The 72,089-nt window shown below is 42.1% G+C and overlaps 1 long non-coding RNA gene across 1 annotated transcript; it reads left to right on the top strand.

The window, feature by feature from the left end:
• The first annotated feature begins 35,669 nt into the window (after positions 1-35,669).
• LOC148149106 (uncharacterized) lies at positions 35,670-67,857 on the top strand. The gene is made up of 3 exons (XR_015758018.1): positions 35,670-36,049; positions 63,548-64,094; positions 67,133-67,857. It is a non-coding gene; the product is annotated as an uncharacterized LOC148149106 (long non-coding RNA).
• The last annotated feature ends 4,232 nt before the right edge of the window (positions 67,858-72,089 follow it).

The raw sequence follows: 72,089 nt of genomic DNA, 5'->3' as shown, positions 1-72,089 counted from the left end.
GAGTCCCGAGATTGGTGATCCCATGGGTGTTCCGTTGATTTGTTCGTATATCTGGTTGTTGAATGTGAAGTGTGTTGTGAGGCACAAGTCCAGTAGTTTAAGTATGCCGTCTTTGTTGATAGGTTCAGCGTCCTGTTTTCTGTTCTGTATGTCCAGTAGGTTGGCTATTGTTTCTCTGGCTAGGGTTTTGTCAATCGAAGTGAACAGTGCCGTCACGTCGAATGATATCATGGTTTCTTCTTTGTCTATGTGTATATTTCTAATGATGTCCAAGAATTCCTGTGTTGATTGTATAGAGTGTTTGGATCCGCTCTAGATTGTATAGAGTGTTTGGATGATGAAGGGCATTTGCCTGAAATGTTGATTTTCCTGCTCCTCGGATGCTGCCTGACCTGCTGTGCTTTTCCAGCACCACTCTAAACTAAAAATTAATGTATGAGTTGGACCAAAGGGTCTGTTTCCATACTGTACATCTCTATGACTCGATTACTCTAAATAAAGGAAAAGTTTCCACTGGTTTTAGTCATCCCTAGCACAAAGAAAGATGGTGTGTTTGTTGGAGATCTGTCATCTCAGTTCCAGGACATCTCTCCAGGCATTCCTCAGGGTAGTGTCCTCAGCCAAGCATCTTCATTTGCTTTATCAACAACCTTGATTTAATCATAAGGTCAAAAGTTGGGATGTTTACTAATGATTGCACAATGTTCAGCACCATTTTCAATTCCTCAAATAATGAAGCAATCAATGTCCAAATGAAGATCTGGAGGATATCCAGGTTTGGGCTGACAAATAGCAAGTATCTTTCACACAATTTAAGTGCTTGGAACTGAACATATCCAAAAGAAAAGAATCTAAACATCTCTTCTTGACAGTCAATAGTAGTATCATCACTGTTAACATTCTGATTGTTACCATTAACCAGATACTGAACTAGATTAGCCATATAAATACTGTGGCTACAAAAGCGGGTCAGAGAGAAGGAATCTTGCAGTGAGTATCTCAACTCCTCACTCCGTAAAGCACGTCCACCATTTACAAGCACAAGTTAGGAGTGTATGGAATACTCCCCACTTGCCTGGATGAGTGCAGTTCCAACACCACTCATGAAGCCTGACACTATCCAGGACAAAGCAACCCATTTAATTGGCATCACATCCAGACACATTCACTCCACCACCAACACTCAGTTGCAACAGTGTCTATCATCTACAAGGAAGTCTGCAGAAATTTAAAGCTACTTAGGCAATATTTTTGAAATCCATGACCACTATCATCTAGAAGAATGAGAGCAGAGAAACACAAAATGACACACCTTAAAACTTCCCTTCAAGCAACTCACCATCCTTATTTCAAAACATATCACCACTCATTCATTGTCGTTGGGACACAATCCAGAAACTCCCTCCCTATCAGTATTGTAGGTTTACCTAAACCAACCAAGAACTGCTCACTACCATGCTTTTCAAGTGCAACGCAGATAGGCCAGTTAAATGCTGGCCTAGTCAGCAACAGCTACATTCAGTTAATTAAGTTAAAAAAAAATTATTCATTCTTAATTTGCTTGTGGATTTGTATTTAAAGGATTGTAGAGCCTGCCCAGATTTATTGTTGAAATGTCAATGAAAAGAGACTGGACCTTTTTTTTAAAATATTTCTTGGAAACTCCAGGTTCCGGTTAAGTGCTGGCCTTAATTGCTTGAGCACACTTCAGGGTGACTGTTTTACAACTGGGTTTTATGGTTGTTCTGTTCGCACAGTGTCTGAGTCTATGATCGGAAGTTCATTTGAGGAAAACCTGCTAAACAACATGCCCATTAGCTGATATCTCCTACTTCTGAAACATCCTTGCACTGAGATTTGGGTGAAACCTAAGTGTTCTTCTGGAAGAGAGACTGGAAGTAATTTTGAGCTGTGTCTGCCAAGATACCAAAGACAACCACGCATGATTGCTAACTTGATGAATTGTGCAAGAAAATTAGATCAACAGAACTCAAAATATTCTAACTCAGAACATTCTGAAGATGGGTCATTGGAATTAAAATGTTAGCTCTGCTTTCTGTCCACATTTGCAGCCAGACCTGCTGAGTTCCTCCAGCAATTTCTGTTTTTGTTTCAGATTTCCACATTTACACTTCTTTGTTTTATTATATTGGATAATTCTATTAGTTTTTCACTTCAAGAATAACTATCATTAGTCAGGAAGTATTGTTTTTCTTTTTTTTTAAACTATGTCTCTGTAATGTGAGTGTGTTTGTCCGTGTGTTTAGGGTTTGCCAGGAATGTAAATATTTATATTTCATCATACACATTTCCCAGACTTCCTCTTGCTTTCCCAGATTGCATTGCTTCCATGATGCCATCAATCCAGTGCTCAGCCTACAACCACTTATTTGTCAGCCTGAGACTGTTTCAGTGGGTTGCTGATGGTGGCATCCCACAACGTGGATCTCTGCTGCTTTCTGTCAGCTAGGCAGTTACTTGTGCTTTGTCAGTGTGGACATCAGTGACAAGTTATAAAAATGAGCCCTGGCAAATAAACTCCCTCCTAGCATTACCATCATAAGTCTATTAGTTGTCTTGTCCCCTCGCAGAGTGTTCCACCTCGCAGCACTCAGGAAACTACTGTTGGTGACATTCCTTTGTTTTTACAGAGGTAGTAATATATTTATTTTGAAGCCAGCAACAAATTTTCTGCTCTTCAGGGTGTATCGCTTCTTCAGAGATCTCATACCACCTCCCACTCTCCCAACTGAATAAGCCATTGCACCTTGGCTACGTTTTATGTTCTAACATTAATCAAGCCAGAAATGTTATGGTATACTTAAAATGATTTTGAAAATTTGAAAATGAATTATTGTGAATTATGGATAAAGAAAATTTACAGAGAAATCAAACCAAATACAGAATTTTCTTTATGTATTCATACAAGGAAGACTTGTGTTCTTATTGAACATTGTCACAAAACTAAGTCAATAGTTGTTTTGGTTTAGAACTAATTTATTAATGTTGCTATAATTTTACAAGAGTGCGTTTTACATATACTTGTATATCTTTCCTAGTCAGACTTCCCTTAAAGGTGAATTTTATAGGCCAATAATTAACAGCGAACTTTTAACCACCATAGATGTTTTGCATAACAAAGTATTGTTGCCTTCACCTCAGCCCAATCCATAGTCAAGGGGGTATTTCAATATATAAATGAAATTTGATGTCCATGACAACACAAATGCTGTCAATATAGAATTACAACTGCATGATGCTTTTGGACTAATTAGAACTGTGGCAGAGATCATGAACTCAATTTATATTGTTACCAAAACTCCATAGAGCCTTAAAAAATATTTAATTGGAAGGAATTTTGCATAGCATTGTGCTAGCACTCTTCTTTTTGTTTGTTGCAAAGAAGGTTTGGGTGAGGATCGCTCTTCAGTCGTTTTTTCCTTTAATACTTGGCCAAACCATCCACTGAGTAGAGAATGCAGCTATTTCTGAAAACCAATTCGGTATCCTAGTTTCAATCACCCTAGCATACCATTCCACTTGTTCATCTCATTAATTCCTTTTGATAAGAAATTTTTTGATGCCCTCTTAAAGTTTGCCTTGAAAATCTTGAAGTCTAGTGTTCTGCCATTCCATATTGTTTTACTTTCAATCATCTATTAAATTAAATTCCAGAAAACTCTCAAGATCACTGCATCAGCTCAAATGCCAGTGTTGGTCTGTCGATGACCTCTAATTCACTCAATTAAATAATAAGTTATTTTAAAAAACTAGCCACCAAGATACATTGAACATCAGCTAGCCACAAAACGACATGGCCCACTCTCACTAGTATCCTTACATGCAGATAAGGAAGGATACCACTTCGATTGGGTCAACACAGCCTTCCTAGGACAAGCCAAACAGAGACATGCATGAGAATTCCTAGAAGCATAGCATTCCAACCGGAACTCTATCAACAAACACATTGACTTGGATCCCATTTACCACCCCCTAAGAAAAAGAACAGGAACTGACATCACCACAGGAAATGATGTCACCACAGGAAATGACATCACTAACCCGAGGAAACCCAAACATATATAGAAAGCAGGAAATACCAGCAGTGCTCCATCTGGCGGCTCAGTGAATACGTTACCCAGTATGGTGATGAAACATCTGAAAATGACCCTTCCAGCTCAGCGAGCAAACCTACATCCAAAACCTGAATCTGAGCTACAAATCTTTTCAAAACTCACTATATATTTAGCATGTGCTCACAGCACTATGGGAATACCCACTATAGACACATTGGCTGCACACTGGAGATTGCAACTTCTGGTATCAGCACACTGACAACTGAAACACAGACCAGTTTTCTACCTTCGTATCCACATGAAAGTGCCAATGCACTGACATGTTCTCTCTGAAATGATGGTGAAGCAGGTTGAAGATGGGAGAATTTAGTAGAGGATGTCACAGGGAAACAAATGGTCTCAAAATTATAAATAAATTCATCAGCACTTTACAAGTGAGGACAGAGGGAGAAAGAGAATGGGCTTTATAAAGAAGTAAGGCATAGAGGATAGTAACATTGAGAGGTTAATAACATTGAGAGGATAGTAACATTGAGTTATTATTGACTTACAGGATGACTGTTGAGTTATGGAAGTATTTGACTAAGAGAATCAAATGGATTCATTTGGCATTGGATGATTGTATTAAAGTTTGGACCAAATTGCATATAATGGTGCTACAAAAGTATAAGGGGGGAAGGAATAGAAGGCTATATTGAAAGGTTGGATGATATTTAGTGGTAGGAGGTTCAAATGGAAAATAAATACCAATACAAACCTGGGTCAAATTACTTGATTCCATGAAATACTATGATGTGGAGGTGCTGGTTGGACTGGGATGGACAAAGTCAGAAGTAACACAACACCATGTTATATTCTAGCAGGTTTATTTGAAATCACGATCATTTGAAATCTTCACCTGATGAAGGAGCAATGCTCTGAAAACTTCTGATTTCAAATAAACCTGATGGACCGTAAGCTGGTGTCGTGTGACTTCTGACTATGAAATGCTATGTAAGTAGTCTAAAGTAACAATAAGCAAAGATTTATTCAGAAAAAAATGTATTCTAAGTCTGTTATAAAGTCTGTAATAAACAAATAGGAGGGTATAGGAATAAATTGGAACAGTTCAGAGGTTATAATGGTAAATATAGTGCAGTTAGGAGATTGTAAAAACAAACATGGAGCAAGTAGAGAGTTAAATGGAGATTATTTGCTGAATCCTTTCTCAGAAATTTAAAAGGTTGGTCAGGTTCCATGGTGGGACAGACTTAATGACTTGTGGAAGAAAATCTCTTGACAAACTAAATGGCCTTTTCTCATATAATAGTTGTTTATGCCCTTAAATGTATTCCTGCTAATGGTTTGATCAACTGGCTGAAAATAGAAAACCAACCCAAGTTCTGGCAAGCAGAATTGAAAAAAAGATGAACTTTCAACTTAAACATAAAAACAATTTGCTTGGATGAGCAATCAAAAGTATTTGCAAAGAAAAAAATGAATGCCAATAATCCATTGGTTAAGAATATACATGCTTTCACTAATAAAGAACTCATTCTGCATTGTTTCCATTTTATACCCCACACTGGAAAGATAGCAAATGGTATTGGCTGTGTTGAGTGGATGAGAAACTTTAAGACAATCGCTGTGTGCAGTTAATGAGCTAGATAAGAAGTTAAAATTATTGTTTTACACAATAAATGTACACTTTTACTGTATGAAGAGGTGTTTTAAAAGCTATAGTTATAGCAAAAATGTATAAGCTGGAAGTTCTTAAGGCAGAATGGGAAGCTTCAGGAAAATTAGAACCTACTTATCCCAGTCAGTAACTTCAATAATTTACAAAACCTTTCCTTGCAATATATTTTAAAGATCAGAAATAGGAATTATCCTCATAAGTAGTACGAAAAACAAAACAGCAAAATGATGTGCCTGCATCATTCCTGATGAAGGGCTTTTGCCCAAAACATCGATTTTCCTGCTCCTTGGATGTTGCCTGAACTGCTGTGCTTTTCCAGCACCATTCTAATCCAGAATCTGGTTTCCAGCATCTGCAGTCATTATTTTTACCTAGTTGATTTTAACCCTATTGCGAATCCTCTGGCAAGGATGCCTGCCTTGAAGAAGTTTTCCTCCTCTCTCAAGTATTCCTGATAAAGGGCTTTTGCCCGAAATGTCGATTTTCCTGCTCTTCGGATGCTGCCTGAACTGCTGTGCCTTTCCAACACCTCTCTAATCCAGAATCTGGTTTCCAGCATCTGCAGTCATTGTTTTTACCTATCAGATGTACAGGTCAGGACTCCGTGGATTTTCTGGAGAATTGCCTTGGAAGTTTGAACTTTCGACCAGCAATTCCCCTGCTCCCGAGGATGCTCTGAAAATGTCTTTAACTTTAAAGTAGAGTAGGAGACTTTTGGCCAGTTCCAACGCACCTCCATAAAGAGTTAACTAGGAAATGGCAAACAGAAAAGTCACATTTAATCTTCTATCAATTGCGTACAGTTCTGGTCACCACACAACCAGAAAGATGTGGAAGCTTTGAAAATGGTACAGAAAACGTTTACAAGGATGTTGCCTGGTATGGGGGATTTTAGCTATGATGAAAGGTTTGATAGGCTGGGTTTGTTTGCACTGGTATACAGGAGGTTAAGGGGTAACAATTAGAAGTTTATAAGATCATAAGTTTATAAGAATGGCATGGATTGAGTGGAGCTAAAAAATGTGTTGCTGGAAAAGTGCAGCAGGTCAGGCAGCATCCAAGGGGCAGGAGAATTGACATTTCGGGCATAAGCCCTTCTTCAGTCCTGAAGAAGGGCTTATGCCTGAAACGTCGATTCTCCTGCTCCTTAGATGCTGCCTGACCTGCTGCACTTTTCCAGCAACACATTTTTCAGCTTTGATAATTCCTGAAGAAGGGCTTATGCCTGAAACGTCGATTCTCCTGCTCCTTAGATGCTGCCTGACCTGCTGCACTTTTCCAGCAACACATTTTTCAGCTTTGATAATTCCTGAAGAAGGGCTTATGCCTGAAACGTCGATTCTCCTGCTCCTTAGATGCTGTCTGACCTGCTGCGCTTTTCCAGCAACACATTTTTCAGCTCTGATCTCCAGCATCTGCAGTCCTCACTTTCTTCTAATGGATTGAGTGGAAACTAGGAGATTTGTTTTCCTGGGTGGAAGGGTCAATTGCTAGGGGACACAGGTTCGAGGTGTGGGGGAGACAAGTTTCAAAGTGATGTGCGGAGCAAGTTTTTCACACAAAGGATGGTGGGTGCCTGGAACATGCTGCCAGAGGAGGTGGTGGAAGCAGACACAAGAGCAGCATCCAAGAAGCACCTGGATGAATACATGAATAGGAAGGGAATAGTGGGGTATGGATCCTGTAAGTGAAGACAGTTTTAATATGGCAGGGCAAAATATGTCGGTGCAGGGCCAAATGGCCTGTTCCTGTGTTGTTTTGTTCTTTGCTGTATGTCCACCACCTCAATCCCTCATGCTGACACCTAACTTCCACCCTCACTTTTCGATTATCTACAATGACATCCTTGACCAGACCCCAGATCCAACATGACCTTTGCAACCAGATGTAACTAGCTTCCACCATCTGATTATCCTTCCATTCCAACCTGACCTGACAATACCTAGCAACCTGACTATACCCAGTATCTAACGAACTATACCCCACTGAAAGTGATCTGACTAGTCCCCATCACCCAACCATGCCCCCATCCTGACCTGATCTGATTCGCGCCCCCATGAACTGAATAGTCCACATCATGAGAACCCCTTCAAACCCAACTACCCTATCAATCCACTTACCTACCTGTCATCTTACCAGTAAAAACAGTGCAGTGATTGATTTGTCTTGTATACTTCAAAAAGAAGATCCATACTTACAACATAGTTCCCAGTATTACTGTTTTGTTTCCCTTTTGGTCTGCTACCTTACCTATCTGCCATCTTATCCACCTGCCAACCCACACACCTGTCACCCTAGCTACTTGTCACCTTATTACCCTGCCCATCAGGCACCCTATCACTGGCCACCTTACCAATCTGCCACCTACCCACTTTCCAACCTAACCAGCTGCCACTTCACCCATTTACCTCACCCATCTACCCATCCTACCCATTCACTCATTCATCTACTCACCTATTGAATAATATTCCTCCATCACCCATTCATGGCAATCACATTGGACATTTAAACTCACTTCCTGGCAGCCCAGGGGTGTTCTTTCTATGGTGTTTTCTTTGGAGCTTCCTGCATGGGTTTCTGTATTGATGGAGATTTTCTGGCTGCTTCATGAATTCTTGGATATTTTTAAACCTGTCTAGGAAAGTGTGCAATTTGCTGATTGATCAGCATTTGAAACGATGATTCCAATGCATCAGAATATTCACGTCAAAAAGAAATCAGTCACTTACAGATGATTTTCTGCCTAATTATGGCATTTAACACCAACTTGTCACCATGCAGAAGATGCTTTTTTGGACAATGCTGATATTGATTTTCATTTATGCATACCAGTAGATTCAATCAGGAAATAATTGGAAGTTGGATGATTTGCCTTCCAACTCCGTCACAGTATCTCAAGTGGAGCTCAGACTGCGTAAATTCATGGAAAGAAGAGAAAAATAGTAATTATAACAACTTTCATTTTTATAGCACTTTTAGTTAATTTAAATATCCAAGGCACTTCACAGGAGAATTATTAAAACTATAATTGGATGCCAAGCCACGAATATGGCAGAGGACCAAATGTTTGCTGACAAAGATAGGCTTTAAAGAGTGTCTTAAAGGAGGAGAAAGGGAATGGTCTAGGGAAAGAATTCCAGAGGGTTCGGGGGGTTTTGAGCTCAGGATCTTAGGTTGCTTCTTTTGTTATTCATTTCCGGAAATGTGGGCTTTTATTGCCCATCCTTAATTGTGCATCCTTAATTGCCCTCAAGAAGCTGCCTTTTTGAAATGTCAGTCATTTGGCAAAGGTACACCGACAATGCTGTTGTGAATGGATTTCCAGGATTTTGACCCAGTGACAGTGAAGACACAATTACTATTGCCAAAGTGAGTAAAACTGGGAATGCTAAAGAAGGAATGTTGTTTAATAAGCAGAGGGAGGAGAGTTCAGAAAGCAAGTTAGTAATGATGCACAGACTTCAAGTTTACAGAGAGTTGAATTTGGGAGATTAGCCAAGAGCACATTGGAATAGTCAAGTCTCAAGGTAGTAAAAGCATAAATGAAGATTTCATCAGCAAATGGGTTGAGACATAGGCATGATTGGACAGGGTTACAAAGTGCTCTTGGTGATTATGTGACTATGTGTTTTAACACTTGCATCAGACTCAAACACAATAACAATTATATCAACAGACTGCTTCAGGAGGAGACAGTTGGAGATAAAGATGAAAACTGTACATAGAAAATGGAGTTTGTAGTCAGGGTGAAAGATTTAGTGTTCAGAGAGAAAATTTCTGCTCATTTGCTAATGCATGTTAGACAAACAACATGAGAACTTAAAATAGTGGAGGAATTGACAAAGACGTTAGTGATGTAGAACTGTGTTTAATCAGGTTACATGTGGAAACTGCACTGTTAGGGTAATGCTGCAAGTACTGGATTATAGATGATAAAAAAAAGAGGTTAAGGGTAGATCTTTGGGTAGAAGAAATAATGCAGGATTGAGAAGAGAATTCACTGCAGATGATTTCCTGACTGGTTAGGCAAGTAAACACTGAAATATTTCTCTAATTCTTCAGAATGCAATCTTTTCAGAATTTGGAGAAAAAAACAGGGTAACTCAAATGGCTGGAACTTATTTACTATCTAATTGCCTCCATGTTAACATAGCTGGTACTTTTCTTTCTTTTCAGCTTCTCCTTTGTTTTAGGGTTTTTGGTTACCCAGCTACAGTTGTCCTTCTTGATTCAACTGCCAAAGTATTCAGCCTAGCTCTTCTAAAAGCTCCCTTGCTTTATAAGTCACAGAAATTGAGAAATCAATAGGCTGACGATCAGTGATAATATAAATGTTTATTAATAGCAGGCACAGTTAGCTCTTGCAGATGATATTGCAACAATATATACTAGTAGAAGCAAGTTCACACAGACAATTCAGATTGGATTGCAATATTTTGTTAATATGAATCCCATTGATAACATAGAAAAGTTTTAATTCTATTTGAAGGCTAATGATATCCTTAATATGAGGTCAGATCAGATTTTGATTTTTGGAGATTATTGTTCAGCCATCAGTGGAGGAATTCAATGAATAAACATTATCCACACAAACTAGCATTTTCTTCCATGATAATCTTGGAAAAGAATAACTTCTTACCATTTGACCTCGTTTGGAGATTTGTTATGTTCTGTTGGGGGCTGTTAATGCTTAAACATCCAGTGATAAACCGACATAGAACTATGCCATTTGTTGTTGTGTCACCATAGTATTACCGGACCATAGGGGCTGCTCTTTCTCATTGGAGAGAAGCAACTGGTGGTGCTTTAACCAGAGGGCTACCAGACCTCAGATGAGGGAAGAGGGTGAGAAGGAGAGTCCTTCATGGTATCCTCAAACCAGTGATGGGAATTGAACCTATGTTGTTAGCATCATACTGCTCAGGAAGCCAACAATCCAGCCAACTGAGCTAAACCAATTCCTGCTATGTCATAAGATTTTGCATTTTTAAACAAAAACAAACTTCACCATAAATAGGAATTAAATAAAGTCAGCACTATTAACTCTACAATTATAGATCAGTCAGGTTGTGTTTTCGGAATTTTGGAATGACAACATTACACCAGAGGAAATGTAATTTCCTTCAAAGACACTCCGAAGCTTTTCTTGAAGCACAGCAGCTTTCCTGTTAATGACTGGGAAGAGCTCGCTACCAGTCAGCAAACACCCGGGGAAATTAAAACAAAAGAACCATGTAACCAAACAAGACCCTTGGCCTGAATTTTGTTTTTGGCTTTCTTCATGATATAGCAATCCAACTGGAAAATAATGAAGCTGCAAGGTGTCGAAGAGCCATACATTAGAATCCCTACAGAGTGGAAACAAACCCTTTGACCCAACCAGTTCACACTAACCCTCTGAAGAGTAACCCACCCAGACTCATTTCCTTCTGACTAATGCACCCAGCGCTATGTGCAATTTAGCATGGCCAATTCACCTGACCTGCACATCTTTGGACTGTGGGAGGAAACCAGAGCACCTGGAGGAGACCCATGCAGACATGGGGAGAATGTGCAACCTCCACACAGGCAGTTGTCTGAGGCTGGAATTGAACCTAGGACCCTGGTGCTGCAAGGTAACATTGCTAACCATAGAGCTACCATGCCACCCTGTAGAATCCTTTGACAATGTACCCACCTGGCAGCCACATGCCAAATTCTTCCTTTGTTCCCAACATCTCTTTCACTGCCATCCATTGTTTAATTTTTGTATTCTTCTTCTCTACAAGTGTAAAGGTCACTTGTCAGGGACCAACTAGCATTAGCAAAATTAAAAAAGCTATGTAAATAATTATTTTTTCTCAAAAACTTTACCTAACGTGTAAGACATCTTGGGCATAACTCTTGTGCAACTACAAATCTTTATTCCCCCTTTCCTCACAATTCTACAGTGCTACTGTAGAGGTAGAAAAAGCGGTTGAGATCCCCACAGCAGCTGCTGAGATGTTTTTGGCTGCCATCCTCTGGATTTTGTACTCTCCTGCGGGCCTGCCAAAGACTGTTTTGTCAGTGCCTGTGCAGAGGCAGACTTGGCCATTAGGACGTGAGGCAGTAGATGGTGCATTGATTGATTGGGGAGTGGTAACAATGGATTCGCTTGAAAAAGAGTCATCACTTGTATGTCCATTTCATTATTATCCCTCTCTTTCCCATTGCTCTTTTGTGCTAATAATGAGCTGGCTACTTTGCTGTTGATCAGGTGAATGACCCAATGTTAGTGTTTCATCAATCAGTTTTTTAACAGTATGAAAGTAGGCTATTTGGCCCATCGACCCCACACCGCTCCCTCCAAAAGGCACCCCATCCTACCTTATCCCTGCATTTTCAATGGTAACCACCATCCCTGGACACCAAGGGCAATTTAGCATGGGCAATCCACCTAATCTGCCCATTTTTGGAAAACTGGAAAACCTTCCAGTTGTTAAATTCTTTGCCGCTGATCCATTGTGATTCTTTGTGTCAATGACTATCAAGATCCAACATTTGCATTTAGCTCAACAGAGTTTGAATAATCTCCACTTTCCAAAGCAGACTCTACACGATTGTCTCTGTATCCAGCATCTGCTCTTAAATATTTATGATGCGTGAATCACTAGATAAGTAAACCCACTATCTTATTTCCAGTCCCAACAAAGTGTGAATTTCTGAACTAGTGCAAAGTTGGCATAAGTGGCATACACCATCAGACTGAGTAACCTCCTCTGAGGAATCATTTTCATAGTTCTAGACCATTTCCTGTGGGATATGCAAGGTCCAGTGGGTGGTATGAATTGGGACTGCCACGGTAAAAACTTTTCAATGGTCATAATGCACATCATCACATTTCACTGATTGTTGATATCAAGCCAAAATGAATGCACGCTATAATACCTTATGTTATTTAATTCTGTTATTACTTGGCGTGGAGGTACCAGTGCTGGACTGGGGTGGACAAAGTCAGAAGGCACACAATACCAGGTTATAGTCCAACAGGTTTATTTGAAATCACAAGCTTTCTGAGGGCTGCTCCTATGTCAAATGACGTGGTGTTGTGTGCCTTCTGATGTTATTTCTTGGCATAGAGACTCCTATTCTGAAGACCAGACATTCTGAAACACTGTTCATTTCCAAAGCCTCTTTGCCCACAATATTAAATATGAGACTAATGGAGGACTATGTCTAATTCTCTACATGTCATGACATTGAATCAGATTGAGTATGAGTAACAATGGTGGATGGACAGGGATGAAACAAAGTACATTATGAAGAATAATGGGTGTGTCCAATTAGGGATATGAGGAGTGATGCACTGAAGTAAGCTGGAGACCACAGAATGAAGGCTTTGGTGTAATATCATGATGTAGTTAAGTAATCTGGAGAGTTGACAGGTATACCTGAAACCAAATGGAACTACCGAACAGGCAATGGTTATATGTAAATTAAGGGATAATTGTAAGAACCTGACTAGGTGTATGGGGAACACAGAATCAGAGTGTTTGAAGTTTTGTGATGTTTAGGTTAAAATAAAACTCTGACTTGCAAAATGGTATCTGGACTCTGTCTATTTAACCTCTGGTGTTTCACATTGATTGTGCCACACTGTTTAACTTTCATATCCTTAAGGCATTGTACCACTTTCAGCACTAAATCCAGGAATGTGGCACCATACTCCTGCTGTTTACCTCCTGACCAATCTTCAGTCATGAGTTCTTGCTTTCACTAGCATCATCTTCCATCCCTACGGAGCTAAGCATTACATTCAAGGAGGCAAATGAGACATTAAAATGAGGCAGTTTTATAACTTTGGGACTCCATCCCTTCTTCCAGTATGTCAAATTCTAACCTGCTTCAAATAACTAACTCAGATGTTACATTTTGCTTTGAAAGCCTCTCCTTCCCCAGATTTCAAAAAGATCTGCAACTGCTGGTGAGTCAATGAAACTAAAAGCCATTTCCTCCCCCCACCATCCCAATTTGTTCATGGTAAATGATCTTTGAAGAAATAGCGATAATCAGCAGCATTAATAGATCTGGAAAGCAATTGTTCTGCAATGTTAACAGAGGTGCAGCATCTATGAATAATTTTCTTATCTAATTTGTGACTTCAGTAATTACATAAGCTTGTTGCTAGGCACCTAGAGAAGATCATGCTTTGAACTTCTAGTCAGAAAGGGAGAACATGGATTACTTTTTCATTTATTTATTAGTTAATGTAGATATTTTCAAATCAACCTACTCAGAAATGGTGTTATACTCTGGGTGTCCTGGCTCAGAGGTCAGGACACAATCCTGCAATACAACAGTCCTAAACTTCATATAAAGCTGATTGGGGGAGATGAGTGGAGAGACTGTAGTCATATTTTATTGGCATATAAAAAGTGTAAATGCCTACTTAATGCTGAACTGCTTGGTGACTCCTGATCACTGGTAGCCCAGCAACAGCCGTACTTGACACTGTAGTCTAATGTTCAAAATGCTCCTTTCGAAAACTTGTCTTCCGTTTCTGCTGAGTACAATAAGTTAAGGTGGGTTGGAAAAAGCTGTTTTAAGGAAGGTTCACACGAAACTGGAATTGCTGACATTAATGCTTTTCATATTTCCCAAAAAAATCATTTACAAATCTGATTTCGCCTTTTTCCTGAAAGACATCCAATGGTTCATTTAGAGACTGTTGGTTCAGTCACTCCAGTCATTAGACTTGGTGTTGTTATGGACCAGATCAATCCCCCTCAAAATATATTCAGAAAATAGTCCTAACTTTAACTTTTTCTTATTATAAAGGTAAGTGTAAGGTGCTGTATCCCAAATGCAATTTGGTTGGTTAAACTACCAGATTTGAAGCAAAACATATTTTATTCATACATTATAGTTAAAATACAACAAAAGAAAGAATGAAGAATTGGCTTAGCTGTAACTCTATTGGAAAACGTAACAGAATAATAGATGCAGTAACTATTACTAATTAACTATTCCAATATAGTAACATTCCATAAACACTTGGCAAAAAGGCAAATTCAGAAAGCAGATTGTCTCACATGCAGCTCCAGCAACCAAAGAGGAAAGACATCAAGAGAATTCTGTAAGAGTGTAGTAGGGAGAGATGTAGCGTGGCAACAGACTCAGCAACAGCAGCTCTTGAAAAACTAAGAAACTAAAAATGCTGGTTACGTGGACGAGAACTTGACCACACCCATTCAGGCTGTTTCTATTGTTCCAGCTTTAAAAAAATCCCAAGGCTTCACAAGTTGTTTATCTTCTCATAGACTGCTCAATACCAGTCTCTCAATCTCTCTCTAAAAGAAACCCCAGGGCAACACACAACTCTTAAAGCTACAGTATCGTCATAGTGTAGATTATGTCAGTTAGACTAACAAGGCTCCCTTGTGTTTCCAACAATTCCTTGGTCCATTCATTTCAAAATCCAAATCAAATATCCTTTGGTAAGAATGGACGTAAACACTGCACTGCTATTTTAATCATGCTATTTTTATGACCAGATCCTGGGTAAATTTCCCCAATTTATAATGGTTCTAGAGGGGATGGCCCAAATGATTAAACTCACAAGTGAGGAGAAATGAACTGGATCCCTTTCTTTGTTCACTCAACCCCTTATTAGTTGCAACAAATTTAATTTAAAAACGGATCCTTTCTGTTGTGGATATCTTTCCCTCAGACCAAAATGAATTCATATAGCAAAAGGAGCCAAGTTAGCCAGGCTTTCCTGAGTTAACAAAGATATCCACATAAGATTTAGTAATCTTATTCATTATTAAACTTGAAACAAATAGTAACACAAAACACATACAAATTAGAAATAAAAGCTGAGTCCAAAAAGGCAGAAATAAATGAAAAAACACATATGGATCAGTCTCTGAATTGTTCATGAAAAGTCATAGTTAGAAGTTGCAATTGTTCCAGTGGACATTCCAGTTGACATTGGTGGTCGAACAGTCAATTACAAGATCCTTAGTTTTGAAGATTGGCTGGGATATGATTGTTTACCGAGTTGTTTAGTCATTTACCGAATGCAGCCATTTCTGGCAAGCTTAAACTTCACCAGGACCTTGCACAGGCTATGGTTATCTGACAAGCCACAAACTCACGTTGAATTATTTCATTTGATTGGCACTCTAGTGTCTTAGTGCCACCAGTGTCTTTCCCTTTGTGATTAAAACAATTTGTTTTGTAGCAGTGAGCTTTGGAAATACCTTCTGCAACAAGCAATTTAAGCACACGTATGGCTCATAGATTATAAAAATTGAATGCATTATTCCACTGACAACAAATCTTTATAAACATTGCAGGAAAAGCCCAGAGAAACTGATGTGCTCATCCCCATCATTGATCCTTCTGCTGGAAGCTCCATTACATCAACTTGTGTCTTGAATTGCTGACCCCTGAAACTAGTTGTGTACAGGCAGTTGAAGTGTTAATATATATCTATGTCAATTGAAGTCTCATGGCACCAGGTCAAGCATGAGCATGTTGAACGCACTTGGAGAAAGCACTGACGGGTGGCAAGGCCATAGATTGGATTCTGGTGGGATTTCAATGTCCATCACCAAGAGTGGTTAGGCAATGGCACTACTGCTAGAGGTGATTGAGCCCTAATAGAAATTGCTGCTAGACTGGGTCTGTAGCAGGTGGTGTGGAAATCCATAAGGCATAAAGACATGTTTTCATCCTCACCAATCTGTCTGCTGCAGATATATCCATGACAGTATCAGTAAAAATGACCACCACACTGTCCTTTTAGAGATGAAGTCCTGCCTTATATACCTTATATTGTGTTTTATGGCACTATCACTATGCTAAATCAGATAGACCTTGAACAGACCTGACAACTTAAGACTAGGCATGAGTCAGGAGGGATTCAAAGTTTGTGAGAAGATTTGTAGCTCGGGTGCTCGTTGTTGTGGTTCTGTTCGCCGAGCTGGGAATTTGTGTTGCAGATGTTTCGTCCCCTGTCTAGGTGACATCCTTAGTGCTTGGGAACATCCTGTGAAGCGCTTCTGTGATCTTTCCTCCGCCATTTGTAGTGGTACAAAAATCCCATGTAGTGTACAAAATCCCATGCAAGGACTGCACAAAACACTACATAGGACAAACAGGAAGACAGCTAACGATCCGCATCCATGAACACCAACTAGCCACGAAACAACATGACCAGCTATCCTTAGTAGCCACACACGCAGATGACAAGCAACATGAATTCAACTGGGACAACACTACTATTATAGGACAAGCCAAACAGAGAACAGCCAGGGAATTCCTAGAGGCATGGCACTCATCCACAGATTCAATCAATAAGCACATCGACCTGGACCCAATATACCGACCACTGCAACGGACAGCTGGAACTGACAACCGGAAGCGGTAGATTCAAACCACTACAAATGGCGGAGGAAAGATCACAGAAGCGCTTCACAGGAGGCTCCCAAGCATTGAGGATGTCACCTAGACAGGGGATGAAACGTCTGCAACACAAATTCCCAGCTCGGCGAACAGAACCACAACAACAGTCAGGAGGGAAATAAGAATTAAAGATGATGGACAAGATCTGCTTGGAAAAATTGTTGGAGTGATTTGTTTGGTACTTTTTGTGGCATGTCATAATCAAAAGTAACTTCTACTCATTTGACATATAGAATGTCAGGAAACAAAAAACTACCCATTCAAATGGTTCATTCTAAATTATGTTTAGTCAATGAGATACTTCAATCAATCACCATCATTATACATCACAGAGTCATAAAGATGTACAGCATGGAAACATCTATGCCTTCTAGTTCTAGACTCCCCCATCTCAGCAAAAAGACTTTGTCTATTTATCGTAACCATGCCCCTCATGATTTTATAAACCTCTATAAGGTCACCCCTCAGGCTCCGATGCTCCAGAATAAACGGCCCCAGCCAATTCAATCTCTCCCTATTATCTTAGCAAATAGTGGTTATTGCATTTGACTTTTTCTTGATACATATTTAGATGTGACATCTGTAATGAACACCAAAATTTCTGTTTTTATTGTGTTAAATAACTACAGACAAAATGGAAGCCATTCTGTTTTCATTACATTTCAAAATGGAAGGCAGAATATAACCAGTCAGCAGAAGGTGCTAAATGCCACTTAAAGAAAGCAAACAGGATCCATTTACCCTCGGAGCTGAAGAGAAAAAATTAGAAGTTAATAATATATGTATCTTGACAGAATTAGAACCAGTTGTGCATCTCATTCTGTAAAAGTGAAAGTGTAAAGGAAGCTTGCAAATTAAAAACTGCCAAGTTACAACAAAGGAATTGTTAAACTACAAAGGCAAATCTATTCTATATAATAATTTATGTTTATTTATTTTAAGATCCACTTAGCCTTTTATCAACTATTTATTCAGCTTACTGGTCATATAATTGCAGGAATCTAGAAAGACATTAGTAGAGTATTGCACTTCACACCAAACACCCTGCTTTCCATAGAAAAAAAAACACTACATGAATTGTCACTTATACTGTGAGTTCCCAATTTACCCACTATGTATTCTACTGTTCTAAAGCCTTGTTAGCCCCTTTTTTGTAAATCTCTTCATTTGCATGGCACACACGTGGATTGTCAACTTTTCCTCCAGATGTCTGCTGGTTGGAATGCTGGGCTGTCTGGTTGTGTTTTGAAATCTTCTTAGCTGATTCTGCAGATTTATTCTGTCGCCTTAGACACCTCTTTCCATCAGTTTTTGTCTCACTCTGTTTTACTGTTCATCAGTCAAAGTGGCCTGTGAAACACTACACAAAACACTTGGCACATTTAGTGTTACTAGTCCAATCTTTTGACTTGCTTCTGCTGAGATGAGTGGCTTTTTGCTTTGTGTTTAATGCCTGGAATTTGAGACCTTCCTGCTTGCCATAGCATTGCGTTTGCAGATTAATTTGGCATCTTGTGGTTAGCATCATTCAGCACAGAGCATCACCATTACCTTCAAGGGTTTCGGTTTTTGGATTACCAGCTGGTGTAACTTAACACCTTTATACAGATTGATGATATTTATAGTGGTGCAGGAAGTGCCAGTGTCATCATTTATTGCTGTTATTTTGCTGTCCTCATCACAATAGTTACCTTTTACTCAATGTTGCCAACTTGTTCTAAATTGCAGATTATATTATCTGAATCTTTGTTCAATACCTCTTCAGTATTAGGGGACAGTGATATGTTGAGGAAAGTGGCAAACTCAATGGTAGAAGTTGGAGACACTGACCCTACAGTACCACACTAGTCACCTTTCCACTTGGAAAAAGGCCCACTTATTCCTACTGCTTCCTGTATACCAATCAATTCTCAATCAATTTCAGTACACAAACTCCAATCCTATGCATGCAGGTCTCATATGTGGAATCGTAAGGCAAGCCTTCTGAAAGTCCAAGTAAAAGCTTCTGTCTCTCCCTTCTCTATGCTACTAATTACATCATCCAAAAGTTCTAGCAGATTGGTCAAGCATGACTTTACCTTTGTAAATCCATGCTGACTCTGTCCAATCCTATCAGTATCTTCTCAATGTTCTCCTAAGCATCTTTTGTAATGGACACCGAAATTTCCACAACGATATCCAGCTAACTGGTGTATGAATCAGTGTTTTCTCTCTGCCTCTTTTCTGAAATAGTGAGGTTATATGAGCTACCTTCCAATCCGTATGAGCTTTTCCAGAGTCTATAGAATTTTTAAACATGACCACTAGCATATTAATTGTGTATTCCTTTTGTAAAAATAAACCAAAGTCATATATTTAATTTGTCTGCCATCTCATGTTCCCCAATGTAAATTCTCTTTTCTGACTGTAGCAGTCCCATAGTCATCTTTTTTTCTGATCTTCTTCTCTTCACAGAGCCATAGAAGCTTTCAGAATTGCTTCAGTTTCATGATAATTCCCCACCTCCCCTCATATTTCTTTGTCTCCCTTTGCTGGAATCCAAACCAAGGTGAATAACTTTTAAAGTTTGTCCATGCACTCCTAATTGCTAAACATTGTCTATATACCATCAATTCCTTAATATAACAATCCCCAATTTAACACAGACAGTTCACAGCTCATACTATTGTAATTTCCTTTATTTAAATTCAGCACCCTCGACTCAAAAACAATTACAGTACATTGTTCCCAATCTTAATGAAGAATTCTATCCTATTGTGGTCACTCTTCCCAAAGGGGAGAAAGTGAGAACTGAAGATGCTGGAGAGCAGAGTGGAGAGTATGGTGCTGGAAAAGCACATCAGGTCAGGTAGCATTCGAGAAGCAGGAGAATTGACATTTCTGGCATAAGCCCTTCATCAGGAATGAGGCTTGTAGGCTGAGGGGGGGGGGGGGGGGGGGTGCTGAGAGATAAATGGGAAGGGGCATGCATTTGGGGATAAGGTGAGAATACAATAGGTAGATGAAGGTGAGGGAGAAGGTGATAGGTCAGAGAGGAACGTGGAGCGGACAGATGGAAAAGGTGATGGACAGGTCAGGAGGGCGGTGCCGAGTTGGAGACTAGGGACTGGGAGGGGAAATGAAGAAACTGTTGAAATGAGCATTGATCCCGTGTGGTTACAGGTCCCAAGGCGAAATATGAGGCGTTCTTCAACCAAGCATCGGGTGATATGGGTTTGGTGCTGGAGAGGGCCCAGGACCTGCATGTCATTGATGAAGTGGGAGTTGAAGTGTTCAGCCACGGGGCTGTGGGGTTGGTTGGTGCGGGTGTCCCAGAGATGTTCTCTGAAACAATCCGCAAGTTGGTGTCGTGTCTTCCCAATGTAGAGAAGACCTCATCGGGTGCAACGGATACAGTGGATGACATGGGTGGAAATACAGGTAAATTCCTGTCTGATGTGGAAGGATCCTTTGGGGCCTTGGACAAAGGTGAGGGGAGTGGTGTGAGCGCAGGTTTTGCACTTCATGCGGTGGCAGGGGAAGGTGCCGGGAGTGGGGTTTGACCTGGTGGGAGGGCATGGATCTGACGAGGGAGTCACGGAGGGAATGATCTCTCTAGAATGCTGATAGGGGTGGGGAGGGAAAATATACCTGGTGGTAGTTTGTAGGTGGCAGGAATGGTGGAGGATGATGCGATGTATGCAGAGGTTGGTAGGTTGGAAGGTGAGCACCAGGGGATGTCTGTCCTTGTTGCGTTGGGAAGGGTGGGGTTCAAGGGCAGAGGTGCGGGAAGTGGAAACAATTCGCTGGAGGGCCTGGGATGGGAAATTGCGATCTTGGAAGAAGGAGGCCATCTGAGATTTTTTAAGGTGGAATTGGTCATCCTGGGAACAGATGTGGCAGAAATGGAGGAATTGGTAATAAGCAATGATGTTTTTGCAGGAGGTAGGGTGGGAGGAGTTGTGATCTAGGTAGCTTTGGGGAGGCAGGACATCTACATGCAGATCATTTCAGAGAACATCTCTGGGAAACCTGCACTAACCAACCCCACCGCCTTGTGACTGAACACTTCAACTCCCCCTCCCACTTTGTCAAGCACTGCAGGTTGTGGGCCTCTTCGATCACCAAACCCTTAATACGCGACACCTGGAGGAAGAATGCCTCACATTCCACCTTGGGATCCTGCAACCACACGGGATTAATGTGGATTTCACCAGTTTCCTAATTTTCCCTCCCCTCACAATATCCCAGTTCCAAGCCTCCAACTTGGTACTGATATCCTGACCTGTCCATCACCTTTTCCATCTATCCACTCTCCCCTCCTCTCCGACCTATCACTTCTCCCTCACTTTCGTCTACCTAGCGCATTCTCAGCTACATTCCCCCCAAACCCACACCCCTCCCATTTATCTCTCAGCACCCCCAGCCCACAAGCCTCATTCCTGATGGAGGGCTTATGTTCGAAACATTGAGTTTCCTGCTCCTTGGATGCTGCCTGACCTGCCGTGCTTTTTACAGCACCACACTCTCGACTCTTTCCGAAAGGACCCATGCACAAATAGATTGTCAGTTATTTCTTCCTCATTATACAATACCCAATCAAGAATGGCCTTTTCTCTAGTTGGTTCCTCAACATTTTGTCTCATAAAGCCATCCCCTATATAGAGTGATAGAATTATAGAAATGTACAGCATGGAAACAGATCCTTCTGTCCAACTTGTACATGCCAACCTGATCTAGTCCCATTAGCCAGCACTTGGTCCGTATCACTCTAAACCCTTCCTATTCATACACCCATCCAGATGCTTTTTAAATGTTGTAATTGTACTAACCTCCACCACTTCCTTTGGCAGCTCCTTCCACACAAGCACCACCCTTTGCTTGAAAAAGTTGCCTCTTAGGTCCCTTTTAAATTTTTCCCCTCTCACCCTAAACCTATGCCTGCCAGTTCTGGACTCCCCCACCCCAGAGAAAAGACCTTGTCTATTTATCCTATCCATGCCCCTCATGATTTTGTAAACCTCTATAATGTCACCCCTCAGCCTCTGACGCTCCAGGAATACAGCCCCAGCCTATTCAACTTCTCCCAATAGCTCAAATCCTCCAACCCTGGCAACATTCTTGTAAATCTTTTCTGAACCTTTTCATATACTTCAAGATTCACTGTATGATGGGTAAGCTTAACATTAATCCTTACTACACAGATTTCAAAATTGGTCAATGATATCAAATTTGGAGGTGTCAAGTGTGACAAAGAGTGAAGATGTTACCAATTGACTGCCATGGGACAAATGGGTAGACAAGTGGCCAATGCAGTTAAATCCACAGAAGTGTGAAGTAATGCATTTTGATAGAAGGGATACAGAGAAGCAAAATAGACTTCATGGCACAGTTCTAAAGGGTGTGCAGAGACAAAAGGACACAGAGACGTATGTTCAGATATATTTAAGAGTGACTGGGCATTTTAACAGTGCAGTTAATAAAACATGTGGGATTTTGAGCTTCATAAGCAGAGACATTGATTACATCAGTTGGAAAGTTATGCTTAGGCTATGTGAGCTAGGATTAGATGAGAGTCCTCAATATCACACTTTAAGAAGACGTAAAGGATACTTAAAAGGGAACAGAGGAGATTTACCAGGTTCCTGGAAGGGAGAAAAAGAGATTAAGGGGAGATTTCATAAATGTGTGCAAAATTATGTCAGGTTTATGAAAGATAGACAAGGAAAAGGTTAAGCAAACTAGGGCAGGACTTTATACAGTTAATTGTAGGGCCCTGGGGAGGGTTGCTGGACAAAGCAACCTACGGGAGCATCTGCATAGTTCCTTGAAAGTGGATTGCAGGTAGACAGGGTGATGAAGAAGGCATATGGCACACTTGCCTTCATTGGTCAGTGCATTGAGTATATGAGTTGAACATCATGTTGTGGGTGTACGTCGATGAGGCCATTCTCAGAATACTGCGCACAATTCTGGTCACCCTTCTAAAAGAAGAATATTGTTAAACTTGAGAGAGTATAGAAAAGATTTACAAAGATGTTGCTGCGATTTGAGGGTTTGGGTTATAGGGAGAGGCTGAATAGGCTGTGACTATTTTCCCTGGAGCATCGGAGGCTGAAGGGTTACCTTATAGAGGTTTATAAAATCATGAGGGGCATGGATAGGGTGAATAGCCAAGGTTGTTTTCCTCGAGTGGAGGTTTCCAAACCTAAAGGGCACATGTTTAAGATGAAAGAGAAAAGATTTAAAAAGGACCCGAAGGGTAACTTTTTCACACAGAGAATGGTGCGCGTATGGAATGAGCTGCGAGAGGAAGTGTTGGAGGCTGATAAATTAAAGCATTTAAAAGGCGTCTGGATGGGTACATGAAAAGGAAGAGTTTAGAGGGATATGGGCCAAATGCTGGCAAATGGGAGTACATTAGATTGGGATGTCTGGTCTGTGCGGATGAAGTGGGCCAAAGGATCTGTTTCTGTGCTTTTTAAAATTTATCTCTGGGATGTGCATATCACTGACTGGCTAGCATTTGCTAGTCCCTAATTGCCCTTGACAAGATGGTGGTGAACTGTCTTCTTGAACTACTGCAGTCCACTTACTGTGGGTTGACCCAGAATGCTACTGGGGAGGGAATTCCAGGATATTGACCCAGTGACAGTGAAGGAAACGTAATATATTTTCAAGTCAGGATGATGAGTGGCTTGGAGAGGAATTTGAAGGACGTGCTCTTCCCATGCATCTGCTGCCCATGTCCTCCTAGATGGAAGTAGTCTTGGGTTTGAAAGGTGCTGTCTCAGGATCTTTGGTGAATTGCTGCAGTGCATCTTGTAGGTAGTGCAAACTGCTGCTACTGAGCATCAGAGGGGATATTTGATAATGCAAAACCAATCCAGCAGGCTGCTTTGTCCTGAATGATGTCAGGCTTCTTGAGTGTTGTTGGAGCTGCACTTATCCAGGCAATTGGGGAGGTTTCCATCACACTCCTGACTTGTGCCTTGTAGATGATGGACATGCTTTGGTGAGTCAGGAGTTGAGTTATTCGCCACAGCATTCATAGCCTCTGACTTGTTTTTGTAGCCAGTGTGTTTATGTGATGAGTCCAGTTGAGTTTCAGGTCAATGATAAACCCTGGGATTTTAATAGTGGGGGATGCAGTGATGATCATACCATTGATGGTCAAGGGATGATGATTAGATGGTCTCTTATTGGTGATAGTCATTGCCTGGCATTTGTGTGGTGCGAATGTTACTGGCCACTTGTCAGCCCAAGTCTGGGTATTGTCTGATCTTGCTGCAGTACCTGAGGAGGCATGAATGGTGCTGAACATTGTGCAATCATCAGTGAACATTCTACTCCTGACCTAATGATGGAGGGAAGGGCAATGATGAAGCAGCTGAAGATGTTGGGCTTGGGATGCTACCCTGAGGAATTCCTACAGAGATGTCCTGGAGTTGGGATGGCTGACCTCCAACAACCAGGACCATCTTCCTATGTGGCAGTATGACTTCAATCAGTGGAGAGTTTGCCTCCCGAGACCCATTGATTCCAGTGTTGCTGGAGCTCTTTGATATCAAGGGCAAGACTGGTATCTGAAATGCCTGGGACCAGTAGAGGAGGTGAAGATGGTTTATCCACTTGACACTTCTGTCTGAAGTTTGTAGCGAAAGCAATGTATGACAATATGACTCTAAAAGCTGTTCCCATTAACTGATGGCACCAGGACTATGGGACACAGACTTAAGTTTTGGGGCAAGAGATATAAGGGGGATGTGAAAATAAGCAAGTGGTGATAACTTGAAATATGCTGCTTAAGAGAGTGCTGGAAGTGGAAATGATCAATCATTTCAAGAGAAAATTGGTTGGGCACGTGAAAAAAAAACTGGAGAGCCATCCATACAGCAGGAGAATGGGATTGACTAAATTACTCTTTGGAGGGTAGAGGTGGATTCATTGGGTCAAATAATCTCCTTCTGTACTTCAAACTTTCCTCGTTGCATATATATTAATTTTATTTATGAATTAGTTGTTTTCTGCCACTGAAAACAAATAGTTAAGTATTAACCCAGGCATGAGCATATGAAACACTATATTATGTAATGTATTGTGATCAATTGTTTGGAACAGCAATATAAGCAAAATGTTTTATTTCACTAAACCAAATGTACTTCATCCATGTCAATGTTGCAGTAAGCATAATAACTTCCCTGTCAAACAGATTTTCCTTGCATAAGAATTGCTTGATTAAATGTCCAGTATTTATGAAGTTGTAGATCATTTTTCCAATTCTTCCTGCTCTCCTGAAAATAGCAATCCAAATGAATAGGAGCATTGATAAATTATTTATCTAAGCCATGTTGAGTCTGTAAAAATTTCTGACAGCTTAGTGTTCTTAATACAAAAAAATCTTTGTCTGGACATCAACTGGCTACATTCCTGCAGCTGTTCCATTTACTGCAAACTCACAATTAAAATGTCATTGATTAAGACAATTCAGATTATGCAAACTTCTGATGTCAATGAGGCAGTATTTTTAACACTCATAACATGAACTACATAGTGAGGAAGACTAGTTAAGATGGTCTCATCGTTTTTTTAGCAATGTTTAAATGATTGTAAGTTATACCTTTCAGTTTCTTCCTTGATAACTGATTTATTTGAGTTTTATTTCACTGGCAACCATATCTTCTTATTGGTTTACTTTATTGTCTAAAAAGTGTAAATGTCATTTAAATTTGTTTTAAAAAGTACAGTATTTCTTGCATGTCTATACATTAAACAATCATGCTGTCTTTTGCACTGGTTTGTTAAAAAAAAATTAACATAGTATCATAAAATCCCCACAGTGTGGAAGCAAGTCATTTGGCCCATCAAGACCATATTGACCCTCCGAAAAGCAGACTCACCACATCCCTGTAACTCTGCATTTCCCATGGTTACTCCACCTAATTTGTACTATCTGGGCACTAAGGACAATTTAGCACAATCAATCAATCTAACCTGCACATTTTTGGACTGTGGGAGGAAAACTGAGCACCCAGAGGATACCCATGCAGAGAATGTGCAAACTCCGCATAGACAGTCGCCCAAGGGTGAAATCAAACCCAGTTCCCTGGCTCTGTGAGGCAGCAGTGCAAACCACTGAGCCACCATGCTGCCTACATCAAGAAATGCAGTTACTAGGAATGTTTATTGTGTATTCAGAAAAAAAACACAAGAAAATTGGATATAAAGGTATCAAACAAGCAACAAAATCATATTCTGTAATAAAAGCCCAAATAAGTGTGTGTTACATGAACATTTTGTTCAATATAACACATTTTCCAGTTTGGATGAAGTGCAGGACACCGTTATAAAGAACAAAGCAGTGTATTAACTCAGTAATATAACGCAGCAAGTCATCCCTCATTAAAAAAATATGATGCTTTCTATACTGCAGGCAATTTATTCTTCATACAATACTTCACATCTAGCAGCATTTTCAATATATATTCTCAGGTGTTGGTTATTGCTTCCTCATGTTAAATTAGCATTATATCTACCCCTTCTCAGGGGATGATAAAAAGCATTGAGGGAAAGAATTCACCGTTATGGAATCCAGAAGAATTTTCATGGAGGCGCAGATGACAATAGATTGGTTCCTTTTTCATTTGTGTGTCACAACAAACCTTCATTAATTGGAGAACTCAGAGGAAAATCCTTCAATGTTGAGAACATGGAACACTGGTCAATCAAGAGGAAGGTAACTCCATTTCATCCTTTGGACTGATTTTTAAAAGTTCACTCATGGAATGTGGGCATTGCTGGCATTTATTGTCTATCCTTCTTTACCCTTGAAGAGATGATGATGAGCTGCCTTCTTATTAAACTAAAGTTCTATCCCTCGGTTCAGATGGATGTAAAGGACTCAACCAACAATGATCCATGAACACTTCCATCAAGGATAAATATAATGATGGATCACACCCCGGACTGGAGGGCATACTTTAGGAAGAAAGGTTGAGGGAGCTAGGGCTTTTTTCATTGGAGTGAAGAAGGATGAGAGGTGACTTTATAGAGGCATACAAAATGATGAGCGGCATAGATCGAGTGGATAGCCAGAGACTTTTTATGGCTATCACAAGGGAGCATCATTTCAAGATGATTGGAGGAAGGTTTAGGGGAGATGTCAGAGGTGGGTTCTTTACACCAAGAGTGGTGGGTGGATGGAATGCTCTGCCAGCAGTGGTAGTACAGTCAGATACATTAGGGACATTTAAGCAACTTTTGCATAGGCACATGGATGATCATACAATTAAGGGTATGTAGGTTAGTTTGATCTTAGAGTAGGATAGAAGGCCAGCACAACATTGAGAACCGAAGGGCTGGCACTGTGTTGTACTGTTCTAGGTGCTATGTTCTATGTACACCCAACAAGGTTTTACAGACAATTTTGTTTGAAATATTGCATTTGTTTAAAACATTGCTTTTAAGTTTTCAGCTTACTGAAATTTACTTTGCTTCTTATTTTATTCAAAATTGCATATGAACTCAGGTTTGATCACAGAATGTGGCTTGTAGTTGATTAGAAATCTTTTCAGCCATCTATATCCTGAGGGCTTTGAGTTAATCTATTAATGTAGCATATAGTATGGATTGCAAAATTTCACAAATACCTATACATTATTCATAATTATAGATTTTTCACAAATGAAAATGTTCCCTCCATGTAATGCAGCAATGCATGATTTATGTTATAATGAATAATGAATTAACAATACATACTAGTCACTTAATTCTCCAGGTATATGTAATGGATTAAAAACTACATTCACCAGAATATTTCTAAGAACAAATTATTTTCAACTGTGTTTACAGTTTTTGGGCTTCATTTGATCTTGTTTTTCCTTTATATTTGCAGAAGTACACTAGTTACAGTGAATACTTGGGTTAAATGTAAACAGAGTCTTCTGTCTCATAACTGGGTAAATTTGTGGAATCATAATCCACTCTATTTTACTCCAGTTTACAATTTCACTGCAAATAACTAAGAGGAAACCATCCTGCAGATAGGCATTTAGAATCAGCAGAAGTTCAATTAATATCCAAATTTCCAGTCAAAGCAATTTTATAGACCAAATACCCAATATTGCACAATCCCTCTTTACTTTTAATCTTTATTTTTTACAATTAGCCAGTAAACTGTCCCAGTGGTGTGGTCATCTGTAAGATCCCACCCAATTATAATTTCCAATGACAATTAAGATTGGGCAGGTTCTATCATGGACACCAATCCTCTCTGTGGTTTACCATTAAAGAAATTATAGCTTGTGATTGCATAAAATGGCTGATAGTGAGACAATAGCCTGTTTTACATCTTGCCCAACTTTTATTTCCATTTATGGAATGACTTGCTATCACCTATTTTATACAAATTGTGTAAAGTCATAATGTACAAATGAAAAAATGTCCCCAGTCAATCAAAGTTAGCCTTTAATTTCTTGATTTCTTCTGATATTTTGAATTTGCAGATTATCCCAAAGACAAACTTAGGACCTCCAAAGGACTTATTTTCAGTTTACACAATTTAACATTTTCAACATTTAAGAAGGAGAAACATGCCAGATATTACCAGAAATTGCCAACAGCAGAAAAATGGAGCAGAAAATGCAGTAGTTACTATGCTACAGATGCAATGAAAGAGATCTGGTATAAAATTACATATAAAGTAAGATGTGTGTAGTTGACTTTGAACTGGTGAAGCTGCCAAGAGGGCAGAATGCTGAAAATGCATGGCACGTCGCTTTTAAATCAATTAAAACATGGTTATATTGTGTGAGTTCAGGGAATATATACATAACCTCTAACACTCATTGCATCTGGAGGAGGACAGATTGGCCTTTTGTTCCCCGTCCATGTGAAATCTGTCTCCGAATAGTTAGCATAAGCGTAGATGTGATTTAAAATGAGCACATCACAGTTTGGACTTGTTTAGGAGGCAGCAATGAATCAAATTATGCCATTAATAATTAAAGGAATGATAAGGGAGTTTCAGTACTGTGTGTAAATAATTTTCAGACACTGAGGACAGCCAATTACTATACTTTTGCCTGAATGGTGTGAAGAATGTGTTTTGGGATCTTGAAAGCTTCACATTGTGCTTTTGTGAGCAGCTTAGATAAAATGCTATCTGATTTAAAGGGTTTGACACAGGGTGGTCTGGCGGATAAGATTTTTAATGTCACACTTACATGATTGCAAACCCAAGTCCTGGCACTAACTGATAATTGAACTCATCAGTCACATACATGACAAATTTTATCCACTTTCAAAACATTTTTAACTAGGGCAGAGTTGTGGCAGTGAAACATCTGTGAGCAAAATCAGCGTTTGAGTCAGTTGGCTAGGTGTACAAGCAAACGCTGTTAAGTAATTTGGTCCATGTGATGTGTATTTATTTTGAATTGGAGCTTCAGACAATGTATCAGGTTACTGGCAGTACAGTCAAATTTGAAACATGGTGGATCATTGTGTGCACCCTTGTCCTAAATATCAGTTTGCAGTGCTGTATTTAGGACTGCGTTGCATACTAGCAACATTTAGTGACAGAAATGAGCCCGCTTTGCAAATTTTCAGAGAAAGGAAGAAAGACAATTAAAACTTTACAGAGTTACAACTAATTGTCATTTTGACTTGCTTGGAAATATGCATATTTAATCATTAAGGAGGGGCATGTGAGTTCAAAGCACCCAAAAACAAAGTGGCCCTGTGGCAATTGACAGCAGGGCCTCTATCATTGCTTAATTCCATTTCCCATCCTACAGCCAATCAAATTGGTAGGAGCACGGTAAGTCAGCAACAGGAGGCGACAGTCCAAGATGTCGGGTTCAGTCCCTGGAATTCAGAAAGTGGCGACCTGAGGGTTGAGACTTTGATTTGCAAGCCATGGTCATGTCTGGATAGTAAGCTGCAGACTGGAACCGAGAGTGTCAGTGAGAGTTGGCAATCATGATAACCTAGAAATAGAGATCTTGTAGCCAACAGAAAGCTTGAAGATTGTTTGAGGGTTTGGGGAAGAGCAGTAACTTTGAATCTTAAATATCACAGTTCCAATTTGTTGAAGCAGCTTTCAATTCAATGGAAGTTCAAAAAAATGATATGGTAGAGAAATTACTTTCAGCATTATTAAAAGGTTAACATAGTTAACTGTTTCAATAATTATTAGCAAAATGGTTAAGCTCCCTTCTAAAATCTCTTACTTTATTCTTGTTTCTAAAGCTGCTCTTTTAAACCCCTCAACTACTGTAAAATTCTGCTCCTAGTCAGTGTATAATGTGTTGCTCTAATGGAATAAAAAGATCTAAGTCTTTTTTTGAGCTAGACAGGTCCTTGACAATCTCTCCTGAATCCTTTCTAAAGCCTCAATATGTAGTCCAAAACAGCATATGCTCTTCAAATGAGCTCTTAAGGCTTTACCGAAATTCATTACCCCCTTAGTCTCTTTACCCTACATATTGTCAGCCTCTTCAAGTGACTTCTTGTGTGCAGTCAAGTAAAACAAGGTAAAGGTGTCACAATTTAAATACATCTAATGGTGATTAAAAAGTAGAGCATCCGTTGGCCATGAGTGGTGAATTTACAGTCCTGCCTGGTCTTCATGATGTGAGGAAGATTGAAAAGGAGCAACACAGAAGATGACAAAGACAAAGAGACTGGGAAAGAGCAGACAGCAGAAACAGTTCTCCAACCTCAACTGTCACAGAATCGCATTTACTCTCCTTTTTATGAAGCATGTGCTCTCCGAAGTCGATCATTACTTCCAGACAGACCTGGAATCTCCAAACAGTGTAAGACTGGCATGGCCAGTGTCTGTGAAGGTGACCATGACCATGAATTTCTTCCTATGGGATGCTTCCTGGCTTGAGCAGGTGACATCAGCAACATCTGTCAGTTTGACGTTATCATCTTTGCGCTCTTGTATTCAATGCCTTGACTAATAAAGGCAAGTAACTGTGTGGAGTTTGCACGTTCTCCCCGTGTCTGCATAGGTTTCCTCCGGGTGCTCCGGTTTCCTCCCACAGTCCAAAGATGTGCAAGTCAGGTGAATTGGCCATGCTAAATTGCCCGTAGTGTTAGGTAAGGGGTAAACGTAGGGGTATGTGTGGGTTGTGCTTCGGCGGGTCGGTGTGGACTTGTTGGGCTGAAAGGCCTGTTTCCACACTGTAATGTAATCTAATCTAATCTAATCTAACCCATATGTCTGCTTAACCATCTACTCTTATCTACTCATCCTGCTGCTTTCAAGGATCTATGGTCGTACACACCAAGGTCCCTTTGATCCTCTCAATTTCCAAAGGTCCTACCATTCCCTTATCTTGTTAGTTCTCCCAAAATTTATTACCTCACACTTTGCAAGATTAAATTCTATTTGCCACTGCTCAACCTATTTGACCAGCCCTTCTGTATAATCCTGTAATGTAAGGCTTTCCTCTTCACTATTTACCACTCCACCAATGTTCCTGTCACCTGTGAACTAAGAGGATAACATGGTGGCTCAGTGGTTAGTGCTGCTACCTCACAGTGCCAGGGACCCAGGTTCGATTTCAGCCTTCGATGATTATCCCTGTGTCTGTGTGGGTTTTCGGTGGGCGCTGTGGTTTCCTCCCACAGTCCAAAGATGTGCAGATTCGGGTGGATTGGCCATACTGAGTTGCTCCATAGTGCCCAGGGAGGTGTCAGTAGGTGGGTTAGCCGTGGTAAATGTGGGGTTATGGGGATAGGGTGGAGGGTTGGGTCTGGGTAGGATGCTCTTTGGAGGGTTGGTGCAGACTTGTTGAGCCAAATGGCCTCTTTCTGCACTGTGGGGATTCTATTAACTTACTGAATCTGCCTCTGACATTTGTATCTAGATCATTAATACATACAATAAATATCAAGGGACCCAGTACTGAGTCATTTGGTGCACCATTTCCAGTCACAAAAACACTCTTCAACCATCATCCTCTGTTTCCTTCCATTAAGCCAGTTCTGAGTCCAATTTGCCAATTGCCCATGATTTCGTAGGCTCTTAACCAGTCTACCAGGCAAGACCTTATCAAAAGCCTTACTAAAGTCTATTCAACTGCACTACCCTCATCTACAGACCTAGTCATTTTCTTGAAAAATTCAAACAAATTTGTTAGAAATGATCTCCCTCTAATCCTATTCTTGATAAATCATTGCCTCTCTAAATGGAGATTAATCCTGTCCCTCAAATCTTTTTCTAAGTTTCCCCACTCATTGGCCTGGAGCTCCTTGGTCTATCCCAACCATCCTTCTTGATTAGCTGTCACTACATTAGCTGCCCTCCAGTCGTCAAGCACCCTTTCTGTGGTCAGAGAGGACTTGAAAATTAATGTGAGAACCCCTTTAATCTCCTCCATTTCCTCCCACATCAGCCTGGGATGCATCTCATCTGGACTTGGGAGATTTATCTACTTTCAATCCTGCTAAAATTGCTAATACTTCCTCCCTCTTAATGACCGTTTGTTCAATTATATTAATAACCCCTTCCTGATTTCTATACATACATGCAAAATATTCACTTAAAACCTCAGCAAAGTTTGGTTCTGATCCATTAGGTGTGGGATTACTTAGCTTAGTTGCGGTTCTTGCTGTTTGACATACCAGTAGTTCTGGGTTGCATCTACACCTAATTTTTAGTATGCCTAGTGTTGCTCTTGGTATGCCATCCTGTACACTTCATTGAACCAGATTATTCCTCTGGTTTGATGGTAAAATAGAGTGGGAAATATGATGTGCTATGAGATTACAGATTATGATTGAATCCAATTCTGTTGCTGATGGCTTACAGCACCTGATGGATGTCCAGTCTAAAGTTGCTAGAACTGTTTGAAGTGTGCTCCATTTAGCAAGTTCGTATTGCCATACAACACAATGGATGATATTCTACTGACACTTTCATGTACAGACATATCTGCAACAGGTAGATTAGTGAGAACAAGATGAAGTACATTTTACCTTATTGTTGGTTTCCATACCATTACAAGCCCAATATGGAAAAAGATATGTCCTTTAGGACTCAGCCAGCTTGATCAGTACTGGGGCTTCCAACTACTCTTGGTGATGAACACATAAAGGTTGAGAGTGTATTGCTGGAAAAGCACAGCAGGTCAGACAGCATCTGAGGAGCAGGAAAATCAACCTTCATCAGGAATGGACACATAAGTCCTACCACCCAGTGTAGATTCTATGTTATTGCTATATTAAGTGCTATTTCTTAGTGCTGTCAAACATGGAGGAGAACTGAGGGTTGGTGGTAATCAGCAGAAGGTTTTCTTGCCCATATTTGACCTGATGGCACAAGTCTTCATGGATCTAGTATCAATGAAGACTCCCAGAATCACTGCCTCTTGAGTGTATAACACTGTGCCTCCACATTTGGTGCATCTGTCCTGTCTTCAACAGGGTTTGTGTTGGTAGTGTCTGGGACAATGCCTGTAACAGATGATTCCATGAAAATGATTATGTCAGACTATTGCTTGACTTGACTGTGGGCCTGCTGTCCCATTTTTTAGGACACAGTTTCAGATAGTAATCATCAGGGGGATTTTGCAAGGTCAACAGGGCTGTGTGTAACAATGGGAGAAAGTGAGGACTGCAGATGCTGGACACCAGAGTCGAAAGTGTGGTGCTGGAAAAGACAGCAGGACAGGCAGCATCTGAGGAGCAGGAGAATTGATGTTCCGAGCAAAAGCCCTTCATCAGGAATGAGGCTTGTGAGCCAAGGGGGTGGAGAGGTAAATGGGAGGGAGTGGGGCTGGGGTCAAGGTAGTTGAGAGTGCAATAGGTAGATGAAGGTGGGGAAATGGTGATAAGGTTGGAGAGGAGGGTGGAGTGGATAGGTGGGAAGGAAGATGGACAGGTAGGACAGGTTATGAGGGCAGTGATGAGCTGAAAGGTTGGATCTGGGATAAGGTGGGGGGAGGGGAAATGAGGAAACTGGTGAAATCCATATTGATCTTGTGTGGGTGGAGTGTCCCAAGGTGGAAGATCAATGTGGATTTCACCATGTTCCTTATTTCCCCTCCCCCCACCTTTCCCAGATCCAACTTTCCAACTCAGCACCACCCTCATGATCTGTCCTACCTGTCCATCTTCCTTCCCACCCATCCGCTCTACCCTCCTCTCCGATCTATCACCATTACCCTCAACCTCATCTACCTATTGCACTCTCAGCTACCTTGTCCCCAGCCCCACCTCCTCCCATTTACCTCTACACACCCTTGGCTCACAAACCTCATTCTGGATGAAGGGCTTTTGCTGGAACTATCGATTCTCCTGCTCCTCAGATGCTGCCTGATCTGCTGTGCTTTTCCAGCACCACATTCTCGACTGTGTGTAATAATGTCATTCCCAGTACCTTAGTCGATGTTGGATGGCTCATCGAGTTTGATTTATTTTTTGAGACTTTTTTTGCAGTTTAATACTACTAAAGAGCTTATTAGGCCATTTCAGAGCAGATTGCTGTGGAGCTGGAGTCACAAGTAGACCAGACCAGGTGAGGAAGGCAGATTTTCCTTCCCTAAAAGATGTTAGTGAACCAGATCTGATTTTACAACAACTGACATTGGTTTTATGGACAAAGGTAGTCCAACTTTGAATTACAGATTTACAAATTGAAGACCAATATCACCATCCGCCATGATGAGATTTGAACCCACATACTCAGGATTTTAACCTGTGTCTCTGGATTATGAGTCAAGATAAGTGTGGTGCAGGAAAAGCACAGCAGGTAAGGCAGCATCCGAGGAGCAGGAAAATTGATGTTTCGGGCAGGAGCCTTTCATCAGGAATGAGGAGCCCTGATGAGTCTTGACTCATAATCCAGAGACACAGGTTAAAATCCTGAGTATGTGGGTTCAAATTTCATCATGGCAGATGGTGATATTGGTCTTCAAGTTGTAAATCTATAATTCAAAGCTGGACTACCTTTGTCCATAAAACCAAGAGTCAAGATTAGAGTGGTGCTGGAAAAGCACAGCAGGTCAGGCAGCATCCGAGGAGCAGGAAAATCGACTTTTCGGGCAGGAGCCCTTCATCAATTCTTCTGCTCCTTGGATGCTGCCTGACCTGCTGTGCTTTTCCAGCATCACTCTAATCTTGACTCTAATCTCCAGCATCTGCAGTCCTCACTTTTGCCTCTCTGGATTACGAGTCCATGACACTACCACTATACCCTCACCTCCCATAAACCACATAAAGGTCTGACAGCCAAACAAATTTGCATCATGAATCTGAGTAGATTTCATGTTTGGTACCCGTCAAGTTCATTCAGTTGCTTGGTTTGGAACTGTACTGAGTACATGATGTAAGAGCCAGATTTTCTCTGCAACCTGTTAAACATGTCAGCAGCTATCCCATACTTACAGATTATAGGCTTCCCAGGTCACTGCAATTTCTAATAGTGATTAGTGTACAGTGTCTATTTGAAGATTGACATCGCAGTTTTTCCATCCAGCCTCTCCAATTATTTGGCAGCACAGAACAAATATGATTATTGAATATAATGGAGTTAGCAGACTTTGTGGCATTCTCACAGTCAACTCCATTTTTGCAGTAATTTACTTTCACACCTTCTTGTCCAATTTTCTGTATCTAGCTGTCACACTATAATTTCTGTTATAAGTCTTTAACCGGGGGAAAAGTCTATATTGTTTATCACAACATAGACTCATCAGTGAAAGATATACATCCTGCACATCAATAGTGGATCGGGCCAAATTGGTTATTTCAGCTGATCCTGGTGAAGACTGCAGTAGAATTGGGGATGTATCAGAGTTTCCATATGTGAAGTTCCCTGGTTGAGACATTGTTACTTGTCCAACGTGTCAAGGAAGAATTCCAAGAGGTGGGTATTCCTGAGTACTCTTATTTGCATTTCATTCAAGTACTGTATAATGTTTGTATTGATGAATTGTTAACAAATATTTTATAAAGTGAAACTGTTCACATTAGCAGTAACTAAGATCTTTGGTTGATTTGGTTGGTGATTGCTAAAGCAGACATATTTGTCAAACTTAATCCTACAGTTCTTAACTTAAAACGTCAGGTGGAGATGGACTTCAGCATTTCAACATGCAGTCTTAGCATTCATTTTGCCATTGCCATAACTGTTATTATTATGAATTTAGTTTTCAAAGATATTATAAAAGTTTTTCAGAGCTCCACAAGACTTAAATACATTGTAAAAGAGATCATGAAAGATATAATAACTCTCTGGTATTTTACATTAAAATTCAAGATGGCAGCGCTAGCACTGTAGGTAGGTGTTAGGGCTACTGAGCTAATCTACTCCATGCTGGCCTCATCCATCGCACCTACTTTCTCCATTTTCATCTTTTTCTTCTTCTTTTCTCTTTCCTTCATCTTCTGACATCGTGAGGAAGCCAGAGGGGTGTCAGACAGAGCATGGCTGCAGAAATGACAGTGGGCAGTGCAGGACTCTTGGCTGCGGTATTTCCAGAGAGTGGACTTGGCAGATCGTTGTCTGTAATGAAGTACTTTTACAAAGCTTTATTTTTTGGGTGTGTACAGTACTGGCCATATTTCTTGTCCATCCCTGGTGTCCCTTATGGTAAGGTCAACCCATTTGGCAGGGGAGTTGTGTGTAGACCTGATTGGGTATATATGTCTAATAGTTGTTTGGAAGAACGTTAGTAAGCCCCTTGGGATTTTGTTAGAATTTGACAGGCTAAGTAGTATTTCTAAGTACGTGGAATGACTTCTGTGGGTTACATCAGGATAAGAAATCCTTTGTCTATTCACCCTCTCTTCTCATCATTCCTCCTTCCAGCATAGACATTTTGTTTAGGGAAGTGTCTGTTCAATTGCCCTCCCTCTTTCTCACCACTTGCTGCTGGAGAGCCCATTACAATGGAAGCTGGATGAGATACTCAAGCAAATTACCACAGCAGACTGAACTAATGATGTATCCAAACTATAATATCGGACATTGCAGTCAGCAAACAAGTAGAAGTATTTTGTTTGGTTTAAAACACTAGCCTCATGGCCAGCTTGATTGCAAGCCAACAATATATGCCACTATTAAAGTAACTCTTCCTGAATCAGATACGAGTTTCAATGATACTATCTCCTACTTGTGTATGGATGCAAGAACATAGATTTCGCCTGAAGCAGTTAATTAGAGATTAATTGCAGTACTGTATCCACTTGTCAAGCGAATAGAGACATAATTGGATAAGAAGTGATACTGTGCAATTGTATAAGTAAACTATTTTTATTAACATCACTTCAGGCTTCACCTAAATTTTTGCTCTGCATAAAGTTCCAACATACTCTTAAGGTGGAAGTTTCTGCCGATAATATTCATACATGAATAAATTATGCATTTGATTTATATTTTCTTTTCTTCAACGTAACATTAGAATGAATGGCAGTGTATAGCAAGATATTTTTTGTTAGTACATACCATTGAAGAAAGGATGGTACCACCAGGAACTCAGACACTGTTTTACTCTGTGTAAAGATCATACCTGGCACTTGCTTTCATTCCACACAACGGGTGGATTAAACGTTGTTTGCTTGACTCGGTTGGCTGGATGGTTGTTTTGCAAAAGCTATATGACACCAGCAGTGTGGGTCAGTTCCCATCACTGGCTGAGGTTACTATGAAGGACTCTTCTTCTCAACCTTTCCCCCTGCCTGAGGTTAAATCTAATGAGAGAACAGCTCCATGGTCGAGTAAGACTATGGCATACAATGCAATAAGTCAGGTCAATTCTTTTTCACTAATTGTGAAGCAGATTCTAAATAAAATTAATTTCACTTAGGAAATAGAATTATTCTGAATTTGTTCATAAAATTATTTTGACACATTGGGCATAAAATTGTTAGGAGGTTTTCAGCAGTGTTAAGAAATCTGTTTAAACTCAATTAAATGATTCCTCATATGTTAGGCTTGCATGTTGTCCGAATACAAGTTCATTGCTCAGTCACCAATAGAATAATAACTATTATAGCTGTACAGTAGACTTACACACCTGGTTTTCCTGCAGATCCTGAGAAATTAATCTTGGCTTCCATTGATGTTGGACTTTCAATTGTCCTGCGAACTCTAATGGCTGCAATTGTTACATTATTCTCTTCAATGCAAATGTACCAATCATATGACAAGGATTGATGTAACAATAGCTGAAACATAAGTGGGTGCTGACTGCTTACCTTCCTCTGACCCAAAAACCAAACAGCAAAAAAAAAGCCGGTCTATAATAATAACAGGCAGCATGAAAAGGTGGAACTCCTGCCCTACACTTGAGAGGAATTCTCCCCTTTTAGAGATGCCAACAATTCAGATTGGTTGGCTCCTCCTCAGTCCACGCAGCACCAGAACATGAAAATGGGGGCTACCAGAAATGCACGTAAAGCCTTAAGAAGTCAGCCTTTGATCCTCCAGTGCAACAAGTCAGGAAGGGGAGGATTTGTCCAACTTAGGGGGGAGGGGTAGCATTGTGGGGGGAGCTATTTGATTCATTTTTGGGATGTGGTCATGGCTGACTGGGCCAGCATTTATTGTCCATTCCTATCTGCTGTTGAGAAGGTAGTGGTGAGCTGCCTTCTTGAATCACTGTAACTCATATGATGCAGGTACACCCACAATGCAGCTCGGGCAGGTGCTCCAGGTTTTTGACCTAGTGATACTGAAGGAATGACAAGTATATTTATAATATCAAGTAGCTAATTTCCTTCCTCTGTTCAAGAAGGAAACTAGGGATAATCCATTAAATTATAGACAGATGAGTCTCACATCCTTGGTTGGGAAGCAATTAGACAGGAATCTTAGAAATAGGATTTATCGGTGTGGACTGTTTGGGCCGAAGGGCCTGTTTCCACACTGTAGGGAATCTAATCTAATCTAATTTACACTTATTTGGAAAAGCATGGCCTAATGAGGGGCAGTCAACATGGCTTTGTGTGAGACAGAACTTGATTGATTTTTTTGAGGAGGCAATGAGAGTGATTGATGAGGGTAGAGCAATGCATGTTGTTTGCATGGATTTTGGTAAGGCTTTTGACAGGGCCCATCATGGTAGACCCATCCAGAAGATTAAGATGCATCGGATAAACAATAACTTAGCCATTTGGATTCAGATTTAGCTTGCCCATAAAAGGCAGAGTGTAGTGGTAGAACAGTGTTTTTCTGGCTGGAGGTCCATGGCTAGATGTCCTGCAGGGATCCTTACTGGGACCTCTGCTGTTTGTGATATATATAAATCACTTAGATAAAATGTAGGTGGTTGGGTTAGTAAGTTTGCAGACAACACAAAGATCAGGGGAGTTGTGGATAATGTAGAATGTTGTCAGGTGCATCAGGAGATAAATCAGAGTATAGGAGTTGGGAGGTCATGTTGCGGCTGTACAGGACATTGGTTAGGCCACGGTTGGAATATTGAGTGCAATTCTGGTCTCCTTCCTATTTCAAGTTGTGAAACTTGAAAGGGTTCAGAAAAGATTTACAAGGATGTTGCCAGGGTTAGAGGATTTGAGCTATAGGGAGAGGCTGAACAGGCTAGGGCTGTTTTCCCTGGAGCGTCAGAGGCTGAGAGGTGACCTTATAGAGCTTTACAAAATTATGAAGGGCATGGATAGGGTAAATAGACAAAATCTTTTCCCTGGGGTCAGGGAGTCCAGAACTAGAGGGCATAGGTTTAGGGTGAGAGGGGAAAGATATAAAAGAGACCTAAGGGGTAACTTTTTCACACAAAGGATGGTACGTGTATGGAATGAGCTGCCAGAGGATGTGGTGGAGGCTGGTACAATTGCAACATTTAAGAGGCATTTGGATGGGTATATGAATAGGAAGGGTTTGGAGGGATATGAGCTGGGAAAAGACTTTGTCTATTTACCCTATCCATGCCTCTCATAATTTTGTAAACCTCTATAAGCCGCTGCTGGAGTATTATGTGGAGTTTGGCTTGCCACTCACTAGGAAGGATATGTTTGCATGAGAGATGGTCCGGAAGAGATTCATCAGGATTTTGTCTGCACTGGTGCAATTTGACTATAAAGAGGGACTAGATCGGTTAGGGTTGTTTTCCTTTGACAGAAGGCTGAGGAAAGGGGCCTCATTGAGGTACATAAAGTTCTGAGGGGCATAGATAGGGTAGAAAGGGAGAAATCTTTCACCTTAGTAGAAGGGTCAATAACCAAGGGCCAGTTTTAAGAAAAGGAGCGTAAGATTTTGAGGGGATTTGAGGTAAAGTTTTTCAGTCAGAGGGTTCTGGTTATCTGGAACTTATTTTTCAATTGCTGCTGCAAGACCAACAATATGAGGAGCTTTAAAAGCAAACATTACACACGCTGCAGGACATGGACCTGCAGGCTCCCAAATCCCTGGCCATCCTAAACCATTGGACATTTGTTTGCTCCCTGCCCAGATATTGCTGAACCACTCTTCTTTTAACACGTTCTCAAAGGAAAGTGCAGGAATGTTGTAGAATGAGGAGCAATGGTGTCAGCAGGACCCATTTTCCTGTTTATGTCTTGCTTCCAGCCTCCCAGCACAAACATCGATCCGGGGTGCATGCTGTGTGGCCACGAAATAATATATCATGCTGACACAGTTACATTCGGGGTTATGCAGAGAGACAAACAACAGAGAGAAACAAAAACAGTGTGATTTATTGAAACGTAACAGATTTCTCTCTGTTGTTTGTCTCTCTGTGTAGTCCTGAACATAACTGTACTAATAAAACACCCACAATAAGTATTTTTCTTTTCCTCCCTTGTCCTAACCCTGATTCCACAGCTATGGTGGATGGAGCTTACTCAGCCATGGAGCCTGTTGACCCGGGAGGTTTGGTTAGGCATCCCAGGGGCATTTGTGTTTTGGTAACACCAGGCATGTCATGGGTCTTCTTGCTAGCTGCAAGTGAACCCTTCTCTTTTGGCTCTATTGTGAGCTGTCTTCTCCTGGAATGAAAGAAAGGGAAGTAAAAATGAGTGGCCCAGCTATTGATGCTAGTTCCGGTGATCGAGAAGTGGTGAGGTATTCTGAGGGAGTCATGGGCGGTGCAGGGTTAATGGTGCAGGAGGTTTAGGAGTGATGTGTAAAAGCAATTAGGGGAAAATGTTGCAGAAAGTGAAAGAGCATGAGAAATGGTGGGAGGTGGGTCCAATTGCAGACAGAGAGAGATTGTGAGGTTGCAGAATGAAGAATGTGGTACTTAACCTGGCACAGCAGCGAGCGTCATTGGCCATTCCTCCAGACCATGGAGAAAGCAGTGACTCAGGTGATGACCTTAGACCAAGCTGCCAGGATTTCGTGGTGTGGCCTCCTCGCCAGGCCTCCAGAAAGAGGAATCCTCTCCTTTGCAGCCACTCTTCCACCGGGACCTCCAGGTCTCTGTCAGAGAATTCTCATGCCATCTTTCCTTTCTCAGGCATCTTGAGAAAACGTCCTTGACTAAGCAGGGCAACTTTGGAATGCCAGGGTTTATCCAGCTGCACACAATTGTTTAAATATGGTATGATAATTAGAGATACTGGATTGTTGGCAGATGTCCAGTGAATGGCGAAATTTTCCATGAATGGCCTGTGGTAAGATGGGGATGAAATCAGGCATGAGGGATGCCATTATGATAGCTAACGGAACAATTTTGATAAGATATAGTGAGAAATCTCCCTGGGCCGCATGGCGAAAAATCCCCTAATAAACTTGATGCAATTCACAATTAATCAAAAAATGTAAGATTAAGCTGGTTATCTCCCACTCCCAAGCATTCCTTTTTTTTAAGGAAACCATATAAATAAATAAAGCCTCTCATTAAGATACCTGTATAGTTCTCAGCTTCAGCAAATAATCCAGAAAGAGGTTACCCATTGTTTGTAACTTGTACTGATTATTCTGACCTTATTAAATATATGGAACAAGCTGCCAGAGGAAGTGGTGGAGGTGGGTACAATTACAACATTTAAAAAGCATCTGGATGAGTACATGAATAGGAAGAGTTTACAGGGATATGGGCCAAATTCTGGCACGAGGTCAAATTGAGATGTCTGATCAGCGTGGACAAGTTGGACTGAAGTATGTTATCACGCTGTATGACTCTATAAATTACATTGGGTTTATTAATGTGGCTACCAAGCTAGGTACTTCCATTACCTTACATTGAAAATTTAAACTCCCAAACTATTTTCTTTCCTAAAATATAAGAAATTATAAATTTTAAAGAGACAAATTAGTTTTACAGGATATCACCTTTTCTTTACAAATTGTACTCCCTGCTATAAATTAACACAACACAAAGTCAGAATGCACAGTGAGTCTTTGAACCTTCCAACTCTCATTCTCTCTGAGTCCTTATGTTTCCTGACCCTCTCTCTATTTATGCTCACCCTGGCCAAGGTAGGTTTGCACTCTACTTATTTTTAACATTCATAAAGAGGCTCATTCCCCAATCAGAAGGTCAAAGCCTTCATCAACCTTAAACTAATGGCTTTTAATTAACCAGAAGATGTTTAATTTCCATTCTGATAATGGTTCTTCTGCATCGTTTTTTTTGTGGAACAGGCAGAATATTAAAAATAATTCTCCAGTGATTAGCATATTAAAATAATGTGCTATAATATTCAACTGACAATGTATAGTTGCTCTGAACTGAGGTGTCTAAAAACTGCTTAAGACACCAAGGTGGTCGCATGTCGGTAGTAAAGCTTTGTTGAAGTGCATGATGGGTGAGCTCAGCACAGCATAACAAACTTAAATCTCACACTGGCTTTTGTCAGTGAACACTAACAGAGGATGGCTGGCTCAAAATGCTTCATGCTGAGGGGTTGGCATGTATGTAATAATGCTCTCCAGGTAATATCTTTGCTCCAAACTGCTCCTCGCCGTCTTCTTGCTGCTTTATCTGGCTGCTATTGGGGACATTCTGTTGCAACTCAGTGTGAAATTCTGTTTTAGGAATTTTTAAAATGCTGATTTTCATCAGCTGCTGCTTGGCGTATGGACAGCATCTCAGAAATGCTGACTGCTGAAAATGAAGACAGTCATCAACAGTGGGTCTAAAATTTCCATATGTAACAGTGGGGTCTGGATGGATGCTGCTGACTCAGGCACCTTACACCTCCCTTCCAAAACAAACAGAAAAATAGACACATACCATAAAGTGTGCAGAAATAATGTTGCACAAAGCTCCCATCACCAGAAACCTACAAATAAATCAGCAAATGGGTCCTCTATATTTTGAAGGTGTTCTTAAACAGCCACGAACACAACTTATGTTATGACAATTTTTAATGGAGCAAAACTTGGATAAATCTTAGCACATAGGATATTAGCTGTGGTCTGCCAGCTCAGCTCCTGGACATCTCTGCAGGAGTCTCTCAAAATATTGTCCAAGGTTGAACTATCTTCAGCTGCTTCATCAATGACCTTCCCCCTATCATAATGTCAGAAATGGGGACATTCCCTGCGGATTGCACAACGTTCAGTACCGTTTGTTACTCCTCAGAAGGTAAAGGCTTCCATATCCAAATGCAGCAAGACCTGAATACTATCTAGGCTTGGACTGGCAAGTCGTAAGTCATATTTGCACCAAACAGCTGCCAGTCAATGGCCATCTCCAACAAGAGAGAATCTATCCATCATTCTTTGATATTCAATGGCATTGCCATTGCTGAATCTCCCACTACCAACATCCTGGGATTTATCATTGATAAGAAAGTGAACTGGACTGGGCATATAAATGCTGTAGTCAACAGAGTAGTCCTGAGGCTAGGAATTCCACAGCAAGTGACTCACCTCCTGACTACTCAAAGCCTGTCTGCAAAGTCAGACCAGGCATATATGGAGTGTGATAGAATACGAGGTAAAAACAATGACTGCAGATGCTGGAAACCAGATTCTGGATTAGTGGTACTGGAAGAGCACAGCAGTTCAGGCAGCATCCGAGGAGCTTCGAAATCGACGTTTCGGGCAAAAGCCCTTCATCAGGAATAAAGGCAGTGACCTGGAGCGTGGAGAGATAAGCTAGAGGAGGGTGGGGGTGGGGAGAAAGTAGCATATAGTACAATGGGTAAGTGGGGGAAGGGATGAAGGTGATAGGTCAGGGAGGAGAGGGTGGAGTGGATAGGTGGAAAAGGAGATAGGCAGGTAGGACAAGTCTGGACAAGTCATGGGGACAGTGCTGAGCTGGAAGTTTAGAACTAGGGTGAGGTGGGGGAAGAGGAAATGAGGAAACTGTTGAAGTCCACATTGATGCCCTGGGGTTGAAGTGTTCCGAGGCAGAAGATGAGGCATTCTTCCTCCAGGCGTCTGGTGGTGAGGGAGCGGCGGTGAAGGAGGCCCAGGACCTCCATGTCCTTGGCAGAGTGGGAGGGGGAGTTGAAATGTTGGGCCACGGGGCGGTGTGGTTGATTGGTGCGGGTGTCCTGGAGATGTTCCCTAAAGCGCTCTGCTAGGAGGTGCCCAGTCTCCCCAATGTAGAGGAGACCGCATCGGGAGCAATGGATACAATAAATGATATTAGTGGATGTGCAAGTAAAACTTTGATAGATGTGGAAGGCTCCTTTAGGGCCTTGGATAGAGGTGAGGGAGGAGGTGTGGGCGCAGGTTTTACAGTTCCTGCGGTGGCAGGGGAAAGTGCCAGGATGGGAGGGTGGGTTGTAGGGGTGCGTGGACCTGACCAGGTAGTCACGGAGGGAACGGTCTTTGCGGAAGGCGGAAAGGGATGGGGAGGGAAATATATCCCTGGTGGTGGGGTCTGTTTGGAGGTGGCGGAAATGTCGGCGGATGATTTGGTTTATGCGAAGGTTGGTAGGGTGGAAGGTGAGCACCCGGGGCGTTCTGTCCTTGTTACGGTTGGAGGAGTGGGGTCTGAGGGCGGAGGTGCGGGATGTAGACGAGATGCGTTGGAGGGCATCTTTAACCACGTGGGAAGGTAAATTGCGGTCTCTAAAGAAGGAGGCCATCTGGTGTGTTCTGTGGTGGAACTGGTCCTCCTGGGAGCAGATCCGGCGGAGGCGGAGGAATTGGGAATGCGGGATGGCATTTTTGCAAGAGGTAGGGTGGGAAGAGGTGTAATCCAGGTAGCTGTGGGAGTCGGTGGGTTTGTAAAAAATGTCAGTGTCAAGTCGGTCGTCATTAATGGAGATGGAGAGGTCCAGGAAGGGGAGGGAGGTGTCAGAGATGGTCCAGGTAAATTTAAGGTCAGGGTGGAATGTGTTGGTGAAGTTGATGAATTGCTCAACCTCCTCGCGGGAGCACGAGGTGGCGCCAATGCAGTCAACAATGTAGCGGAGGAAGAGGTGGGGAGTGGTGCCGGTGTAATTGCAGAAGATCAACTGTTCTACGTAGCCAACAAAGAGACAGGCATAGCTGGGGCCCATACGTGTGCCCATGGCTACCCCTTTGGTCTGGAGGAAGTCGGAGGATTCAAAGGAGAAATTGTTAAGGGTGAGGACCAGTTCGGCCAAACGAATGAGTGTCGGTGCAAGGGTAGTGTTGGGGACGTCTGGAGAGGAGAAAACGGAGGGCTTGGAGGCCCTGGTCATGGCAGATGGAGGTGTAGAGGGATTGGATATCCATGGCGAAGATGAGGCGTTGGGGGCCGGGGAAACGGAAGTCTTGGAGGAGGTGGAGGACGTGGGTGGTGTCTCGAACGTATGTGGGGAGTTCTTGGATTAGGGGGGATAGGACAGTGTCGAGGTAGGTAGAGATGAGTTCAGTGGGGCAGGAGCATGCTGAGACAATGGGTCGGCCAGGGTGGTCAGGCTTGTGGATCTTGGGAAGGACGTAGAACCGGGCAGTGCGGGGTTCCCGGACTATGAGGTTGGAAGCTGTGGGTGGGAGATCTCCTGAGGTGATGAGGTTCTGTATGGTCTGGGAGATGATGGTTTGGTGATGGGGGGTGGGGTCATGGTCAAGGGGGCGGTAGGAAGAGGTGTCCTCGAGTTGACGTTTGGCTTCAGCGGTGTAGAGGTCAGTGCGCCAGACTACCACTGCGCCCCTTTGTCCGCTGGCTTGATGGTGAGGTCAGGATTGGAGCAGAGGGATTGGAGAGCTGCGCGTTGTGAGGGTGAGAGGTTGGAGTGGGGGAGGGAGGTAGACAGGTTGAGGCAGTTAATGTCCCGGCGGCAGTTGGAAATGAAGAGGTCGAGGGCAGGCAATAGGCCAGCACGGGGTGTCCAGGTGGATGCAGTGTGTTGGAGGTGGGCGAAGGGGTCTCGGAAGGTGGGCGGGAGTCCTGATTGTGAAAGTAAGCTCAGAGGCGGAGGCGACGGAAGAATTGTTCGACGTCACGGCGTGTATTAAATTCATAGAATACTCCCAACTTGCCTGAATGAGTGCTGCTTGAACAACACTCAAATTTGACACCATCCAGGTCAAAGCAGCCTACTTGATTAGCACCACATCTACACGCGTTCACTTGCTCCACCAGTTATCAGTGATGCACTACCCTCTGGAAGGATAACAGTTGTAGATGCATGTGAACAACACCCAACTGTAAGTTCCATTCAAAGCTTCATCTTAACTTGTCAATATATGGCTGTACCTTCACTGTTTCTGGATTAAAATTCTAGAACCCCCCTTCCTAATGGCATTGTGAGTCTACCTCAGCTGCAGCTGATCACCACCATCTCCTCAAGGGCACTTAGGAATGGGCTGTAAATATTGGCCTGACCAGTGGCATCCACATTCCCTGAATAAATAAAAATAACTTTAAGCAGGAGGTTTTCAAGGCTGAGTTACTACAAAAAATTTGACACTGTCACAAAAGGACCAACAGCTTGATGAAAGAGATAAGATTTTTTTAAAGAGCGTGTTAAAGAAAATCAGAGATGTTGAGAGATTTAAGGAGGAAATTCCAGAGCTTGGGGCTTAGGCAGCTTAATGTACAGCCGCTAATGGTACAATGAATAAAATCAGGAAAGTGTAAGAGGTTGAAAATGGAATTGTGTTTATCACAAATGGTTTTAAGTGCTGGAGAAGCTCACAGGGATAGGTTGGAGTGAGATTGTGAAAGGCTTTGAGAACAACAATATGAACTTTTGCACTACAGGCATTGCAACAGCAGCAGAATCACTCACTAAATATTTTCCTATGCTGCAAGATGATGCAACATGTAACTGTATTGCAGATTAATCTAAACTCATTCAAAGTAGGTCACATTTGGGCCCTTCTGAAGTAATCTAATTAAAACAATTCAGATACACTGGGGCTAATTGATGTTAATCTGCTCAAAACAGCTAAGAACATGCCATGATGTATTTTGCTCATGAACTCAAAATTTGTGGGTCAATTTTGCAACATTATTTTTGGCTCCAGAAGCAGAATTAGATTGAGAAAAGAGAGCACTCAAGGAGAATAATTTTCAACTTCACAATGAGGGTGGTAATCTGGCAGAGTGGATTACGTGCATAATTAGAACCCACTCAATTTCCATTCTGTTTTAAAGCAGAGTTGCTGATGCAGGATAGCATCCATTTCGTTATCATTCCATTCACTTGCTAACCTATGGAAAATGAGAAATTAGGAAGAAATGACAGCCGAACAAAATATGGCAGAGAGGAAAATCCAGTGTGTGTGCTTGAGGTAAATTATATGAGGTGCTGGATTCCCTGCCAAGACCACCACCATGGCACTTCTGCCGCAGCCCCACATCCCAGCTAACAGGGCACCCGGGTGAACCGGCTAAGGGAACTCTGGTTGGTCTGTAGCCATTAGGCTGCATGCCTAATTTCTGACCCTCAGAAACAGGAAGCTGGCAGCTTTCCACTTTTTTTGTGCCAGAGGCATACGATGTTGTTTGGGATTTGGGGCAGGGTTTAGGTATTTTGCCAGTTGCCAAGCTGGTGAGGAGGATGACGGGGCTGGGGTTTGAGAGGCCATTGTAGGAGATTAGGCAAAGGAGTGGTGGAACACACTTCGTAGGGAAGGAGGGTCCATTTACACTTCCGAGGAGAAAGTGAGGACTGCAGATGCTGGAGATCAGAGCTGAAAATGTGTTGCTGGAAAAGCGCAGCAGGTCAGGCAGCATCCAAGGAACAGGAGAATCGACGTTTCGGGCATAAGCCCTTCTTCAGGAATGAGGAAAGTGTATCCAGCAGGCTAAGATAAAAGGTAGGGAGGAGGGACTTGGGGGAGGGGCGTTAGAATTGCGATAGGTGGAGGGAGGTCAAGGTGAGGGTGATAGGCCGGAGTGGGGTGGGGCGCGGAGAGGTCAGGAAGAAGATTGCAGGTTAGGAAGGCAGTGCTGTGTTCAGGGATTTGACTGAGACTCCCCCAACCACAGCCACCATCAAATGCAGGGAATTCTGATGAATTCTGTTTGCAGATATGGATCTCCAAGTTAAAAGATTAACTTGGAAAAGCTCCAGCCACCGATTCATAAATGGCTGTCTTTGAGATGAGCTAGTCAGTTCCACAGGCTACAGCCATGTAGCATAGATCTAGCTATGATCTGTTGTAAATAGCAATGTCTCTAAGCTAGTGTTAATGTAGTTAACCTGTCTTAAACTAACATAACCTGTTATCTTACTATTATACAGTAAACTACTTCTTGTTGCTCATGTATGTGACTGTTGTGCTGAAGATATATTTGGAGTTAATTCTTCACCAATTAATGTGTGACCATGTAGACTAGTATTACAAGAAGGGTTAGTGACAGCAAATCTACCCAAAGATGATCCTAGCAGAATCAAGTGTCTCTTGTGGGTATCACTCATAACACATGTCTGCAGTTTGCACCTTTTGAGATAAACATATTCTCATTTAAAAAAAGGTAGTCTGGGTTAGGTATCTAACACCAGCTGGTTGGAAATCTCCTTTGAAGTTAAGTGTGTTCAAGTGAAATATGCTTAGGTGTGCCAAAGGCACCAGTAAAAATGGGCTGCATCTTAACAACCTGGCTTTTTATTTTGTTCACTCGTGGGACATGGGAATTGTTGGCTGGCCAGCATTTATTGCCTGGCTGTAGTTGCCCTCGAGAACATGGTGGTGAGCTGCCTTCATGAACCCGTTGTGGTCTGTATGCTGTGGGGTGACCCACAATGTCCTTCGGGAGGGAATTCCAGGATTTTGACCCAGCGACAGTGAAGAAATGGCGATATATTTCCAAGTCAGGACGGTGAGTGTCTTGGAGGGGAATTTGGGAGTGGTGATGTTCCCATGTATCTGCTACCCTTGTCCTTCTAGATGGAAGTGGCTGTGGGTTTGGAAGGTGCTGTCTGAGGATATTTTGGAGAATCTCTGCAGTGCATCTTGTAGGTTGTACACACTGCTGCTACAGCATCAGAAGGATTGAATGATGGATGATTTAGTGCCAAACAAGTAGACTGCTTTGTCCTGAATGGTGTCAAGTTTATTCAATGTCATTGGAGCTGCATTAATCCAGGCAGGTGGGGAGTATTCCATCACATTCCTGACTCGTGCCTTGTAGAAGGTGGACAGGCTTTGGGGAGTCAGGAGGTGAGTTACTCACCACAGTATTCCTCGCCTCTGACCTGCTCTTGCAGCCATTCTGTTTGTATGATGTGTCCAGCTGAGTTTCTGATCAGTAGCAATCCTCAGAATGTTGTTAATGAGGGATTCAGTCATGGATGGAAATGTGTTGCTGGAGAAGCGCAGCAGGTCAGGCAGCATCTAGGGAACAGGAGAATCGACGTTTCGGGCATTAGCCCTTCTTCAGGAAATGGATTTCCTGAAGAAGGGCTAATGCCCGAAACATCGATTCTCCTGTTCCCTAGATGCTGCCTGACCTGCTGCGCTTCTCCAGCAACACATTTCCATCTCTGATCTCCAGCATCTGCAGACCTCATTTTCTCTTCAAAGATTCAGCCATGGAAACCCACACAGACACAGGGAGAACGTGAAAACTTTGCACAGACAGTAACCCATGGCTGGAATCGAACTCGTGTCCCTGCCACTCAGTGCTAACCACTGAGCCATTGTGCTGCTGTTATTCCTACAATGCTGTACTTTACTCCAAATAGCTGAGAACTGCACTGACTCGGATGGCAACCTTGGGCCAGGATGGTATTGTCTAGTGTTGTGGCCTCCATTGGTGGTCTATGTGGAAGAGGACACCCTGCCCCTCTACCATCCTGTCAACCAGGACCACCAGGTTCCCACCCTTAAGCACACTACCAATCTTCCCATGTCTGACATATCCAGGGCAAATGTCAACAATGTTGAGTCACAACTTGACTTGTCCGAGTGCAGAATGATCTTTTAAAGGTGGCACTGGCACTAGGGATAGCAGATTGGGGTATTTTGGCAGCAGCGAGTTGTTTCGGGTACGGTGAGTGGTAAAATAGGGCTAGAATCAGATAAGAGGGCTGCCAGTGCTGAGGGAGTAGGAAATATAACACATCTGTTAAGATACGGCAAGACAACACACTAGGCCTTACAGAGAGAAACGCTCCATAAGATACATTCCAGCTCCTTTTCTATGTTTATGGGCATTTGTGATGTGAATATCAAATCTGCATTGTGCGATGCTGTGAAATTCGTATTCATGGAGCACAATTTATTCCACTGCAGAAAGGTAATTATAGTTCCACTACAATTAAAATGGATAAAATTCAAAGACCGGTTATTTTGCTAGAAATGTATTACATGCTCAAGTGGTCGATCTTTCTGAAAAGGGTGTTGAGTTACAAACATATTCTGGGCTGACAGGAGGTCAGCATTTACCTGAGATCATTCATTCTTTCCTGACAAACTTTGCAAAGGGGAGGAGAAGAAAAATCAGCTCATCCTTCAAGCCTGTTCCACTGAAACGTGGGTTATTTTTGCACTCACATATAAGGAAGTTGTCTTCACTTCTGTAGGGACGTCACAAAACAAACCTCTGGTTTCTGTTTGAATCTAATCTCTGCTCTTCACAAACTACTGGAGCAAGTTATATTTATGGAGCACATTTAACATGTCAAAGAGGCGTAACAATATCAAAATGCAACTTAAACCAAAGAAGAGATGACTAAAATCATGAGCAAGGATTTAAGATTGAAAGGCTTCTTTAAAGGATGTCGGGGAAGTGGACTGGCAGGTAGATGTATGGAGGGAATGCCCTAGCCCACAGTCTAGACAGTTTAAGATAGACCCACCAATATTGGGGCAAATAGTGAAACAGGGACGTACAGAAGGCAGATTTGGAAGAATGCAAAGTTCTGAGAGGAATTTCACACTGGACAATGATACAGAGAGGGCTGAGATTTTGAAGAGATTGAAACAGCATGGATAATGAAGCTTCGCACAACATTTCTCCCCATTTGATCCCACAAACTGGATATTCTCTTGGACAGTGGAAGCAAAGGCATGGTCTTATTTTTCTTTCTTCTTTCTTGCAATGTGGGTGTCACTGGACAGGCCAGCATTTGTTGCCCATCCCTACCCTTGAACAGAGTGGCTTGCTCGGCCAGTTCAGAGGGCAGTTAAGAGTCAGCCACATGACTGTGGGTCTGGGGGAGGAAGGGGGAGCTCATATTCTGTGATGCAGGCTGTCAGCAAAGAAGTACAGCTGAGGGTGAGTGAAGTTCGCGGCAGGTTAATTTGCTTCCAACGAGTTGGCAATCACTGTCAAACGTTGAGAGCACAGTCTGAAAAGGAGTGCTGTGAACAACAGCCTCTTGCTTGGCTAACTCTTCAGTTTCATTGATCAAAGGCTTCTCAGACTGTCAATCCCTGCTATGCCCTCACCTTGGGGAGCCTGGTGATTTGCCAACAGCTTGAGAAATAGATCTACTGACTGATACATTGGAATCCTCGATCCTTGGTTAAAATACAACCCAATGCCCTAATTAAATATGTAAATTAATTATTCAACAGCACCAAAGGGTGGGCGGCACAGTGGCACAGTGGTTAGCACTGCTGCCTCACAGCGCCAGAGACTCAGGCGACTGACTGTGTGGAGTTTGCACATTCTCCCCGTGTCTGCGTGGGTTTCCTCCGGGTGCTCCGGTTTCCTCCCACAGTCCAAAAGATGTGCATGTAAGGTGAATTGGCCATGCTAAATTGCCTGTAGTGTTAGGTAAAGAGGGGAATGGGTGGGTTACGCTTCGGCGGGTCGGTGTAGACTTGTTGGCCCGAAGGGCCTGTTTCCACACTGTAAGTAATTTAATCTAATCTAAAGGGGTTACTGACTGACCAAACTAGCCCAGGTGAAATCTGAAGAGACTGGGATGATTTTGGGATCTCAACCATCTTTATTTTTAAGGGATTTAACTCACGTACACAAAGCTGCTTTCCCATCCACTGTCAGAGACACCCCATGAAATAAAGTTGGCATCAGAGACTCCATACAAAGCAATTCCCTCATTGAGATTCCAGACATAGTGAGGCCCATCAGAGTTTCCCCAGAAAATGAGCTTCTGAGCATTGCCAATATATCAGACTAACATCCTAAGCTGGCGTAAGTGGTAGAAAGGGATAATTGAAACACAAGTCAATCTGATGACTCTTGCACACCTCCAAGCAACCTGTTACAAAACAACATCAGCAGACATTCCACAGCAGATGGCCCACATGCACATTCTTCACTAACGAATGATGTAAGACTACCTGAAAGAGTGGGATTAAAATAACAAAAAAAATTGTCGGAGTAGATATTGTGAAATGATATGTTGTAAAATGATAGCTCTATTGGGAATTGCTGGATAATGAAGAGAAATGGTTCTTCTTAGAGAACAGGGACAATTTAATAGCAAGCTAACGCGAATCCTTTTAGAGATGTGCTGTACTATTTAACAACGCCAAGGGAACTGTTACATAAATTGTGAAACTTTAACTCGTTGTGAGCTAAATACCAAATTAAGGAGTACGCATTTTCAATATAATTCCTTATATGAGGAACTGTGGTGAATACAAATAGTACAAAGCATTCAATTGGAATTCACATGTATTAAGAAGATAATGAAATTTATTTTTCGATCATAAATAAACCTTTCATCTTTGGGTCCTGGAATTTAAATCACCACAGAATGAAATCAGCTGGAAAAATCATATTTGTGAAATCCATCTCAACACTCATAAACCTGCTCATGTTGCACCTGATTTGGAGATTGTTTATATTGACCTGGTTTATCCATGGTGAATACAGATGGCCCTCCCCCTCAAGAACTGAAAGAATAATCATTTGATATTAAATATAATCAGTGAAACGTAATGTTCCTTGATTTCTGAAAAGATTTGCATCAATGCCTGGTCTGAACAACAATCGTGTTAACAGACATAAATATTTCTAAATAGTATAAAGGTATAAGTCAGCTGGTGGAAGATTAGAAGTAGGAATTCATTTTTGGGACGAAATGGCTAAAAGTATTCCAGCATTACTATAATTGATGACAACCTGTTTTGTAGTCAATTGCAACCAACCAGAATCCTCCAAGATCATGTAACATGCAGTTGTATCGGATAGGAACGAGAGTGCGAGCTTTCAATTTATGTGAAGAAGACTGATATAGCTTCCTGTATTACCATGATTTCCTCTTGAAATGCAATACAGAACATTATTTTGGATATGATAAAAATACAACTACATATATTTTTAAATGCGGAAATGAAAATTCTGAACTCAAAAGGTTAATTAGTAAGACTCACTTGTTACTGTATTTAGATCCATTAGTTGCTGAATATTATATGAACCTGACAAGCAGTTGCCATTTACAGACCACACAGAGGCTTTTATTTTTCCATTTAGACATAATAATGCATTATGCAAATTCACTTGTCAAGAAAAGCTGTAAGCATGCATGAAATAAGCTGTCAAACATGACTGACTAATAAATGAATATTTGTTATTAACATGCCCCTAAATTTCAACAGATAAAAGGACAAAAATGATTGCAGAAGCATTGTTAGTTCTTTGTCAATAAGCTTCAAGCTCTAATTTAGATTACAAAACTCTCGTCCTACTGCTTATAAAGTATAACACTTTAATATGGTAATTTCAGATTTTAATCGTCGTGAACTAGCCAACACATGGAATATGCCAACAAAATATTTGACATTCAGCTATTGTGACTGAAGGATGAAATTCTGACGGTGCCTTTGTTGCAGTAGGTTGTTTTTGTGGACACTGACTGCTAGCACTGGGGAATGAAAGGTAACTGTTGGATGGGAAATTATGCCTGGATCATTCTTTCCAATACAACACGTTACAATGCATTTCATTTGCTCTTCTAGTCTAAATTGAACTGGTCTTCATTGTGCTTATAGATTATGGACATGAGCTTCATTTTGCCATTAGAATGAACATTAATGAGATATAAATAAGTTCTTTCACAGGAAATCCTCTGGAAACTCATATTGGCCATTTCAGATGACCAATTTAGCTGTTGTGTATTCTGAGTTGCCAGGACATAAGCAGAACCAGGTTAACCTTCTGAATGGATTGGTGATAGGAATTTGATGAGGTTGACAATTCAGTGCAGAAGGGGAAGGAAGTACTCAGCAGTTTAAACCAGAAAGCTGCAAATAAGTAATCTGTAAATGAATAATCAGAGGAATAAATTAGATGTCAGGGAATAAAATGAAAATTAAACAAATGGAGGTTATTAAAAAAAATGCTTTCAGTTAAAATCTGATATAACACAAGACAGAAGGATTATTGTACAAATGAGAGGTTCCATATCATCAGAAAGTGACAACAGTCCTGGGAGAGCTGCACACCTGAGAGCAACTTTGCCTGAACTGAGCTGTTTCCATTGTCCTAGTGTAAGTGGACTCACTAAAATCAAAGCTTTAATAAGTAGATGGTAAAGTGGCTCAGTCAGAAACATAGAAAAATGATTGCTTAAAGATGGGAGAAAGGTTTTAAAGCGGACATCAGAGATACACACAGTGACTCAGCGGTTACACTGCTGCCTCACAGTGCCAGGGACATGGGTTCAATTCCACCCTTGGACTGTCTGTGTGGAGTTTGCACACGCTCCCCAAATCTGCCTGGGTTTCCTCCAGGTGCTCCAACTTTCTCCCAAAGTCCATGGATTGGCTGTGGGAGATTGCCCATAAGGTCCAGGGATGTGCAGGCTAGGTGGATTAACCATGGGAAATGTAGGGTTACAGGGACAGGGTGGGATTCTTTTCAGAGGGTGGTGTGGATTCAATGAGCCAAACAGCCTGTTTCCATACTGTAGGGATTCTATGATCAAGTCAAAAACAATGTTTATAGATGCTCCAGGTGAGGGAAATGCTGAAACAAATAAAGTAGCCACAACAGGAGACGCTCCTTAAGTCAAAGACAAAAACATTGCAGATGTTGGAATCCAAGATAGTCAGGCAGGAGGCTGGAAGAACACAGCAAGTCAGGCCGCATCAGGAACAGGAAGTGGAGAACTCGGCATTTCAGGTGTAACCCTTCTTCAGGACTGTGGGGTAGGTGTGGGGGAGTTGCAAATAAAGGGTGTGGCGGGGGCAGGTTGGTAAAGTGGAGATAGGTGAAGACAGATAGAGGGTGCGACCTGATTGGTCAATGGGAGGAATGAATCTGGTATGTGGCAGGGAGCAGTGTCAGGGAGGGGGAGGGGCTGGGAAGGGAGTTGGGGGATGAGAAGGGAGGTTATTTGAAATCAGAGAGTTCAATATTGAGTCCTCTGGGCTGTAAGCTGCCCAGGTGGAAGATGAGGTGTCGTTTCTCCAATTTGTGGTTGGTTCATTGCGGCAATGGAGGAGGCCAAGGATGTCATGTCGGAAAGGGAGTGGGAAGGGGAACTAAAATGGGCGGTGACTGGAAGGTCCGGTTGGCTCCTGTAGGCCCGGCTGCAATGCTCGGTGAACTGTTTCCTAAGTTTACGTTTGGTCTCCTCGATGTAGAGAAGACCACATCGGGAGCACCTAATTCAGTAAGTTAGGTTGGAAGAGAGGCAAGTGAACCTCTGTCACTGGATTCATTCCTCCCATTGACCAACCAGGTTGTACCCTCTACCAGTCTTCACCTATCTCCACTTCACCAGCCTGCCCCCGCCACACCCTTTATCTGCAGCTCCCCCACACCTACCCCACAACCCTGAAGAAGGGTTGTACTCAAAACACACCAACTTCCCCACCTCCTGATGCTGCCTGGCTTGCTGTGTTCTTCCAGCTTCCTGCCAATCCTTAAGTCAAAGGACACTAATAAAATGTAGCATCAGATGAGAAGGACAAGTTTGGGCCTTTTGCTCAATAAGAATTGCATTGGATCAAACAAAGAATACACAGGCAATCTGAAACAAAGGCTGAAATTGCTGGAGAAACTCAGCAGGTCAGGCAGTATCGGTAGAGAGAAAGCAGTGCCGAGGTTTTGGTTCCAGTTCTGAAGAAAGGCCGCTGTACCTGAAATGTTAATCCTGCTTTCTCTCCCCATATGCTGCCAGACCCACTGAGTTTCTCCAGCAATTTCTGGTTTTGTTTGAGTGTTTTAGGGTAGTTTATGGAGGCCACACAATAAATTCAGTGAATTAGAGGCAAAATGAAATGTACAGCATAATGAGATTCTGCCCCCAAGGCTGGTAGTTCTAAAGACCCAGCAGCCCCATCAAGCATAGTGGCAAGTGCTACAACTGCAGACAGTCAGAGGTCAGGAGCAGAAATGGGGAGGGCTAGAGTCAGGTTCCCCTACAGAACTGGTAAAGTCTCAGTGAGGGCTGGGAGCATGGTGGGACTGCAATTATGAGGTCAAGGGGAGTGATCCTATCCAATCGGAGGGCTCTGCAATTTGCAGGCTGCCTGAGCAGGAGAGACCCCTCCCATTGAACTCAAAATGTACTTGGAAACTGTGTGACCACCAAAGTTAGTAAAAATACCAGAGGTGGCAGAAAGAGGCTTTAATTGCTCAGATGGTAATAGGCAGCCACTTCCGGTGGAGCATGTGTGACCCACCATCCCACATGAATTTACACCCATGACAGCCTTTGATTAGTCCATTCCCTGATGGGTGTTGGGGTTACTAGCTCAGCCCGGCTGAAAGCTAGTTAGATGCTGAATATTCCATCATATAAGACCTTTAGAAATAATAGGGACATAGGAAGAGTTGGAGGGATGACCTTAGCAAATGAAGATATTATCACATTTGTAGAGGTAAAGCAATCAATTGAGACCCCATGGGTAGAACTAAATTAATTGGCATGATTTTAAAATTGTAATGGAAACTGCCTACAGCTCAGCTTATGGCAGCAATGTAGTGGTACTGTAATTTCCCTAAACTCTTCCAATTCAGGAACTGTCACTCTAGATTGGAAACTTGTAAATGTAACTTCATTATTTAAAACTACAGAAAAAAACTAGGAAATTATAGGTCTGTTAGCCTAACATCTGCTCCGGGGCAATATCCATAATTAAGGACAGAGTGATTGGGCACTTAAAGAAATTTTGCAAAGAAGACTAGCATGGATTTCTAAGTGGGATATCATGTCTAACAAATCAAATTTAATTTTTTTGAGTACAGACCTAAACTAGTAGGAAAAGTAATGTCAATGGATGTAGTTTCTTTGGACTTCAAGACAACTTCAGTACAATTTCACAAAAGAGCCTGTTGGCTAAAATTAAAACTCTTGGAATTGAAAACAAATTATTGACCTAGTTGAGAGATTGCTTAGAGTGTACATGACAAAGAGGATGCATAATTTGTATTGGAGGGGAAAATGACCAATAGTTCCCAAAAGAACCTGAGCAGGAAGGGTCACACTCCTTCATTATTAATTACTTTGATAAGGAGACAATAATCTAAGACTGATAATGACGTAAAGTCAGTCAGGTAAGTCAGGAACATAAAGAGACAAGGGAGCTTAAGTATACTTAAATAAATAAATTATTAAGCAATAGTTTCAAAGCAGATTTTGAGTGGGAGCAGCGGCCGAGTTGAGGTGAACCCGGGAGACAACAGCTAAGGTAAGAGTTTTTTTCAAAATTACTTACCTGTAGCGGGCTTCGGTGTTTTGTTTTCTCTCTCCTTCACAGAAAGAGCGGGAGCAGCAGAGGAAGTGACGGCAAGCAGAGGGGCAGCCGAGACCCGGAAGCAGTTAGTGTAAGCTTAGCTGGGTTAGTTTTTTCCCCCTTTAAAAGCGTGAAGGAGAGGAACCCGAGGCACTACACGGGTAGTGCCTCCCACCCGCCCTCCTCCTCTAACCTAATAATAACATCTGTTGTGGCAAGCAGGTAAGTGCTGAATTTTGCTTGTATTATTTAGACACAGTTTTTGTTTAAACAGTTAGCTTTAGAGGGATGGCAGTGAAGGCAGTGCAATGTTCCTCCTGCAACATGTATGAGGTGAGGGATGCCATCGACGTCCCTGCCGATTACACTTGCAGGAAGTGCACCCATCTCCAGCTCCTCCAAGACCGTGTTAGGGAACTGGAGCTGGAGTTGGATGAACTTCGGATCATTCGGGAGGCAGAGGGGGTCATAGATCAGAGTTATAGGGAAGTAGTAACTCCAAAGATGGCAGATAGATGGGTTACAGTGAGGGGGACTGGGAGGAAGCAGCCAGTGCAGGGACCTCCTGCGGCCATTCCCCTCAAGAACAAGTATACCGTTTTGGATACTTGTGGGGGGGATGACTTACCAGGGGTAAGTAACGGGGCTCAGGTCTCTGGCACGGAGCCTGTCCCCGTTACTCAGAAGGGAAGGGTGAAGAAGAGCAGAGCAGTAGTAATTGGGGACTCGATAGTTCGTGGCACAGATAGGCGGTTTTGTGGGAACGAGAGAGACTCACGTTTGGTATGTTGCCTCCCAGGTGCAAGGGTACGTGATGTCTCTGATCGTGTTTTCCGGGTCCTGGAGGGGGAGGGGGAGCAACCCGAAGTCGTGGTCCACATTGGCACCAACGACATAGGTAGGAGGAGTGCTGAGGATGTTAGACAGGCTTTCAGGGAGCTAGGTTGGAAGCTTGGAGTTAGAACAAACAGAGTTGTTGTCTCTGGTTTGTTACCCGTGCCACGTGATAGAGATTCGAGGAATAGGGAGAGAGAACAATTAAATGCGTGGCTTCAGGGATGGTGCAGGAGGGAGGGGTTCCAGTTTTTGGATAACTGGGGTTCTTTCTGGGGACGGTGGGACCTCTATAAACAGGATGGTCTACACCTGAACCTGAGGGGAACCAGTATCCTTGGGGGGAGGTTTGCTAGTGCTCTTGGGGGGGGTTTAAACTAACTCGGCAGGGGCATGGGAACCCAGATTGTAGCTTCAGGGTGCAGGGCCTGGAGTGTAGGGAGGTGAGGAACATGGCATCAATTTCCAAGGAGGGTGCCTGTAAACAGGGAAGTGGCTTGAAGTGTGTATACTTCAATGCAAGAAGTATACGAAATAAGGTAGGTGAACTTGCAGCGTTGGTTGGTACCTGGGACTTCGATGTTGTGGCTATTACGGAGACATGGCTAGAACAGGGACAGGATTGGCTGTTGCAGGTTCCGGGATTTAAATGTTTTAGTAGGTTTAGAGGTGGGGGTAAAAGAGGGGGAGGTGTGGCATTGCTTGTCAAAGATAGTATTACAGCGGTGGAAAGGACGATGGATGAGGACTTGCCATCTGAGGTAGTTTGGGCTGAGGTTAGGAATAGGAAAGGTGAGGTCACCCTGTTAGGAGTCTTTTACAGGCCTCCTAATAGTCCTAGAATCATTGAAGAAAGGATTGGGAAGGTGATTCAGGAGATGAGTGACAGTAATAGGGTGGTTGTTATGGGGGACTTTAACTTTCCTGATATTGATTGGGAAAGCTATAGCTCAAGTTCGTTAGATGGGTCAGTGTTTGTTCAATGTGTGCAGGAGAGTTTCCTGACACAATATGTAGACAGGCCAACAAGAGGTGAGGCCATACTGGATTTGGTTCTGGGTAACGAACCAGGCCAGGTGTTAGAATTAGAGGTAGGTGAGCACTTTGGGGATAGTGACCATAATTCGGTGATTTTTACACTCGTGATGGAGAGGGATAAGTGTGTACTACAGGGCAAGAATTATAGCTGGGGTAAGGGAAATTATGATGCGGTGAGGCATGACTTAGGATGTGTGGCTTGGAAAAGTAGACTCCAAGGCAAGAGTGTAAATGATATGTGGAACTTGTTCAAGGGGCAACTATTGAGTGTCCTTGATAATTATGTACCTGTCAGGCAGGTAGGAAAGGGTCGTGCGAGGGAGCCGTGGTTTAATAAGGAATTGGAATCTCTTGTTAAATGGAAGAGGGCGGCCTATCTCAAGATGAGACGTGAAGGTTCAATTGGGGCGATTGAGAGTTATAGGGTAGCCAGGAAGGACCTGAAGAGAGAGCTAAAAGCAGCAAGGAGGGGACATGAAAGGTCCTTAGTAGATAGGATTAGGGAAAACCCTAAGGCTTTCTATAGGTATGTTAGGAATAAAAGAATGACTAGGGTAGGAATAGGTCCAGTCAAGGATAGTAGGGGGAAGTTGCGTGTGGAGGCGGAAGAGATTGGGGAGACACTGAATGAATACTTTTCTTCAGTATTCACTCAGGAACAGGGCATTGTTGTCGATGAGAATACTGAGGCACAAATAAGTAGAATGGATGGCTTTGAGGTATGTAGAGAAGAGGTGTTGGAAATCCTGGAAAAGGTGAAAATAGATAAGTCCCCTGGGCCTGATGGCATTTATCCTAGGATTCTCTGGGAAGCAAGGGAGGAGATTGCAGAGCCATTGGCCTTGATTTTTATGTCCTCTTTGTCTACAGGAGTAGTCCCAGAAGACTGGAGGATAGCAAATGTGGTTCCCTTGTTCAAAAAGGGGAGTAGGGATAGCCCTAGTAACTATAGGCCGGTGAGTCTCACTTCTGTTGTGGGCAAAGTCTTAGAGAGAATTGTAAGGGATAGGATTTATGCACATCTAGATAGGAATAATGTGATCAAGGATAGTCAGCATGGTTTTGTGAAGGGCAAGTCGTGCCTCACAAACCTTATTGAATTCTTTGAAAAGGTGACGAAGGAGGTTGATGAGGGGAAAGCGGTAGATGTGGTATATATGGATTTTAGTAAGGCGTTTGATAAGGTTCCCCATGGTAGGCTACTGCAGAAAATACGGAGATATGGCATTGAGGGTGAGTTGGAGGTTTGGATTAGGAATTGGCTGGATGGAAGAAGACAGAGGGTAGTAGTTGATGGCAAAGTTTCTTCATGGAGTGCCGTCACTAGCGGTGTTCCGCAAGGATCTGTTTTGGGACCATTGCTGTTTGTCATTTTTATAAATGACCTGGAAGAGGGGTTAGAAGGTTGGGTGAGCAAGTTTGCGGATGACACGAAAGTCGGAGGAGTTGTTGACAGTGAGGAAGCATGTGGCAGGTTACAGCAGGATATAGAGAAGCTGCAGAGCTGGGCAGAAAGGTGGCAGATGGAATTCAATGTAGCTAAGTGCGAGGTGATTCACTTTGGGAAGAATAACAAAAAGATGGGGTACTGGGCTAATGGTCGGATACTTGGTAGTGTGGATGAGCAGAGGGATCTTGGTGTCCATGTACACAGATCTCTGAAAGTTGCCACCCAGGTAAATAGTGCGGTGAGGAAGGCATATGGCGTACTGGCTTTTATTGGTAGAGGAATTGAGTTCCGGAGTCCTGAGGTCATGATGCAGTTGTATAAGACTCTGGTACGGCCGCATCTGGAATATTGTGTGCAGTTTTGGTCGCCATACTATAGGAAGGATGTGGAGGCATTGGAACGGGTGCAGAGGAGGTTTACCAGGATGTTGCCTGGTATGGAAGGAAAATCGTATGAGGAAAGACTGAGGCACTTGGGGCTGTTTTCACTAGAGAAAAGAAGGTTTAGGGGTGACTTGATTGAGGTGTACAAGATGATTAGGGGGTTAGATAGGGTCGACAGTATGAACCTTTTCCCGCGTATTGAGTCGGGTATTACAAGGGGGCATAGCTTTAAATTAAGGGGGGGTAGATATAGGACTGATGTTAGGGGTAGGTTCTTCACTCAGCGAGTCGTTAGTTCATGGAATGCCCTGCCAGTAACAGTGGTGGACTCTCCCTCTTTATGGGCATTTAAGAGGGCATTGGATAGGTATATGGAGGAAAGTGGGTTAGTGTAGTTTAGGTGGGCTTGGATCGGCGCAACATCGAGGGCCCAAGGGCCTGTACTGCGCTGTATTCTTCTATGTTCTATGTTCTATGTTCTATTCATTCATTTCGGTTCAAAAAGGGTAGAACATGTTAAGATTTGTACAAAATATAATCAAAAAGGCTGATGGAATGTTAACTGGTATAAATGGAAGCCTAGAATATATTGGGAAGGATTTGCTATGGCTACTGCTATAAAGTTAAAAATCACACAACACCAGGTTATAGTCCAACAGGTTTAATTGGAAGCACACTAGCTTTCGGAGTGATGCTCCTTCATCAGGTGATTGTGGCAGGTGATTAGGCAATCACCTGAGGAAGGAGCGTCGCTCCGAAAGCTAGTGTGCTTCCAATTAAACCTGTTGGACTATAACCTGGTGTTGTGTGATTTTTAACTTTGTACACCCCAGTCCAACACCGGCATCTCCAAATCATTACTGCTATAGACTACTTATGAAGTACAGTTTACAGTGTGGGTACCTCACTTCAGAGAGAGTATATCGCACTGAAAAGAAGTACTCTAGAAAACCACCAGAATATTACCAGGGCTCCAAGCATCCGATTACAAGAAGTGGTGAAGAGATTAGTGAAAGCAAACTTGTATTCTCTTGAGGAGGTGTAATCTGATGAAAGATTTTGAAAGGAACTAATAGTGGAGATAGATGCATGGTTTAGCCGATTGTAGAATCCAGAACATGAGAAAGTAATATTAAAAATCTGAGCTTGACAATTCATGAGAAAATTTAGGAACAACCTTTTCCAATGGTGGAAATTTGGAAACTTTTCTACAAAAAGCAGCATATAGCTTTTAAAAACTGTGTAACCAATGTAACTCTGTTAGAAATTTCAAGTTGGAGATCAATGGCACGGTGGCACAGTGGTTAGCACTGCTGCCTCACAGTACTAGAGACCTGGTTTAATTCCAGGTGTGGAGTTTGCACATTCTCCCCGTGTCTGTGTGGGTTTCCTCTGGGTGCTCTGGTTTCCTCCCACAGTCCAAAAACGTGCAGGTTAGGTGAATTGGCCAGGCTAAATTGCCCGTAGTGTTAGGTGTAGGGGAATGCGTGTGCTTCAGCGGGTCGGTGTGGACCTGTTGGGCCGAAGGGCCTGTTTCCACACTGTAAGTAATCTAACCTGATCTTAGGGAGCCATGGCAGGTGGATTGCATTAAGATACAAATGAACTTATTGAATGGCAGAACACGTTCAATAGAAAAAACATTCTGTTCCTGTATTTGAGTCTGCGTTTAAAAACACTAATAAACATGGGAACATTCTCTTTGTATGTGATTTATTTTTAGAAAAAACTTTTTTTGTATTTCTGTCCAATTTTTTTTTTAATAAGTAGATTGCTCACTGCTACAATTGAAGGTCAGAATACTTGAATTCTTCCTGTTTGATGTCCATGGAGAAGAAAGAAGAGCTGAAAGAAGGCCAATGAGGCAGATTTGATTGAAGTAGAAGTTTGCTGCCCAGATCTATGCTTCACCATGCAGATTTTCTCTATCGGGTCAGAAATGTCTGACTGATAAAGTCCGAAGGAAGTTTCCTGCACAGAATCAGCTTCAGAGGCAGACAACTGCAAATGCAACCTGAAAATAACTAACAACTTTGATGGCCGTTGCAGCATCAGTCAGGTTCATTCACCACTCAGGTACATTCCAAACGATCATGTGGAATATTAGTGACATCAATCAACCTGTAATTCATCAAAGACTTCCCTACCAGAAGAGGCGCTATTCTTCATTTTCCTACTGGGCATCTAACAATAAAATGAGAAGGTCACACATGTGGCTTCCTCTTTGAAGGATTCTTCAAGGCATTAGCGATGTCACCCATGTGGTAAACAGTACTTTGACCCTCTTGAATTGTAATGGATTTCTCTCCATCAATATGTAAGTGACCAGTGACCAGCTGTCCAGAAATAAAGTTTTTTAAAAAGTATGTGAAAAGGTCAAATTCATATTAGTGCTCCAAAACTGATGGTTCCTGCTAAATGTTATGATGGAACTGTATTACAATGTTTACATTTAGTTTCTTGCCCAGCAGTTGGCCAGGTTGACTAGCTGATGATAGACCCTGATTTCAGTGTTGAATTGAACTGATCCACCTGTCCAAGACAATGTAGAAACTCTCTGTGTATATCACACTCAGACTAATACATTCTGAACTGCAAACGACCATCATTAAGCAAACTTTATTCACACCTTCCCAACAGAAAAGACAGCAGATAGGTTGATAGAACAAAATGCTGACATAATGCTATGTACTACAGTTTCTTGCAGAAAATAATATTTTTGGAAACAGCACATGTGTAATTTGAAGCAAGGCAAGTAGCAAGTGTAGTGTGATCGGGGAGTACAGGTGATTTTGTCCCTTTGGCTCATAAAACATTTCAGTAACCATGGATGGATATGTGTTTTCCTAGTTCCATTGATCGAATTGTTTCCTATACAAGACATGAGAATGTTATTAAGTTGGATTAGTTTCTCAATTAATTAATTCCAAAGCTGACTTGGTTATTTATCAGAGCCGAGAGCAAGGCTCTAGAAAAGCAGAGCAGGTCAGGCAGCATCCGAGGAGCAGGAAAATTGACGTTTCGGGCAAGAATCCTTAATCAGGGCTGGTTATTTATCATCCCACCCTTTCTTCAGCGGTTTAAAGCCAAAATATCTCACATACTGTCTTACAAAAATGAAACATAAAGAAAGAAAAAAGCGGTAATATTGTAATGTAACAGAAACAAAAATTGCTGGAAAAACTCAGCAGGTCTGGCAGCACCCGTGGACAGAAAGCAGATTTAACAGTTTGGGTCCAGTGAACCTTCTTCAGAACTGATTATAACGAGGAAAAGGTTGGTATACATGCTAAAGATTGGACTGGGGTGGAAGGTGGAGGTGTAAACGATAGGTGGAGATAGAGCCTGAAGTGAAAGAAAAATAGTTGGGCTAATAAAGGAATGGGTAAAGAAATATTAACTCTGCTTTCTCCCTAAAGATGCTGCCAGATCTGCTGAGCTTTTCCACAATTTGTGTTTCTGATTTTCAGCATCCTCAATTTTTGTTTATTTTCAATTTTATAATGTAATTATAAGGATTCACTCTCACTTAAATTGGAGAGCTGTACTTTCTTAAATGAGAAGCCTCTGCTTTTAGTCAAAGTCAATTCCTTGTAAGCAAAGGTTTCTCAGTCATCTGCAAGGCTACTTGCATTTGAGTTGCCAGGAAGGTAGTTGTCAAATTAACTTACAATCAGAACAAGTTGCTGAGACTCCTTCTCCAAGTTCAAGGTTTTTTTGTATCTTGGCTTCTATTCTGATGATTTTCTGATGGATTCTGATGGAAGTTTGCCTGCAAAAACAGTTAAAACATCAATCTTTATTTTTCAGGCGAGGTAGGTAGATTCTGATTGGTCAAGGTGTTGCCATGAGGGTGTCACAGAGTTTGGCTTCCTCTAGGAGTATTCTTTTGAATATGTGCAATGTATGTACAACTTCCTTTTTCTACACAAAGTCCTGCGTATTCATACATACATCTTCTAGCATGCACATATATATCAAGTGGTGAGGCTGCAGAAGGATCTAGACAGTTTGGAGGAGTGGTCCAGGAAATGGTTGATGGAATTTAATGTGAGCAAATGCGAGGTCTTGCACTTTGGGAAAAAGAATAGAAGCATGGATTACTTTCTAAACGGTGAGAAAATTCGTAAAGCCAAAGTACAGAGGGATCTGGGAGTGCTAGTTGAGGATTCTCTAAAGGTAAACATGCAGGCTGAGTCCGTGATTAAGAAAGCAAATGCAATGTTGTCAATTATCTCAAGGGGGTTGGAATATAAAAACACTGTTGTGCTACTGAGACTTTATAAAGCTCTGGTTAGGCCCCATTTGGAGTACTGTGTCCAGTTTTGGTCCCCACACCTCAGGGGGGACATACTGGCACTGGAGCGTGTCCAGCGGAGATTCACACGGATGATCCCTGGAATGGTAGGTCTAACATACGAGGAACGGCTGAGGATCCTGGGATTGTATTCATTGGAGTTTAGAAGATTAAGGGGAGATCTAATAGAAACTTACAAGATAATACATGGCTTGGAAAGGGTGGACGCTAGGAAATTGTTTCCGTTAGGCGAGGAGACTAGGACCCGTGGACACAGCCTTAGAATTAGAGGGGGTAAATTCAGAACAGAAATGCGGAGACATTTCTTCAGCCAGAGAGTGGTGGGCCTGTGGAATTCATTGCCACAGAGTGCAGTGGAGGCTGGGACGCTAAATGTCTTCAAGGCAGAGATTGATAAATTCTTGATGTCACAAGGAATTAAGGGCTACGGGGAGAATGCGGGTAAGTGGAGTTGAAATGCCCATCAGCCATGATTGAATGGCGGAGTGGTCTCGATGGGCCGAATGGCCTTACTTCCGCTCCTATGTCTTATGGTCTTATGGTCTTAAGCTACTGGTCTGGTTGATGATCTTAGATATAACTCTTAGCACAATGTAAATTTAATAAACGATTTTCAAGAGCAGAATCACATCTAGTGGTGGACATAATTTCCAGACATTAGCAAGCAGAGGCTGGTTCAGCACAAGTGGAATGCTGGGAATGGTCAATGAGACATGTTGTTTGTTCCAACGGACCAGTCAATCTACAGCTGACACACCTGAATCCCATCAAAACTCAAACTCGTGTCACATGACTCACTTGCATGGTAGACAAAAACAAGATGAAACACTTCAACTTCTAGTCTCCTTTGAACAATCTTTAAGTTCTATACTAAAAAAAAATAATTTATGGCATGCTTAATGCGTTCATTCATCAGTCAGGCAGCGGTGGGCTACTGAGCCCAAAGCACATTCACTTCCATCTGCATTTCTTTGTTTTGTTTCCTTTCTTTTTTTTGTTTTATTTTACTTTGTCTTCCTTTTCTTTTTCTTTTAAAGTCTTTTCTCTTACCGTTTCACCTCGGTTGTCATGCCATCGATGGCAACATCGGCAAGAGCGAATATTGTGTGGAATGTTGGGTAACATTGGCGGCGTGGACTAACCCAGGGAGCAACAAGGCCAAGTAACTGTCGAAGGAAGAGGTGTGTGGCGGCAGTGGCTGCAAAGCCAGGACGAGGTAGATGCAGCTCTGCCTGAGGTCTCGCGGTGAGTCAGGAGCAGGTCCCAGGCTTAGTCCTGCCCCCCCCCCCGGTCTAGACTTGCAGGCTGGGCTGAGGGTCCCGATCTGCGACTAGGCCGGCAGAGGAAGCGAGAGGATGGCAGCGGAAGCGAGGATGGTCACAGCACAGGATCTTGCACCAGCTGCATTGGCGAGGTTGACTCAGCATGAACTCATGGTGGCGATGTTCCGGGAGATGAGATGGTGGTGGAAAGTGACGACTCTTTGTTCCAGTGGTGTGGTGAAGTGCAGTTGCAGTAGTATCTTAAGGCATCGGAGTGGAGGAACCTGGAACCAGGCCCATGGCTAAGCTAGGAGTGGGAGCTGTTCCAATGACCATCTCACTTTATTGAGATCAAACTGAATGGTGACATTTATTGCATTATTTTTCTGGCTTTATTTTCTGTATTTAAGCAATTTTTTGGTATTTTAAGATGGCACCTGGAGAGTAGCCACACAAAACAACATATTTTGTTGTATTTGTAATAATTACATGTAACAATAAATCAAATCAAGTAAATCAAATACTTGGTCTAATAAAGCACCACATATCCTTACATTGGCAGAGTTACAAAAGCTACTAAAAAAACTCATCTGCTCCTAAAGGTTTGATTGCTACATATCTTCTACCTACGACCAAATAGAGCCTTGACATCCTCCTGTGCAGTAAGTACAATTGGGCCTCAAACAGGGGAGAAGTACATCCAAACAGTCTCTTAAAATGAAGATACTCTGCACCACTTTTTGTGTGTCACCCATTAACAACTAAAGAACTCTTTTAAAAAGCAGTTGCTGCCTTTAAAAGCAGTGACTGTGCACTGTTTCCCATCTCCTGCTGAGAGCAGGCTCACAGCAGCACGTCCAATCCAAATCAGGAACCTGTGAACACATAATGGTACAATCTCAGGAAATCTCACACGGTTGGGCTGTTTAGTACAAATGTACATTATATCGTCTCTGCTAATTCATGTGGGGACAAATACTCTTGCAAAAAAAAACGCCAATGGAAGGGTTTTTGCACATTGGATCTTGTTCTAAAAGCACAGACTCAGCATACTCAGTGACAAAGAATAAATTCTTAAGTGGAGTGCCACAAGGATCGGTGCTAGGCCCTCTACTTTTTGTCATTTGCATAAATGATTTGGATGCGAGCATAAGAGGGACAGTTAGTAAATTTGCAGATGACAGCAAAGTTGGAGGTGTAATGGACAGCGAAGAGGGTTACCTCAGATTACAACAGGATCTGGACCACATTGGCCAATGGGCTAAGAAGTGGCAGATGGAATTTAATTCAGATAAATGCAAGGTGCTGCATTTTGGGAAAGCAAATCTTAGCAGGATTTATACACTTAATGGTAAGGTCCTAGGGAGTGTTGCTGAACAAGGAGATCTTGGAGTGCAGGTTCATAGCTCCTTGAAAGTGGAGTCGCAGGTAGATAGGATAGTGAAGAAGGCATTTGGTATGTTTTCCTTTATTGGTCAGAGTATTGAGTATAGGAGTTGGGAGGTCATGTTGCAGCTGTACAGGACATTGGTTAGGCCACGGTTGGAATATTGCGTGTAATTCTGGTCTCCTTCCTATCGGAAAGATGTTGTGAAACTTGAAAGGGTTCAGAAAAGATTTACAAGGATGTTGCCAGGGTTGGAGGATCTGAGCTACAGGGAGAGGCTGAACAGGCTAGGGCTGTTTTCCCTGGAGCATCGGAGGCTGAGGGGTGACCTTATAAAGGTTTACAAAATTATGAGGGGCATGGATTGGATAAATAGACAAAGTCTTTTCCCTAGGGTGGGGGGGAGTCCAGAACTAGAGGGCATAGGTTTAGGGTGAGAGGGGAAAGATATAAAAGAGACCTAAGGGGCAACTTTTTCACACAGAGGGTGGTACGTGTATGGACTGAGCTGCTAGAGGATGTGGTGGAGGCTGGTACAATTGCAACATTTAAGAGGCATTTGGATGGGTATATGAATAGGAAGGGTCTGGCAGGTGGGACTAGATTGGGTTGGGATATCTGGTTGGCATGGACGGGTTGGACCGAAGGGTCTGTTTCCATGCTGTACATCTTTATAACTCTATGGCTCTATGAGTTACCAAACATAATTCAACAATTTCTCAACATTTCCTTGTAATCCGCAAGGGCTATTTAGCTTGCTGGATTCCTGTTCTGTCACATATAAACATTCATATGAATTAGGAGTGAGTAGGTAACCTCAAGTCTATTCCACCATTCAAAAAATTCATGGCTGATCTGTTTACTTCACATTCTCACTTAACCCCCATAACCTCTTTGCCCCCTTGCTTATCAAAAGTACTCAAAAATAATGTTTTCACTCGGACAGCCTGGTCCCTCTGCATCCTGGAGCTGTCACTATTTAGGTAATATCAGAATAAACAAAAGAACTGTGGTTGCTGGAAATCTGAAACAAAAACAGAAATTGCTGGAGAAACTTAGCAGATCTGACAGTATTTTTTTTTCATTCACAGAATGTAGGCATCACTATGTGAGGTGGCACGGTGGCTCAGTGCTCAGCACTGCTGCCTCACAGTGCCAGGGACCCAGGTTTGATTCCAGCCTCAGACAACTGTCTGAGTGGAGTTTACAAAGTTAAAAATTACATAACACCAGGTTATAGTCCAACAGGTTTAATTGGAAGCACTAGCTTTTTGAGGGCCGCTCACTCACAACCACCTGATGAAGGAGCGGCGCTCCGAAAGCTAGTGCTTCCAATTAAACATGTTGGACTATAACCTGGTGTTGTGTGGTTTTTAACTTTGTACACCCCAATCCAACACCAGCATCCCCAAATCATGTGTGGGGTTTGCACATTCTCCTGTGTCTGCATGGGTTTGCTCCAGTTTCTTCCCACAGTCCAAAGATGTGCAGGTTAGGTGAATTGGCTGTGTTAAATTGCCCATAGTTTAGGTTAGGTGCATTAGTTAGGAGTAAATATAAGATTGGGGGAATGGGTCTGGGTGGGTTACTCTTCGAAATGTTGGTGTGGACCTGTTGGGCCGAAGGGCCTGTTTCCACACTGTAGGGATTCCGTTCCATGATTCTACTAACTTGACCAACATTTTATTGCCCAGTCCTAATTGCCCAGAGGGCAGTAAAGAGTCAACCACATTGTTGTGGGTCTACAGTCACATGTAGGTCAGACCAGATAAGGATGACAGATTTCCTTCCTAAAGGGCACTAGTGAATGAGATGGGCTTTTCCTGACAATCAAGAACAAAGAACAAAAAACAAAGAAAATTACAGCACAGGAACAGGCCCTTCGACCCGCCAAGCTTGCACTGATCCAGATCCTTTATCTAAACCTATTATCTAAAGATCTGCATCCCTCTGCACCCTGCCCATTCATGTATCTGTCCTGATACATTTTAAATGATGCTATCGTGCCCACCTCTACCACCTTCGCTCGCAATGCGTTCCAGATACCCACCACCCTCTGCGTAAAGAACCTTCCATGCATATCGCCCTTAAACCTTTCCCTCTCACCTTGAACTTGTGACCCCTAGTAATTGAGTCCCCTACTCTGGGAAAAAAAAGCTTCTTGCTATCCACCCTGTCTATACCTCTCATGATATACACTTTGGAGAGTAACCCACCCAGACCCATTCCCCCAACCTTATATTTACCTCTGACTAATGCACCTCCCACCCACCCCAATCCTATCTCCCCACATTACCCATGGCTAATCCACCTAGCTTGTACATCCCTAGACACTATGGACAATTTAATGTAGCCAATCACCTAACCTGCGCAACCTTGGACTGTGGGAGAAAACCAGATTACCCAACAGAAACCCACACAGACACAGGGAGAATGTGCAAACTGCACTCAGTTACCCAAGGGTAGAATCGAACCCAGGCCCCTGGCACTGTGAGGTAGCAGTGTTTACCACTGAACTACCATGTTACTCACAAACATTACCTGTGTATCTGAATTAGTTCAGCTAATATATCACTAGGGCTGTCACCTCTCCTCTCTCCTCTGTGGACAGAAAGCACAGTTAACATTTCAGGTCCAGTGACCTTTTCTCAGAAATGTTCTGAAATATAAAATATTTAATATTAAATATTTAATACTTAATGTTAAATATAAAATATCAATGGAACTTTCCTTTTTTTTAGTTAACAACAAATGTTGGGTCCTGTCCCTTTGGAATTTTTCTTTCTGATTAGAATGTATCTGTTCCGTGTATTCTGAAATAGCTCCTCACCTATCTGTTGCTGCAAGTCTGTTGGCCTACCAATTTATTTCATATAGCCCTGCTTTCATGCTGTCATATTAGCCTTAATTTGAGTTTAAAATGCTAGCCTTGGACTCACTCAGCTGTTCCTCTAACTAAATGTGAAATTTCATTCTAATCTCATTGTACAATGCCAGGTCTAGTATAGGCTGCTCTCTGGTGGATCCAAAATGTGCTTTACTGAGAAACTATCAAGAAAACCTTCTCCAAACTTTTCACCTAGTCTCGCTTTACCTATCTGCTTTCCCTAGTCAATATATAGATTAAAAACCCCTCTTGAATATCACTGTATCTTGCTGACAAGCTGCTTTTATCTTTTTCCCTTAACCTCTTGTGGTTATTGTTAGGGTAATTGTACATCACTCCCACAAATAACATCATGCTTTTATCACTTCCTATCTCTGGTGAGCCACTTCTCCTTCCCTGTTTCCTGAACTTATGTCAACCCACTGTGTTGAGATAATAGCATATTTTATTATTAGAGC

The sequence above is a fragment of the Chiloscyllium plagiosum genome, unplaced genomic scaffold (assembly GCF_037043375.1).
Source record: "Chiloscyllium plagiosum isolate Xiang-an unplaced genomic scaffold, Cpla_swu_hap1 HiC_scaffold_9, whole genome shotgun sequence".
In the NCBI taxonomy this organism is placed as follows: domain Eukaryota; kingdom Metazoa; phylum Chordata; class Chondrichthyes; order Orectolobiformes; family Hemiscylliidae; genus Chiloscyllium; species Chiloscyllium plagiosum.
This window is presented reverse-complemented; position numbering and strand designations above follow the sequence as displayed.